Source organism: Carassius auratus, chromosome 8, assembly GCF_003368295.1.
Source record: "Carassius auratus strain Wakin chromosome 8, ASM336829v1, whole genome shotgun sequence".
Lineage (NCBI taxonomy): Eukaryota > Metazoa > Chordata > Actinopteri > Cypriniformes > Cyprinidae > Carassius > Carassius auratus.
The window spans coordinates 23,265,879-23,326,826 of NC_039250.1; the positions used below are offsets into that span (position 1 = coordinate 23,265,879).

At 36.6% G+C, this 60,948-nt stretch overlaps 1 protein-coding gene across 2 annotated transcripts; it reads left to right on the plus strand.

Moving 5' to 3' along the window:
* Window positions 1–40,625: 40,625 nt before the first annotated feature.
* LOC113107715 (zinc finger and BTB domain-containing protein 34-like) lies at window positions 40,626–60,523 on the plus strand. 2 transcript variants are annotated; one of them, XM_026270398.1, is made up of 3 exons: window positions 40,931–41,040; window positions 41,175–41,302; window positions 52,389–60,523. In XM_026270398.1, exon 3 carries the CDS (start codon window positions 52,423–52,425, stop codon window positions 53,950–53,952), a length of 1,530 nt encoding a protein of 509 aa, XP_026126183.1. In that variant the 5' UTR covers window positions 40,931–41,040; window positions 41,175–41,302; window positions 52,389–52,422; the 3' UTR covers window positions 53,953–60,523. The 2 variants fall into 2 exon arrangements, with proteins under 2 accessions (XP_026126182.1, XP_026126183.1); XM_026270397.1 differs by lacking the exons at window positions 40,931–41,040; window positions 41,175–41,302 and adding an exon at window positions 40,626–40,884.
* The last annotated feature ends 425 nt before the right edge of the window (window positions 60,524–60,948 follow it).

Genomic DNA, 60,948 nt, shown 5'->3' on the forward strand with positions numbered 1-60,948 from the left:
AATTCGTATGAATTTGTATGAATGACCTACACCTAACCCCGCCCCTAAACCTAACCGTCACTGGGGTTTAGACAAATCGTATAAGTGAGGTCGTACAAATTTGTACGAATAAGCCACCTCGTAAAATACGTATGAATTGGTCATGAGATAGCATTGTAAAGATCATATTACATGAAGATATTTTGTACATTTCCTACTGTAAATAGAACAAAACTGAACTTTCTATTAGTAATATACATTTGCTAAGAACTATTTTCTTAGTATTTTGATTTTTTTTGCACCCTCAGATTGCAGATTTTCAAATAGTTGGATCTCGGTCCAATATTGTCGTACAGTACATCAATAGAAAGCTTATTTACTTATTATATATTTAGCTTTAAGATGATGTATAAATCTCAGCCTTTAAAAAATTGGCCCTTATGGCCCTTATGACAAATTATATCTCAGGTTAAATCTGGATATAATTGAAAACACACCTTTTCTCTATGTCTTGGCCTTTTGTCCACACTGAGACAGCTTTCCGAAGATGCTCTGCCAGCTGGAGTAGTTGTAGTATTTACTGTGAAAACATTAAAACATCATTCAAAAACAGTGACGCATGTTTACTCATGTGACGCATATTGTACCCACATATATGGTAGTACCAGCATTGTATACTTCGTACAAACTTTACCTTCAGTTTTTCTGGAAAGATGTCGAATAGCATCATATTTACTTTTTTTTAATAAACTGTAGCCTAATATTCAGGCTGGTGTAGTTAATTTCACATGTGTATTTTATACAGAAAACAAACACTGTCAGAAAGACAACTGGCTTTTTTTAACGTCACAATATAATAGAAGTGACAGATCTTTTCTTCTGAGTGAAACAGATCGGTTGTTGATTGAATAGAGGCAGATGTGAATGCAAACTTGTTATCAGTTATGGAGGGCTGTATCAGACTAAATGATTGGAGAAATCTTGCATACAGCACACAGAGAGAAGTCTGTCATTACACCAGAAGATCGAGATTAATTTAAAAAGCAATTAATAAATGAGACATGGTGAATTGCATGAATGAAATCCATGTATGAATCATTATAATAGGATAAAAAAAAAACATGCATTTAGAAAACTGCGTTACCGTTTTCAATGTGATTTTAAGTGAAATGTGAGACATTTATAGTAGATCAAATATATTAACATATTTACCATCATTTCCTAAAGACTATAAGTACACCAGTTTCGTATACTAACGTACAACTGCAGGGTATTTTTCTTAAGTACATAAATATGTATATGTATTTTTAGTATACTTAGCATGACATAATACATTTTATATATTTATTTTTCGCTAGGGTCATTCCTCCTATATTTCCATGTTTCTCCCATTTCGCAAGAGTGATTCATCTTCCTCTAATGTTTCTGGTACATCAGTTCACCAGAACATTCAAAGCTAGTTGAGATTAATGATTCATTTGTGGTTCATTCCTCATCTATCAATAATTTAGTGGTTAAAAACAAATTTAGATAACATCCCCTCAAGCATTTGAGTAAAGATGTGCATCATTTGTGAGTGTTCTGAGCGAGTGACACACTTCAGGGGGAACTGTGTGTTTCCACGAAACCTAGAGGGGTCATTTATTGATAATTTATCAAAAAAGGGCTGCACTGCATCATTAGGCCAGATCTCTTCAGTAAACTATGCGGAAGTCACGCTTTCAAAGTAGTGTTCCACTTTCCCTTTCACTTTTTGCATCCATGTTTTTGTTTGCAGATGTGTAGACTACAAGGCTGAAGCCGTTGTTTATACTCACTGTTTATGTCCTCGATCTGCTAATTATCATGTGGTTTAAGGTTAATTGTTTCATTGCAGTAGTTTCATTACAAGATTCAATCTTAATAGGTTTTGAACTACATGAAGGATGCCCTCTAAGCATGATAACCAAAAACAAATTATACACAAATTCTACGTACTTTCACTTCGCCTGTGGATGTACATTGTACCATATCATGTTTCCTCAATATTCACTTTTTGCAATGCTGGAGTCACTTTCTGGGAGCCCTGGAGGGCTCTCTGTGTTCTGAAGTTTAAACATTCGAAGGGCTCTAGCAAAGACATGATTACCGAGCACATAATAATTCCTGTAATTCTTATTAAATCGTTAGGTTAGCCTCTTAACCTAGGAAACAAGTTTAACAGAACCTATTATATTATATTATATTATATTATATTATATTATATTATATTATATTATATTATATTATATTATATTATATTATATTATATTATATTATATTATATTGTTAAACATATTCTAACATGGGTGCTAGAATGCAAAGTGTGACAGATTTATCTTATCTCATATTTATATATCTTTGCATATCACATCATGTTGTTTGAGTCTAACATTTCCACATAAAGACCTGCATGGTCACAGGTAAAGCTATGGGGAGTATGGGCCACCCTTTAATCAGAAACACAAAACCTCTGTCCCACTCAGCTCATATATCAGAAATTAGAGTGTAGCTAATTGTGTCCAAACAGAGAGTGAACTGAGGTGTGCAGGTCTCACTGACTGACCAGAGAGCGATCCATACCCCTCCTCTGAAAACTTCAGATGGAACACATGGGGTGGGCCAAGTGGACAAACATCTCCCCTGTAACATGAGCAAAGACACACACACACTGACACAGACAGCAGTAGTTTAACCAGTCTACTTTTCACACATTCTCTCTTCAGCTGCCCTGGCTCCACGAAGGAAATTAGCCCTGCGACAATATTTTTGTTAGATTAACTCTTTGCCTCATTTTCGATGTGTGAAACAGCCATGTGCCTGTATCACGCCTTTATCACCTCCCATCCCCATATTTGTGCTGTTCTCCTCAAAATACTGACCATGAGAAAGCTGTCCCCCAGTTTGTTGATTCAGTTTATTAAATGAACGAGTGGATAAACTCTCTGCAGTAGCCTCTTAGGTGCACAGCTGGACAGCTGACATCTATGAATCAGTTCACTAGTGATTTGAGTGTAGGCTATATACAGAGAGGTAAACTCTGTAAAATATGTTCTGACAGGTATGAAATGTGCTTCATGTGGTAACATAGAAATTAATTGTTTTTATTTAAATCAATAAGCCTATATGATTTAATATAACTGAATGGGACTTTGATAAAGTATGTTACAGACAGGCACAGGTTACAGCTCAGATAATATAGAAGATTGAGTGAAGACTGCACTGCACATTTACATTTTTACTGTATATTTTTAGTCTTTGTCCCACACAGAGCCATCACAAGGGCTGCGCAGAGTGGAATCTGACGAAAAGAACTGACCAAGGCCCAGGATTTTAAAAAAGATTCCAGTAAAAATAAAGAAATAGAAAATATCAAACTGCTGAACACTGAAACAAATTTCTGAACGCACAAACGGCAACACTTTAGACCACCTGACATCCACTGCCTCGCCTGACAGCTCAGATGTGAAGAAAAGATTGGAAGATTCTGTTGTAAATAATGCAAACGGAAAATCGTATACATGTATATGTAGCATACTTCTGAACTATGAAAAACAGGATGATCATGCAGATACTGTATGTAACATCCATTTTTTTTTTTTTTTTTGGAAGATCGTTTTGTGAATCAGAAACTATTTTGTGTAAAAAAAAAAAAAAAAAAAAAAAAAAAACATGCAGGTAAGGTTTTCTGAGCTCGCACTACGCGCACGTGATTTCCTAGCATGAATAAATAAATAAATAAAATTCTAAATTTGGAGCCCCTGCCCCTTTCAGAAAGAAATTGACGTGACAGACACATAACTATTTTGGATTAAAAGCTCGACGAGTTTACAGCACTGTTCTTACCAACATGGATAGCATGAGATTCAACTAAACTAACTAAAAATCCCTCAACACAACAGTCGTTTGCATCCATCTTCTTTTGTCATGTAGACATTTTGTTTTTAGAGCTACTGTGATGCATCCTTTAATTAGGCTACTCTGTGTGTGTGTGTGTGTGTGTGTTCTGTTGTCTGTAATTCATAGTATGTAAAATCATCTAGCATCTAACACTTCTATGAGAGAGGCATTTTTGTTGTGTGGTGTGAGGGGTTAACCTTCATTATACAGATCGGAGGCTGTGACCAGTGAAAGGTAGAGAGGTCGTGCAAAGCCATCTAAACACCTCTACGCATAATAGCTTTAGGGCTTGTTCTCATGTTGATCTGTTTTTGTTTGTTTTTTTTTTGTTTGTTTTTTTTTTTTGAGTTAGATTTTAGCTGATTATTCTGGTTATGTACCCACCTCTGATTATGGTTTCTTTCTGCATCTATTTAACCCTATAAAGCCTGCTGTATTGTAATTGATGCAAGAATTTCTAAGGCCTCTAAATTATATAGTAATCAAAGCTTATGTATTTATTTATTTGGACATGATTAGCTCTTTTTGGTACATGGTGGAATATTTGAGGCGGCTGGTTTTGATGTGGGAAAAGGACTCTCTAGGGCCAGAGGGCATTGAGAGAAGTGGCCATGACCTCAGTGACTAACACTCGCTAACACCCTTAGCCTAACCTGAGATACCATCACTAATTCAAGAGCCCTGTTTGGATCTAATCAATGTTTCCCACAGAATGTAAGTGTTAGTTTAGATGTCTGTGATAAATCTGTGCTGCCTGCATAGGGTTCATATCCAAAGTTGTGTCACTACCTGCGTTACAAACTTGTGTATGTTCTTTGTTACATTTGTACTCTTAAAAAATGTGAAGAAACAATTGTTAGTAAATTTCAAACAAATAAAAAGAATGAGCAAGTAGCTCATTGAATTAAACATGCCATTTTAAAGTAAAAAACTGAATTAGTATTGTCTTGTAAAACATATATCATATAACTACATTGTAAAAATAATTTGGTATGATACCACAGTGATAACATTTTGATTGAGATGCAAAATCATCGTTACCTAAATTATCTAGATGATTATTGCGTATGAATCTAATGCAATAAACCTTTATCTACTTTGTCAGCTTGCATCATAATTATCCTAGTTTGATTACTCAATTTTATGCATTCAAAACAAGTATACAAAATTAAACACTATAATACATCATATTCAAATCAAGAGACATTTATCTAATTAAATCTAACTCAGACCTGTCATTCAAGCAAACAATCATCAAACCTCAGACCCTTGACAATTGCACTGTATTCATTGAAAACAATCACTATTGTTTCCCCTTGGTTTGGATTATTGAACATAGTATGAGTTGTAATTAAACTAGTCATGGACAGTCTTATTATGAAACTGAAGAATAAAGCTATCCCACCTGGACAAACACTCCAATGGAGAAACCTCAGCTGATCATGTACACGTTTAATTATGTGTTCTAGGAACAACATAAAAGTCATTATTTACATGTCACTTTAGTGAAGCGAAAGATAATTAATGTCAGTGAACTGTAAAAACCCAGTGTAATCTGATAGCTGTCTGTCCATCTCTGCAGCACAACCTGCATGACATGAATTGTACAGTAAGTGAATTTATCAATGAGTCACTCTCACATATAACAGTGTATGACAATGACGGCGGTCTGTGGAAAGCTTGTGCACAGTATCAGTTTACATGAGAGGTTCAAAAGTGCTTCCAATGTAGTTTGTTTTAATTTTTTTTTTAAGAAATAAACTTAAAAAAAGAATGTATTAAATAAAAATAAAAAAGGGGACAATAAAGACATTTATACAGCGTATGGAAATAGTTACAACATGTTATTAATATGCTTATGTTACAAAATATTTCTAAATGCTGATCTTTCGGACTTTCTATTCATCCAATAATCCTGATAAAGTATCATGGTTTCCAAAAAATATACATTGTGCTGCACAACTGTTTCAGGCATTTACTGCATGATAATACATTTGATAAATATCTCTACATATTATAAATCAATATTTCTTCAGCAGCTAATCAGAATATTAGAATGATTTCTGAAGTAAGACTGGAGAAATGATACTAAAAATCAAGCTTTACAAACATGCTGCTTACTAATAATTGTAGCCCATTTTTGTGCTGAATACAGAGTCAGACTTAACCCATTAATATGTTTTCAAGATACTGAAAAAAAGCACAAATGTCAGGGTATGTCAAAATTTCTCTAGGGACCCAAAACCCCCTCAGACCTCAGAGGGTTAAACGTTTGCCTTCTAATTTTTATATATATATATATATATATATATAAGAAGAAGAAGAAGAAGAAGAAGAAGAAGAATCTTGGTGAACACGAGATACTAATTAATAGATATTAATATTTTTTTTTACAAAAGTGTATATACTGTAAAGTATAACTGTGGGTAACTTAATATATTGTATATACTGAATGGATTATATGATTAATTATATTATTAAAAAATAATTATTACTATAATACATTTTCAATAATATTATTTTATTCCATATGTTTATGCTATTTAATGCTACTATTAATATATATATATATATATATATATATATATATATATATATATATATATATATATATATATATATATATTATTTTTTTTTTATTTTATTTTTTTTAGATTATTTTACATAATGAAATATTAAGTGAAATAAAAACCAAACTGAAACCTATTGCAAATGCTTAAGACTGCTTAAGACAGAATTGGTGAAAAGAACATCGAATGAGACTGCTCAATGCGATTTTGAATGTTAGGCGGTCCACAAATGTAGTTTTACTCTTGAAGTGAAAGTTTGAGAACCACTGAGGTACTGTACTTTTTTTCCCCTGATGGATGGACAGCCTGCGTTCATGGTGCTCTTGTACAATCAAATTTACGTGAAATTCAATAGCAAAGTGCTTGTTCAGGTCTCATTTAAAGCTTAAGGTGAAGAAGAGAGAGATTTACTCTTGAGGGTGCAATACCTGAACCACTGCATTAAGCCATAACACTGCAGAGAATAGACAATCAGCACTATAGTGTTTTACCATGGATACTCTACAAAATAAACCACCGATGGCCTGTAAACCCAAACAGACACATTAAAAAAACAGTCAACACACAGTAAATATTCATGTCAACAGCCAATGAATGAGGTGGAGAGCTGGTAAGACGTCTGCCCTTGGCATAAACTCTGTCATGTTGCCTCTATTTATTATGGAGTTCTAATACCACCAATAACAGCCCTATTTTGTGAACACTCAGAAAGCCATGGCTGTCTTGTAAGGCTTAAGTAGGCTCTCTCCAAATGTCATTCTGGTCAGAGATTTTATTGATGATTCAACCCAGTCAGGGTGAAAAATATGCTCTTAGTCTTGTTGTAATAATTGAGAGACTCTCTCCTTTTTTTTTTTTTTTTTTTGTATATACAGTACTAGTTTTAGAGTGCTGTTTTTCTTGTTCGGAATTTATGTGCGAAAGTGCGGAATTTTATAGTTAAAGAATCCTGAATAACTCTTGGATTACAGCTTTTATTGTATCCCTTTTAAATATAACCATCCCAAATGCTCCTAATGGATTTTTCTGCCAAAACAGATGGCATGAGGTTGTGGACGGCATACCTGGAGTGATCACAGCCCCTTTATTTAAGGGTTGGATTGAGTCTTCCCCTTTCACCGCATCAATAGTCACGTGACCAAGCGCTGGGAGCAGTATTCCCAGCGAGAGGACCTCTGGGTAATGTTCAGACCAGACAGTGAATGGGATTAACTTCACACAATCAATGCAAAACAATGAATCTGCCAAAATCCAATCTGCTGACTTCTCAATTATTTAAGCAACCCTGCCTTCCCTATGGAGCTATGCTTAGCCTGCACCTCCTCCGCCGGGCTATTAAATGCTTCTTTAACTGAGCTAACTAAATGACAACCGGGTTGGCTTGGGGACTAGTGTGGCAGGATGACCCAGGGTGATTGACCTGATAATAACTTGTTTTCACAGGGTGAAAAACAGAGGGCCCTAACATGTCACCGCTTGACCTGGGCTGACCTGCGGTGAGATATTATAGGGTCAGCATCTATGTCAGGTCATCAGTGCAATTATGTTGCTTTGATGTTGGTGTGTCTGTGATACAAGGGAGCCAATGTGCTAAGTAAAAGGACTGTTGCATTTTACGAGAAGTATTTTGTCTTATGAAAATTTATGCTACTGTTCAAAAGCTTGGGGTAGGTTTTTTTTTTTTTTTGTAGTAAAAGGTTTACAGTAAAAACAGTACCATTGTGAATTATTAATATATTTTCACTTAAAAGTTTTCTATTTTGATATATTTTGTTTTCTGTGATTTATTCCTGTGATGGCAAGGCTAAATTTTCAGCATCATTATAGTTTTCAATGTCACATGATTCATCATCAATCATTCTAATATACTGATCTTTTTTGTGGAAACGGTGATATACTTTTTTGTGCTATGCCACTCTTAAATATTTAATGTCTTTGGAGATCTTTCTGATGCTGACATTTTATGATGAATGGATAAACATATCTACCTATGCTCTCTAATTTTGTATTGCCAAATGTACTATACATTTTCTTAAATACTCATATGAACCAAAAACGAACAGGCACAGTTTCTACTCCTTCTCCAAAGCTTTATGAATATAGATTTCCAGTCTGGACTTCAAAATGCCACAGTTAATAATTAACCATCAGGACATTTGTAAATGCAGACCTTTAATACAATGGCTCAGACTGGTGAGGTTGATTGTTGGATTTGCCAACAGCTGATTGTCCTTCAATCTGCAGTAATAAAGATGAATTTTAAAATGAACTGCTCTGAGCTAATAAAAGAACTCCCATCCCCTATCTGGCATATTGTCTGATCAAATAATTATTTTTTTAAACTGAGTGGAACATTAAACATAACGCTTTCAGTTATGGATTTAAGCAAATCTACACATTTCAACGTATTCAACAATATATGTATGTATATATATATATATATATATATATATATATATATATATATATATATATATATATATATATATATATATATATATATATATTAGGGGTGTAACGGTTCACAAAATTCACGGTTCGGTTCGATACGATACACTGATGTCACGGTTCGGTTCGGTTCGGTTCGATACATTTTAGATACAGCAAAATGTAAAAACATCTCAACTTTTCAGAATGCCGCAAGCGCACCGCGGGTCATGTGACAAGAACCAACCAATCAGCTTCATCCTTTCCCGTAACAACGTTGAGAGCTCAGCCAAGATGAAGGATCAGCTGATCATAGTTGTATATGGATTGCAATTTTGAAATAAATTCAGTAGCAGAGCTACTGCAAGCGATTTTTAGAGCTGCAAATACATTTATCCTTCGCTGAAATTTCCGCGTCTCATGGAGAGAGCACGTCATTGTTGCTTAGCAAAGACAGACGCCTCATGAGCGCTTCTGCCCGAGCGCTTTGGAAAGGAGGAGAAAGACGTGCTTAGCGTTTTCCACGCGTTTTTAGGAGCGATATGTGAACGGCCCCTAAGGCGCTCGCTCACTCAGCACGCGCTGAAGGCTCGTTGCAAAATGTCTAATGCATTTAACAGACCAGAAATATAAGATCCTAAAATAACCAACAGGTCTGGTGTTTGGGTTGGATTCCCTGTAAGCTATAGTGTCTAAATGCTGAAGGGATAGTTTGCTGCGTGCATGTTTCTCCTTTTTTTCGTCTTTTCCCAGATAGTACTGACGCATATATCCCAGATATTCCCGCTGGTGTTTTTTTTTTTTTTTTTGTATTCCCGCTGGTGTACCCTGTCATGTTGCAGATGCGACATACCGTTGTTTTTTTATCCACCACTCTCTTGCCATCACCATTATAGCTTAAAGGGAATCCAAAGTGCACCCAAACACCAGACCTGTTGGTTATTGGGGGATCTTCTCATTTCTAGTCTGTTAAACGCATTGGCTATTTTGCAACGAGCCTTCAGCGTGTACTGAGTGAGCGAGCGCCTGCTGAGTAGCCTAACATAAACATATAAGATGGTGTTTTTTTCTTCTTCGGGAGTGTCAGGGGCGTTGCCTGTTACGTTGTTTGGGTTATTGGGCTACCTTGTTGAACGCATATCATTATATTTCTATCTCTCTCTTTTTTTTTTTTTTTTTCCAAATATAATTAATTACTCCAACGAACCGTTCGGTATACATAATGCGTACCGCGTACCGAACCGAAAGCGTCGTACCGAACGGTTCAATACGAATACGCGTATCGTTACACCCCTAATATATATATATATATATATATATGTGTGTGTGTGTGTGTGTGTATGTGTATATATTTTGTTTGTTGCTATTATTTTGTGGATAATCAGTAACACCAGCCTTATTGTACAACATTCATCCGATTTGGGTGAGGAATCATTCTATTATACTCATTTGTTGCCCAAGAAACATTTCGTATTATCAATATTGAAAATTGTGCTGCTTAATATTTTTTCAAGATTTATCATTTAGAAAGTTCAAAAGAGCAGCATTTATTTGAAATATAATTATTTTGTAACTGTGTGCAGTTGATGAATTTACTGTCAGGTTTGATTAAAGCATTCATGCTAAATACAAAATATTTATATAAACAATAACTTGCATGTATTTTGTCGGGTAAGTGGTCATGTTGCGGGATTGCTCTTCTTTTATAAACTGTAAAGCAAAGTGATAGATGCAGGTATTACTATGATTAAAAATAATAAGAATAGTAATAAGAATAAGAATTCGCAACTGGATAATTTTTCGAAACCCATGATTTGACTGTGGTATATTGTTCCCCAGTCAGCAGAACAGTTGAGAGAGGTGGTGACCACCAGCAGCTTTCCTCCATTCATCCACACACACATCCCACCCCACCCGTTCAAACTGTAACCACCCTGAGTGATCCGAACACAGAGGCTCAGTGTTGAGGAGAGCGTGCCTGCCATCACCCACGGCCAGGCTTTGCCCTCTACCCCGGGCCTTGTGTAAGCAAGTCCGCTGCCTCACGTGTTGACACGATAAGCAGAGCCCTCATCCGGCCGTGGCACGAAGAGTGCGTGTCAGCCCATGTTTGTGTTGACGTATGAGTGTGTGTATGCGACGACTTGTGTATGTGCACGTGTGCAGACGGTTTTTATTTCAAAGCTTCAATGTGGCGCACGGGACGCTGAAGTTGCCTGGTCGCAACGGACGTGCGTGGATTTCCCTTCCCCTTCCCTCCTCCTTCTCCTCATTTGTCATCAAAGTCAGTGTACCCTCCTCTCCCCGAATGCCACTGTGCACTTCCTCTGCTGAAAAGGGAGGGTTGATGTGCTTACGTTGAGAGCGCCAGCCACCCAGAGCTGTCATACATTAAGATGAATGGCACTTATGTTAAATCGCCCCTCGATACCTGTATTTTACATTTGGGTTAATGTTAGTTTGATGATTCAAGCTTCACCTAACTTTATTTTACGAATGTATGGGCTCTTTATGGATTTCCTGAGCTTCATGCGTGGATATGTTAATGAGCAGAGGAGCCAGAAAACGCCTTATATTAAATTTATAGAAGTACCGAATGAAATCGACAGTCGCTTCCTTAGCCTGCTTTATAGTCACGACCTGTTCATTTTCACTCAACTTAGATTTAGTGTAACATAAGCCCTCGTCTAAGTTGTAAATCAATCATGTGCGGAATGGCTTTTCCACAGCTTCCAACCGTCAGCACAAACGGCAACCGAAACCGACACAAGAGAGCTGTGTGTTCAAAATCATTACAACACATTGTTATTGCCCTAAATCCAAACTCTGATCCACTTGGCAGCTGCTGTCAATTCTGAACGGAACTGATACGCCTGGATCAGCCCGATATGTTTCACATAGCAGAAAATATAACTTTGACAAAGGCCTACAGGAGCAGGTTGAGGAAAGCGGGCGAAAGCGGCAAGCCCTGACAGAGAGTTGAGTTGTGAACCACGCTGGAATAAGAACTCGCTCGCCTGGAGCCAAAGACAGCTGCCCACAAACTGCTTGCCCGGTGGCTGGGTGCTTGAAAAGGAACTGCAGGTCGGTTCATGTCTTCTGAAGCCTCTGGGAACACGGAGTTCTCTCTCGTGTAGTTCTCTAGAGCATGTGGAGGACTTGTCATTCTGGCAGGGTATGGCAGCAGATATGATAGTATTGCAATAACTGCCATTTTGTCGAAATTAGCAGAAGATTTGATGCTATTATTAAATGAATTCACAGTTGAAAGTGTGGCCTGCGTGCATTTATATTTTGTTTCTCACAAAATCAGTCAAGACTAAAACAATATATAAAATGGCGAAAGTTTTGCAGGAAATGTAAATTGACCAGGGTTGCCAGATCTTAGTTACAAAACTAGCCCAATGACCATAGCCCAAGCATCAAAATATGCCACTCACTTACCTAAAATAGATACTTTACAGTCAATGTTATGCATTACACATAATTTTAACTTGAAAATCATGGTATAGGCTAGTAGTAAAACTATATGTTTTCATGAAGGCTCTCACAATTCCTAGTGCTTCTTCCTCGCTTAGGCCCCGTGAAGCGTCTTTTTAAGATTGTTTTCTATTGGCAGTGAGCATTTTATATGCTGTTCATGCGTTTTTATAGGAGCACTCTGAGCATCTAACGTTGAAAAAAATTAACTCTGAGCAGAAAACCACCCAATGTCATTCGCATTTTTTCCATTGTCCAATCGAATAGATGGAGAGGCAGGCCTTTCCTTAGTGGTGATTTTTTCAAACCTGAAAAAGGCATCTGATCGGGGCTTTACTTGTCATCTAGCAAAGTTTTACCATTGGCACAATATGAAATGAGTTAAATGTTTTAAAACAAGCATTTCAGTCAGTTTAATTCATGCAGTATGTCAAACCTTTAACCTGCAGGGGAAAAAACTACCTGCGGCAGCATTGTAAAAGTGGCCCAATTCTGCATGAAGACTGCGTAATTGGCAACCCTAACTATAACCAAATAACTCTTGGTACTGAACATGGCATGATTGCAGTGCGACAGCAATTGGAACAGAGCTCTATTAATAGATCATTGCTCAACTTAATGCAATTAAGTGAAAAATTCAGAGAGCTTTTCTACTTCTCTATGCCTCCAAACAGGTGACAGCCATCTTTAGTGGTTATGACACAGCTTGCCCCTCCAGTTGATGTTATATGGTCCTAATTGAGTTAATGAGTGATGCCCAGAGAGTAAGAGTGTTTCAGCAGGAGCTTACATCAGTCTCAAGCTGTTAATGATCTCAACAGGGAATCACACTCTAAAACAATAAACTAATCAACTTGGAAAATGCGCTGGCCAATCACATTACGGAGCACTGATGCCCAATGGGCTCCGTGCGATGAGGGATTCCGCAGTAGGGTTTGGTTGCGACACTTTTTTTTTTTGTGCTTTTGAGTGCTGATAAGTTGACATGAAACAGTTAACAGGGCACACGCACAAGAAGTCCTTTCTACATGGAGCACTATTTTTATCTTAAAAGCAAATTACGTTTATGCTGAGTGTCTGAAAATGCAGATTGTGAACCCAATACACCAAATTAGAGGGATTTGGCCAAAATCATTTACTAATTATTTTCCTCATTTACATACTGTCATGTTTTGTCCAACCTGCTCCATTCATATTCATTGTAATATAAATAGTGTCAAGGATATATTGTTCAGGATATTCTGCCTTTTATGTTCCATAGAAGAAATAAAGTCATACAGTTTTAGAACAACATCAGATTTATGATAGAACTGCCATTTTTGGTTCAGAGGTTTTCTCACTCTCAAAATGCCTACATCACTGAATTTCTTGCATGCTTTGGTCAAAATTCTATAGCGCTAAATCAGTCCTTCTATTTGTATTAACCGTGTCTATATTTATGTCAGGAGAGCATTCCTCCCCCATGGTGTATATCCTGGCGCTTACCTTCAGCTTTGTTTCTTAGTTTGTGTTTTTGTCTTTGAACCACAAACCATTTATGCTAAGAGTGTGGGTAACCAGCACTCGGTGAAGACGCACAACATGAAATTCTCAAATGACAAACTCAATGTATTCATTGGCCTTGCAGCCACTGGTATATCATGAATTCCTTCATTCTGTGACCACCGGTTATAATTATCAATTGTTCCATGCACAAAATATTCATTTGTTAATGTACAGCAATTTTTGGTTATGGAGAATTAAAATACTTGAGTTGTCAGCATGGTGTAAGTAGATGTCTATAAGAGTTGAGATCGTCTTCATGGTTTAGCAGGCGAGACATATTCATGAGACAAAAGCAGAACGAATTTGCGTGTATATTGTTCTCAAAACTGTTGCATTCACTTCATTGAATTGTGCATGCATGCATGCATTCATGTGTGTGTTTGTCTGAAGCATGCATATGCACGTGTCACAACGAATGGGTGACAGCTGGAGGACAGAATGCACTCCATCATTAGTACAAAAAGCTGGGAGGAGAAAGGGAGGAGCGGCTCAGTTAACAGAATTGCACGCTCCTCTTTCAGTCTGCTAGAAGAGGTGGCAGTGATCAAGGGCCCACCATCAGGGCCAAAGGGCTCACTAGCAGGTGTATGTCTGTAAAGGCATTGCTGAAAGTGTTTGATATGACTTCATGTTGGAGATTTCAGGAAAGACATTTTAAGTCTGTGATTTCTAAATGGTCTCAGATGATGGAATGTCGTGATCCAGCTGGATCTGTGTGGTCAGGCTTTGTACTCTATCGTATTTATACACCTCAGCGCTCCTTAATCCACATGATTAAGGTAACCAGTTTTTGTTTTGGAAAAATCGGATATCCTGGTCCCATTGAGCTGAACAGCTAAAGCCGAGATCATAGTTTGGATCCAGTTTAGCCGTAACTGTGCTTTGAGCTAGATAATATTTTGAAACACGGCTTAAATTTAATAGGGTGAAATGACACTGCCGGTATTTCATATTACAAATGTCTAGACATCCACATCTCCGCTACGGCTTCTGTCGAGCGAAACACTGTGCTTCCACATCTGTCTTTATTTTTGTATGGCTCTTTCTCTGTCTATCAGGCTGTGGCTTTTCTAACTCACTGGGTGTTTCTGAAAATCCCCAAACAAGAGACCTATAATAAATTTATTACCATATTTTCCCCATTTCTAACCATGTATTTTTTCCATGTTCTTGTTCCAGTAGTCCTCGGGTGGGGGGTATCTATTCGTTTCTACAGTCAATGCAGAAAACCGTGAAACATTAGTAATTAAAAGCTTTGTTAAAACCTCATGTATTCCATGTGTTCTGAAGAAACAACCCATAAAACTGACCATGTAAACAGATAAAAATAAATAATTACTTATATTAATAAGAAGAAGAAGAAGAAGAAGGAGAAGAAGAAGGAGAAGAAGAAGGAGAAGAAGAAGACTTTTACAAATTTCTGCACGAATGTTTCAGTTTATAAGTATTTATGAATTTGTGGATTTTTCGAATGTATAGCCCTGTTACATATTATAACTGAAGGTTTCCTCTATTTTCAACCACTGTTTTGTTGATTTACTTAGCTTTTTTGTCCTTTAGACCACCAGCTTGTTTTATTTATTTACTGGTTTCCATTAATTATCTCACATTTTCTTGACTTTCCACTAAGTCTGTGAGAACGTCCTGAGCCTGGCTGCAGGTTCGACTTGACTGTGTCGAATCACTTGGTCTTGCGTCTGAACTCTGAGGCTGATGGAGAGAGAAAAGCTGCGGAGGAAGCAAGTCCCACAGTCTTGAATTAATTAACAGAGGGATACTCCCACTTTTAGGAGGCTGGCATGGCAGAGGCTGATGTTTTCCTAACAGTCTTTTCCACAGGGATAGGTTTGCACTCATCTTTGATAGTTAACCCAGGCTGACCTTTCCTTGACTCCCACACCAATCCTGACCTGCTTCCTATTAGTGGCTGTCCAGCCGAGCCGGTCTGTGGGCCGATTGTGCAGACATTGTGCACTCACTCGTCCACTCACGCACACACGCTCAGGCTTTCTAAAGTGGGAAGCCTAACACATCATCAAAGCATGCTCGGAATAAACAGTGTGGGCTCATTTTTTCATTTTTGCATCTGAATTATACAGTCTGGTATTTTACAAGGGAGAATTTTAATTGTAGTGGTTACTACTACATGCACAAAAAGTCATCTAAAAAATATCACCTCAGAAACGCGACTCTGCGGCGACTGCGTATGGACGGATTTAGTGCGATTGTGTGTTGCCTCCAAGCCAGGGGAATTTGTTTGTTTATCAGCATCTCCAACACACCATCACTTTTGTTTTGTTGTCCATTATAAGGCCAGATTTTTGAAATAATGATTGTGGCTATGTAATCGCCCTAATACCAGAGAAAGCGTCCTAATACAAAGCCCTTCTGAATTTCACTGTTTCAGAGTGATATTGCTCAGAAAACTCAAAACTGCGGTCGAGTCTGTCTGTGCGGATTGCTGTGTTTGAGACCCTCACTTCTTTTTAAACATATTGTCCTTTACAAATTGGCTCATATGGCAAGGGAGCTCTGAATCAGGGCATCCATCTTCAGTGGCGCTGGCTGTTACTGTGTGCTGTGCTCGGCATTTATCTTGCCGACTCGCAGAAGCACAATAAACAGGGTGAAGAAACTGGCCTGAGGCTCCGCCGAGGGGGCACACTTACTAAAGGACACCAGACAGCTACCACCTGCATCTGAGTCCCCATGGAGCTGTGTGTGTGTGTGGAGGGAGGGAGGGTTGTGAGCTGTATTTATGTGTGTGTGTGTGTGTGTGTGTGTGCGTACTTCTTGTTGTCTGTTACAGTTATGTAGTATGCTTTTTGCGTGTGCATGCAACAATAATGCAGCTGGGTTTTGCTCCTGAATTTACCCTCAGGGATCAATAAAGGATTTCTGTTTATCTACGGTATCTATGGGATATATTGTGGATGTAGGAGGACTTCCTGCTCATGATGTTGTTGTATTGAAGCATTTGAGGATATTCACATAAAAACTTTAATTTAAATAATTTGAAAATTTAGAATGTTAATTAAAGGTCTTTGCTTAAATAAGATAAAACACATCTCACCAGCAGGGCAACAATAAGCTAAATAACATAATAAAAACAACATTATGTAATTTGGTTACAAAAGTAAATAAACTAAATCTGTAAGTATTCAGTTAATAAATAAAATATTAACTTTGAGAGATAGCCGACTGTTCTTCATAAGAACGGCATGATATGCTTTGATATACTGCTTTATATTTTTTTAATCATTTTAAGCATAATTAAGTATTTTTTAACAGTAAAGATAATAATCATTTTAATTTACATATCACATATCGTTTGTTAAAGGTCTTGGGCAGAGACTTTTTAATAAAATAAGCAAAAAAAGGCCTTCATAAGCAGGAGGTAAATAACAATCTAAGGGGTAAGCAACTATTTAACTGGGGAAAACAATACATTCATAAAAATAAATAAATAAATAAAGATATATTCATTAGAAGAATAACTGAAAAGGTTTTAAAAAATGCATGTGTGTGTGTGTGTGTTTGACAGAAGAACAGAAAATGTTTTTTTCTGGATAAGTTTAATTGTAATTTTAAGTCACTTTAGATAAAAGCATCTGCTAAATTAATAATGTACACGTAAATGGTTAAAAAGTTATTGGAACAAAGAGAACACTTTCCCACAACTGGCACAAAATAATTGCTTCAAAATAGTGTTTTAGTTACTTTTTTCAATTTAATTTGCGGCACAATCAATTATTTTTGCAGTTAACATATTCTTTAAAAATCCAGACACCATTAAGGGAGAACTTGAAGTCAACAAAAATAGTGTTGCCTTACTATTTTATGGTGCTAAATTAATGTAACAGTTTTCCTCTTATTAAAATACTGTATTGAATTACATGGTCAGACTTCTCTGAATGGTGTTAGCGGAAGTGGTGGAAGTTCAGGCCGAGATCCCAGTCGGAACTTTACTGTAATTAGACCAGTTATGATTAAAACATTCCCCAGTCAGAGCTACTCGAGCTGAGTTACTTGGAGCACTGTATGTGTCCCAATCTATCAACAACCTGCTCTGCAACAAACACACACAGCTCTGATGGTAATATTACTGAATATTGAAGAACAATTATAACCACACACTTGCTTAAGTATAGACTTTCTTCAATAAGAATAAGTTTTAATTCTTCTTGAAGTTTCTTGTCCTAACTGCACCTCCAGAGGGGTGTGTTTGTTGCAAATATCATTGAATATTAGCACAGCCTCTCCAAAGATCATTCAATGATGTATATGCAAATGAGCGATTAGTATTATGAAGTGTTGCCAATAATGAATGCCATGTTTGTGTTGACCTGCTGTGCAAGTAACATGTCTGGATGGTTTAGATGACTGACAAATTAGAAGAAATACACTGACACCACAATAGCTGACAATGCATGTTCTGAAGTAAACTCTTTTCTGCTTAATTTTGCATTTAATTTAAGTCAGAGGTTTTCTTCTCATAACACTAATTCTTGGTCATTATTAGCCTGAGTCTGGCATTTTTCAGTAGGTGATTCAGAGCATATTCTCAATTCTCAATTGTGGTTTCTGCCTTAATAATTCACAGTGTTTTAGCACAAACTCTTCAAGCTCGGTAAATCTCTGTTATGTCACTGGTGTCTGCAGAGAGAAGAAACCAATCCACAGCAGTTCAGAGCTCGAAGGATGGAAATAAAACCTCTCTCAGTTTAATACTGCCCCCTACACTTCAGCCTGTGCACTACAGTTAGCATGCGTGAACACGTTTGACGTTGACTTATCGATGGATGATTTTATTTTATTTTATTTTATTTTATTTTATTTTATTTTATTTTATTTTATTTTATTTTATCTACCTTTCTTACCAGAGAAAATCCATCAACATTTTGTAAACAGTACACATATGTATCTTATTCGGAAAAAACATAAATATTATTTAGATTTTTATTTATTCTCTTTATTTTATTCTCTTTATTTTTATTTAATCTCTTTAATAGATTGATAGTGATTTTGACACAGCATTTATTTATTTATTTATTTATGTTTCCTTTCTTACCAGATAAAATCCAACAACATTTATGTTCAATATGTATCCTATTTGGAATAACAATAAATACTATTTAGATTTGTATCTCTTCTCTTTATATAGATTGATAATGATTTTTACACAATATGTTTTATTTGATTTTATTTTATTATAGAAAATCCAACAACATTTACATAAAAAGTACACATAAGTGTCTTATTTGGAAAAAGAGTAATAAATATTAATTTGTATTTCTTCTCTTATATAGACTGATAATGATTTTGACAGAGTATATTTATTTTATTTTATTATTCCCTCTTTTAATAGAGAAAATCCAACAACATTTACTGAAAGAATTTATTTTTCTTTTCTTTTCTTTTCTTTTCTTTTCTTTTCTTTTCTTTTCTTTTCTTTTCTTTTCTTTTTATTTTTATTCATCCTTTTACCAGATAAACTCCAACAACTTTTACATGCACAGTACACAAAGTATCAAACAACAATAAATATTATTTATATTTATTAACTGATATGAATCATAACAGCTTTGCTGACATTATTTAAAACGTATTGCCATATAATGAGGTTGCTGACATTATTTCAAGTGTATTGATGTCTAACGACTTTTCCAAACAACAAAATGAAGAAATTATAATTATGGTGAGAGTATTGATTGTGCTTTCAGTGATTTTCTTCTGCAGATGCACGCTATTGTATTCAGTGACTGATATGTTAATGATTCCAAATTTTACAGAGGGCTATTCTCACCGTTCGACTGCAAAAAGCAGTAATCTAATTTGTATTTGTAATTTTATTAGATGTAATCATAAATGCTCGTCAATGTCCAACAGCAGCACAATAGGGAAGTATGAGTGTGCGTTAAAATTAATGCTATTAAGAGAAGCTTGCCTTCAATCAGAAGGCCATAAAACTCATCATTATCAGACATGACCCCTCTGGAGACTCATCCGCCTGCTCGCTAACTTGAGTTATGGCTCAAATCACTGCCTTCATATTCTACACGATATTACATGATTGTTCCTGAGAACGCTACTGAAATGTATCTTGGTTTGAGAAGCATCTTCACCTTCCAAAGCTATTTTCCACTAGTTCCTGGGCTAAACTGCAAGGTTCCAAATGAGGTTTGTCATAGTGCTGTCTTAGAGGAACCATATGGTTCTCCAACAAACCTTTTAGTGAACATTCTAAAAAGAATCTTTTTTTTTTTTCTTGCATAGAACAACTCTCTGATTTTAAATATATCTAAAGAACCTTATGAACAATGGAAAGGTTCCATAGATGTTGAAGCCAAAATAGAACCTTTATTTTTAAGCGTGTACCATCCTGGAATTCCTAATATACCCTACAGTACACTAACAAAGCTTTAACCTCTGACGTCAGCCGAGAAAACCATGAGTTGGAGAATCAGAAAGGCAGGCATGGTGCTCTACAGGATCCCAGTCTGGACAATGGAGAAGGAACCGAGGCCATAAATCCCCCTCCCAGCCGTGGGCATGGTCCTATCCCCATGTGAAATTCCTAGGGGTCTGGAGGAGCCTTCAGGGCACAGAGGGCTGGCAGGGTGCAGGGTTTGTGGGAGTCTGAGGAGCCTCAAGATTTAGGTGGGGACATTGGTACTGCAGGAGGCCTATTTGATGCACATTCTTGACCCCCTCGTGCTTTTGGTGTCTTGTACGAGTAAGCAAGTAAGTTCAGCAAAAGTTGGACCACACATCGACACCCCCCCCCACACACACACACACACAACCCCTCATTTTTTAAGTCTCGTCTATGTCTCAGCTTGCTTCATGCCAGGTTTGATTCCCAGAGTTTCCATGGATGAGGCTCTGGGAGCAGGGTAATAATGTGTGCCTTTGTGAGGAAGTTCAGACTGAGGAGCTGTGCACGCAGAGTTCAGGACGAGGTCGCGGGCGCTACGCTAGGGCCAGACTCATATCGGCAGCTCTGTAGAGGAGAGGCAATGTCTGTCTGTGAGAGAAAAACAGCATGAATCACTACAGGGAGTGGGAATTGTGGTGAGTGTGGCAGTTTTTTTGGTAGGCCCTCGCAATGCTGGAGCTTTCAGTGAGGATTAGTTTATTGAGACAAAATGTATATTTGTTTAATATTTATCAGAGCTCTCATCGCACAATACTCTGGAACAGCACTGAACATTTTGAAGATGAGCAGGAACGGATGTGGCCTTTCTGGATGGAGAGAAGAAAAAAGCGGTTTTATGTTATAACATAACATTATACTACTTCACTGTCGCATTTGAACAATTTAATGAGTCCTTGCTGAATAAAAGTATTATTGCATGTTTGCTGAATAAAGTATTAATTTCTTTTAAAAATGTATAAAATAATATTCTAGTTTTTTCTGTTCAGTAAACCTAAAGAGAAACAACTTTTCACATTAGATTTCATCCTAAACAGCTTTACAGAGGATTGAGAATTCTGTGAGATAAAGGTGAGTGATTGTGGCAAGCAGAAGATTCATAGAAATATGCTATACAAACTTAATTAACTTAAATGTTCTTAAATGTGCAGTAAAGTTTGGAGTGGGTATGGTGCAGGTTAAATGTTTTTGAAATAAGTCTCTTAAATAAATTCAAGGCTGCATTTCTTTGATAATTAATGCATAAATAAAAACTGTAATATTGTGAAGTATTAATACAATTCTTAAAATGACTGTTTTCTTTTTATTACATGAAAAAGGCAATAGCGTACTCAGACTTTTTGTGTATACCAAACTGTCACATCGAAGCAAAATCAAGCTTGCCATTTTGCTTGTGCATTACCATAACAGCCAAATCACAGTTCTGATGATATTCCCCACAACAGCACGTCTGCTCACGTGATTCGCATAATTCTCAGACATTAGTAGCTCATATACAACGTTTGCGTTTTTAGTGAGGATTTGTTTGCTTTGACAAAAGTGTTCTTAGCATCTGTTTGTTTTAATAGTTATCAGAGCTCTCATCGCACATTGCTCTCTAGCACTGAGAATTTAAAGAGGAACAGGAGCGGATGTGGCTTCTTTGGATGGAGAGAAGAAAAAAAGAGGTTTTCTGGTTTGATGAAAACCAAATCCTGTATGCTGCTGCTTCAGCAGAATACCAAATGAGGAAAGAGGGGGACATATGAAACGTTTGCCATGTAGTGTGCTGTTCTCTTTCTGCTTCCTGATGTACAGTGAATTTTAGCATAATGGCACAAGATATTTAGCATTCAGTTCTTTCAATTAAACAGCAGATTCTCAAGCAGTCGTGTGTTACACATCATATGCAAAAGTTAGTACTGTTCCTCGAATCTGATTGGCTGAGTGGCATTCCGAAAGTGTTGATTTACAGTCCAGCAGTTTCTGCTCTGTTTATATCAGGGGTTTTGATGAATGGAAAGATCAACTGGTGGTATTTATTTGAAATATAAATTGTGTTTACATTATAAATGTCTTTACAGTCACTTTTGATTAATATAAAGCATCCTTGCTAAATAAAAGTATAATTTTTTTTTTCTAAAACAAAAAGGAAAAATCTTATTTATCTGTGGCGGTCAGTTTACAGTCAAATCACAGTTCTGCTGATATTCAGTATGACAGGACATTCACAGAATTTGCTTAATTCTTATGCATTTGTAGCACATTATACAAGAGACTCCAGCAGGTCTTCAATGCAAATGGTGCTCCTCAGAAAACCCTTTGATTGTGAAGCCTTTCTGGATGACAAGGCCACAGTTCGATGACACAGGCTCGTGAAGAGGAGGAATGTGTATCTCCGCCGTGCTAGCAGGCAAGCAATCCCGCCTCAGCCCCACCGAGGGGGCGTCTCTGGTCACTGTCCATTAGGTCTGACCGGTACTGCCCGCACAATGGGCGCACTTTGTCCAGGCCTGTCAGGGATGCACTGCGGTAGGCATGAGGGGGTGGTTCGGGAACCTTTGATCCGCAGCAGCTTACTCGCTGGGGTGTGCCGTGTTGGAAAACCGATCCTCTGATATTTCTGTCTCTGTGCATCACTGTGATCCAAACTATAGAGCGAAGGAGGGGGAGGTCGAGAGAGAAGAAATGCAAAAAATCTGCAAATTATTAAAAGTTCTGCCTTGAACTGCTCTGTGTAGCTCAAGAGGGAAAAAATAAATTGTCGTGTTGTACGTCTTAATTAGATTTTAAAAAATAAGGGGGAGTCAGATAAAAAAAGATAAAAGACGCTTTGGTGAGCATGTGTATCTGTAATGTTTATATAGATCTGACCCCAAGTCTGACTGTCTCAGACAGGATTGTTGAAAAGCAATGGGTTATGGCCTCTACATGTTCTTATGTATCAGATGTACATGTTTGAACTCTCTCTCGTGTATGTGTGTGTGTGTGTGTGTGTGTGTGTGTGTGGAGGGTAACCACTTGAAAGTGTTCACTGAAGTGTGATGACACAGAGACATGCTGATCAGTGCACCCATGAAACGGAGAATGGGAGTTGCGTCTGTGTGTGAGCTAAAAGGTATAGTTTAAGCAAAAATTAACATTCAGTCATCATTTACTCACACTCATGTTGTGCCAAACCTGTTTGACTTTCTTTCTTTCGTGGAAAACGAAAAAGATCTTCTGAAAAATGTTTTTCTTGCATACAGTGAAAATCAAAGGGGTCATGTTATTTTGGACCCAATTGACTTTTTTTTTTTTTTTTTTGTAAATATTTTCTTTTATGTTCCACAGAAGAAAGTAAGTCACACAGCTTTGGATCGATATGAGGGTGAGTAAATAATTTTTCATTTTTGGATGAACGATCTTTCTGACCTTGAAGGAAAATCTATTCTAGTAGCTCCTTTTGTGTTTCTTGAGAAACTCAAGCTGTATTTAATAGGGTTGCGTTTTCGTCTAGTATTGCTAACTGTTATCTTTCTCTTTCTCTTTTTCTTTCTTTCTCTCCATATCTTCCACCCTTGTCCGTCCCCTCCTCAGATAAGATGGTTTCTTCCGTTCATTTGTAGACGGTCTCTTTGAATTCCTCTCGATAACAATTGCTTCTCGGGTCAAATTATAACTCTTGGTGCGGCCCTTTAGACATCGATTACTTCCATTTAAATATTTAAGCAACAAAGTTTTACAAGCTCTCCCTTGGGTGCATTTAAGAGGGCCGATACTGCCTGCTCACTGTCCCATGATGAGATGAATGGCGTGGTGGTGGAGTCATCCCAGATCGGGTAACTAGCCAAATTATGGCAGACACTAAGAAGCGCTTCTCACAATGACCTACAGAAAAACAGTAGACAAAAGACCCTATTCTAGAGCTGGACAATGAAGGAGGTCAGGGAAGACACCTGAGACAAGCGTCGGCCCATAGGACCGAGTACTCTTAAGACATTACAGATATGCACATACAATTATACAAATACTCATCGAGAGGATGCTGAACTGTCACTCATTAGATTCGGATTGTGGATTGACAAGATATTGACAGATAATAACATATAATACTTTTTTTCTGGTTCCTCCTGGTTTTGAGACGGCCACTGTCAACCTTCACTTGCTCACTAGGAGGCTTTAAATGAATAAATTCTATAAAACTGATAAACTGCAAATGCTTTATAGCTGTATAACAAACAGTATAAAATGCAATAAAGGCATAAAAAAGGCAGTGCAGTTTTTGCATGGTTGTCTTAATGAGGCACCTACCCTTGAGTCAGGCGTGTGTCCCCCATGAGAGGCCTCCTCAGCCCCGTGTCCATATCATCTGTCATCATCATACTCAAAATTCTTTCACCTGCACCCTAATCCCTTATTATTTACCTGAGAGCCAGGATGACAGCCATCTCTCTCTCTCCCCCTCTCTCGCTTTCACAATCGTATCATTTCACTGTTCCCTTTTACTTTTTTTGCAATGATGATTAATTTGAAGGGCATAACACAAATTGGAGAGAAATTACACAGATGACAGACAGTAAGGGGTCCTCATGTGGGTGAGAGCCAGGTGGACTCATTTTGTAAAGAAGTTTTAGTGAGCTTGTTATGGATGTCACATTGTTGTAGTTTCCTTGCAGACAGAAACAGACTCAGTTGCATTCTCCATCCATGTTATTATGTGACCCTTTGACCTTTTGAGGTTGTAAATAATGTTTAATAAGTTTCTGTTTTAAGCCTACTCATGGGACAAAGCATCATAAGTAAGAAAAGAGTCTATTAATAATGAACTATGGCATTTTGTCAGTCTGCCAGTAAACCACAGATCTGGGGCAAAAATGTGAGGCAATGGAGAAGAATTCTTCACCATCGATTCACTGGCAATTTCCCAGCATTGATTTCCCTTTGTTACCACCTTCCCATCTGAGACGTTCTGAATAATTGATAAGAAAACAATATTCTCCGCCTGAAGCTGAAGCCTGTTACTCATGACATCTTACTCCCTGTTGGATTTCCTACAGCCCCTGTAGAGCTAACTCTAGACAGCTACACATTTTTACAAAGTTTTAGGGACCATTATATAGTTTTTCTGTTTGCATTCTGTTCGCAATTGCTTTCTGAGTTCATGATATTGTGAGCTTTTTGATTGTATGGTTAAAAATAGTGGTTGGCGTAACATTTTGAGTTTGGGGCTGAAAATAATTTTTTCTCCATATTGTTTTGAACATTACTTTTTTTGTATAAAATCTACTGACTGCATTTGTAGCACAATGCTGATTACCACAGAACTATTTCTGAGTTTTCTATTCAAAACAAAAATCCAGGTCACACTAAGGTCCTTTAAATAGAAGTATTGCAAAAAAACAAAATGCATTGAGCTTTTCTTCTACTCTATCAAAGTCCCTGAGTCACTGTCACTAAAAAACACGAGGCAGCAACTAGCACACTTTACTTTTAGGATGGTACTCTGCAGATGATGAGCAATGCCTGCTACATTCTGCTATATTCTCCCTTTTTCTCAGCTGCTAGTGGATGAATCATATTTGTTTTCAGTATTAATTTACATGCCACAAATGTTGATGATACAATTTTACTTACTTTGAACATGTTAAATTCTATTAAGTTGACTCTATCAGCAATAAATAATCTTTTTATGGACTTTTTATTAATTTGTAATCAGCATTTGTGAATTTGACTTCAGCAATGAGATACATCTTTGCCCTTAAGGGTGAATTCAGGGCAATTGTGATAATTTTGCCATTGTTTATCATTGGGACATTTTCAGTTATCTCAGTGGTTTAATTGCATCAGATTCGGCATTGTAATATTCCTCAGTAGTCTAAAGCAAAGTAAGACATTGAGAACATAACACCCTGACACAAACTCTCCATGGCTTGAGGTTTCAGGGGTGCATTGACTGTGAAGTTTATGAAAATAAACAGCAGACACTGGACATCGAAGAGATCTTTGCGTTTCTTCAAATCTCTCAATGCTATATTCCAGACCTTCTCTCACAGAGACATTCTCAGATGCTCGGAACGAAAGGCTTGGAAATCCACTCTTAGATGGACTGGGAGGACCAGGACACAGGACAATATGTATCGAATCAAGCCATTCTCTTATTAAAATGCTACGTGTGTGTTGCTTTTGGAATTTTTCAAAGGCTACATTTAGGGGAAGTTGTTACGCTGGGAATTATAGGAGCAGTCGATGGAAGAAGAAAGAACGCCATCTGTGTAAACACACAAGAGCTTAGCATGGCTAGCGGCAGGCCATGCACTGAATGTCTACATTGTTAAAAATGAAGGTTAGCAGAGATGCTAAGTTAGCATTAGGGTCCAATGCAGCTCTCTAGGAAGTCCAGAAAAACTAAGAAATTTTCTTATGTCTCTGCTGTGTATGAAACACTGATAAATCTGAGGCCTGAGTGAACATAAAACTAACATCGAAAATCTGGCTGCTTTTCACACAGATACATTTCATGCTGATGTCCAGAATCTTGTTTCTACGGTTCATATATTGTTGTGTTGACTGCTCTTTCTGTCCTAAAACAAATGTCCTGTCTTGAATGTGTTTTTTTTTCTTTGACATTTTTATTGTGAATGTCAACTATATTGTTTTATTGTTGCAATTTTTTGACAGGCCATCCTCCAGTCTAATCTGATGCAGATAGTGAGATTTCAATCTTACAATGCAATATCATTCAAGAATATAGTACAAACATTTTGTGCACATCTGTCCTTGTGTGGGCTGCACCTGTCAGACAAGCCACATTTTCAGCACCATGTCACCTTGTTGAATTTTTTATTTATTAGCCTATATCATGATTCCATTTTGTCACTAGAGTATCTTAACATCACACTGAGAGAAGGTCACAGTTTGCATATACTCAGTGTGGACCTTCATGTGCACCGGCACAATAGTTGAAAACAGCAACTTTTCCAATTGCTACTGATTTATGCATGTCCTTTACAGAGCTGTCACGGCATCTCACAGCATGCAATACATTCTCATTCTTGTTCGACTTGTTTTTTCCATAACGGCAAAGCACCTTCTCAAACAGAGCCAAACAGCTGGGATTTCTACATCATCATCCGCAATGTTAAACTACAGCTGTGAAAACACATCTGAAATACATAAATGATTACATCATTATAATGGTTATAATAGATATAATAGATTAATTTAAATATATATAGTAAATTACATTGTGTTTTACTATATAGTATTCAATAGTTATGTAATGTAATATTTTATTTAATATTAATTAATTATACATTTTATTGTATTATTAGCTTTCTCTCCATATATTATTTTAATATTTATAATATTTCCATTCATTTATAGCTACATATATATATATATATATATATATATATATATATATATTATACATTTTACTATACTTAATATTTATTTTTATTTTTATGTTTATTTTTTAATATTTGATATATAAACCATAATAATTCAGTATTATATTATATTATATTATATTATATTATATTATATTATATTATATTATATTATATTATATTATATTTCTATGGATTATTACATTATATAATTTTATAATAGTTTTTAATATTACATTTTATTATTCATAATATTCACAATCATTTACTTTATAGCCACAAAAATTGTGAAGAAAAATAGTTTACATTTTTATTATATATTAATCTAATTATTACTATAATTATTAATATTTATTTTTTTAAATATGATATATAAATATATATAAATATATTTATATTACTATAATAGTGTTAGTTCTGATTTCAAGTCTTAAGCATTATCAGTGATTATAATCAGTGGTTATAAATCTGTTTAATATAGCAGAAACATCCGCTGTATCCTTCCGCTGACAATCTGAACTTTCACCCAAAGTCCCTGACTAATTGAATTATGCTTTTAATCACACACACTGCTTGTAAATATTGTTTTGAACTTCTGCCCCTCTTGAATCATAACTAACTTTGCTGTGTATACATTAAATAAGTGGATTTTGCTTTGACCTTCCCTACAGAGTAAGATATGTCATTAAGACTTTACTCTTAAATATCATTAAAAATGAACAGGAAACACATCTTCCTGTTCATCTGTATATATTTTAACTTTTCGCCTTAACTTTGCCTCCTTGTGGCTCCATAGCAAACAGCAAACACACATTAATCTTTCCAGACGTTTTGAATGGAATAACTAAAGTGCCGGGATCTCTGTGTTCCAGTCAAGCATGTGTAAGTCTTTCCACAGCACCGTCATCCACCTGTTTGATCCGTACCTGCAGTGTTTTTCCCTTTTGCCTTCTTTATAATAGGCCCAAGAATTTATTTCTGGCTCAGCTGTGTCCACAGAGTCTGTTTTATTTAGGAAACCAGATTTGAGATCCCACATCAGTGGGAGGAACTAAGGGACACAGAAAGACACAGTAAAGGCCATGACTCTCTGAGCCTTGGTCGGGGCCACGGTCATGTCACTTATTGCATTGCTCTGGAATGAAGTGTGAACAGAACTTCTGCCATCATTTCGCCTCCAGAAAAGCCCATTTAAAAGCAGGAGACTGGCGTTCATCTCGGGTTTATGAGGAGCCTTTAACAACTCACACATCATATTGGAAGAAACAGTATAGGGAGAAATGGAAGATGGTTCTGGGTAATCCAAGTTAATGCACGACGCTTACCGCATCTGTACTGTTGCCATGATCATGTGTGGAAATTCTCCATACGTCTGAAGTCTTTTCATTATCACGTTTCTCGCCATTTGTGTGAATCTTTTGCCAAGTGGCTTTCGTAGTCTTTAGGTCCCTTCCACAGGGAGCCAATTAAATGGCAGTGCACTTTCTTTATTAAAGACCTAAAACATCATAGCCTATGGGAGACTGACAAGCCTAATGTGCAGGGAGCTATAGAGTCGAAATAAAATTCATACATATTTACTGAGATATTCAGAGTGGCATAAAAATGATTTCATCCATTGGCATCGCAAAGAAACCGAACAATTAAACAGAAGGGGAAATGTATTTGTATTCCACACACGGTTCCATGAACGATTCCGCTCAAAAGCAAAAGAAGCGGGAGATTTACGGCGGCCACTGACCCCGAGTGCTCATGGTAGAAAGTCTCAGGAGAACTCAGCTCAGGCTTCATGCCAAACACTTTAAGATTTAAAGAGGTGATGAGGAAACTATCCAGATGAGAAAGGAGCACATTGGTAGGAGCACAATACCCTTTCTCTTCCCACCTAAACGCACATACGCGAGCAGAGCGGCCGACCTGCTCTCCTGGCTGGCCGTGTCGGGCCCGTCCCACGGGGGTCGGGGTAGCTGTGGAGGTGAGGTGTTACTAGCTGGCCACTTTGCCGGTGTTGAGGATTATGTATATAGAGATTGGAAAATGAACCACCACAGGAAGAGCCGTTGCCAGAGCCTCCATTTAGGAACGGAAATAGAGAATTTGTCAGCGTAATCGGAAGGTAATTAGGTGAAGCGGAGCAGCTGGACCAGAGGAGCGTAGGTTGCCCCCCTTTACTCTATGGGGTGTCAATTGCTAGCTGTCTTAGCTTGGCAGAAGTCTTAACCCACAATGGCAGGGTTTGGGAATCTGTGGTGGACCTGCCGGCTCGCTGCGCCCCTGAAGAGCCCAACAACATGACATGATCACATATAAACTGAAAATGTAGTTTTAACCCAGCTTATCCTTGGACAGGAAACGGGGTCGCGCTCAGAGTCGACGTATCATTTGTATTCTCAGCTGCTAATTGGCCAGCTGTTGAGTATGACTTCATTAAGGATAATGGATATGGAGAAATGCTGCGAGTCTTTTCCTTTCCAAACCGAACTCTAAAGTCGGAGCTCATTTGTTGTTGCTGTTACTTGTTCTTGTTGATGTTCAACTTTTTTGTTATTAGGTAATGAATAATGTGAGTAATTTGAAAACACATGAGCCAACAATGTTCCTGCATTTATAAAATGAAACATTTAATATTATTCCTGAGAATTTCTGTTAAAATAACAGCTCTGTGGTTTAATGTCTGAAAAAAATAAAAAATAAAAATAAAATTAATAAAAAATAAAAATAAAATTAAAAACCGGTCATGATTATTATGAAGACTACAAGAAAGATCTATTTTCATTTTTCCACATAAATTTCACATTTTGTGTTACTTGCTGATTGTTTCTAATTGTTTGTAACATTTAATAGCAATTTCTGAGTGAAAACAGTTTCTACTGTAATTTTATGTCAAGTTAAATTTATTTGTATTACACTTTTCACAAAATACATTATTTTAAAGCAGTTTTAAACAAAAACAAAATTAAATTAATGTTTATAATATCTTAATTTTACGATGGTTCTGTAAAATATAATAATAATAATAATAATAATAATAATAATAATAATAATAATAATAATAATAATAATAATAATAACAGTGCTGGGCAATGATTAATCACGATTAATTGCATCCAAAATAAAAGTTTTTGTGCACATAATATATGTGTGTGTGCTGTGTATATTTATTATGTATAAATAAAGACACGCATATATATATATATATATATATATATATATATATATATATATATATATATTTAAGAAAAATAATCTGTTTGTATATTACATATATATATATATATATATATATATATATATATATATATATATATATATATATATATATATATAATATAAATTATAAATATAAACACATGTAAATATTTTCTAAATATATGTTTGTCTTCATATATACATAATAAATATACACAGCACACACATATCTTATATAAACAAAAACGTTTATTTAGGAAGCGATTAATCACGATTAATTGTGGCCAAAGTACTAAATAATAATAATAATAATAATAATAATAATAATAATAATAATAATAATAATAATAATAATAAAATACTTAATTTTTCATTCTACTGTACAAGAGTACTGTTGCTGACTTGCTGTAATAACATTCATTTTTTGCTTTTATTAAATTGTATAATAATAATAATAATAATAATAATAGTAATAATAATAACAATACTTGGCCTAGCATATATTTACACACACACACACTTATATATATATATATATATGTGTGTGTGTGTGTGTGTGTGTGTGTGTATATATATATATATATATATATATATATATATATATATATATATATATATATATATATATATATATATACTGTAAATGCTAGTTCATATAAAATAAAGGAACTTTTGACCTGTTGTCATTGATTTTAATACATATATATAAAAAAAAACATTACTTTTATTATGAACTAATACTACAAAAAAGCCCACTCTCATTAAAATGCCATGACAGCACCAAAGGTCAACAGTTGATTCGGTCAGGTGCAAAGGTTAACTTGCATTACACAGCTGTGGGCATCCACCAGATCCTTCACCTGAATGAACCGTGAGTGAGCTCTTGCAGCTATAGGTCATGCAGGCCTGGTTAAACTTGGTCTGGCTGCATGGGTTATGAGAAGAACAGTCCAAAGGGGTTTGAATTCTCTGAGGCGAGCACCTGAGCTCAGTGTCTGCTCCCGAGCACTGACCCTTCATGACTGAGATATTACTGCTCCGGGCTGCTGCTCTGTGCAAACCCCCCTCCCGCTCTTTCTTTATCTCCTTCTCTTTTTTGCTGTCGGCAGATTGAGCCTATAAATGAGGGGCTTTCATGCAAGATCACAGGTGCTTATTTAGAAAATGACAATTTTGCCTCTCCATAATTTCATGTTACAGCATTACCAGATCTTATCCGGAGCCGCCATCTTATTCCTGAGCTTGTGTAACTTAATGAAAGATATTTTGCCCTGCTTCTCATACAGCAGCATACACACAGACCCGCTTGAGGGCGAGAGGAACAGTTCTTCTGTAGGATCTTGATCTTGAGTCTTGCATAGTCTTAAACAATTTCTTCAGCAGTGTACTTATTCTTGCAGATTATTTAGCTTGAGTCATAATTTATTGCTTGGAATCTCATAATGCAAAATTACATTTTCAGATACATTGAAATGCATTTGAAAATATGAAAAAAAAAAAACTGTTAAATTTGATATAAAAATGTTTACATAAATAGATTTTGTTAATTTTATAGTCCCTCGCATTTAAAAAATATACTTTCACACTTTCATTCTAAATGTAATTATTATTTATTATATTACCCAAAAGGTATTTTCCCTCCCCTCAAAGTACGTTTATTATATATATATATATATATATATATATATATATATATATATATATATATATATATATATATATATATATATATATATATATATATATATATATATATATATATATATTATTATTATTTCATTTATTTTTTCTGCATGTAAATATGATTTCTGCATGTTTTTAAAGTAAACAGAAGACCTTTCAAGATAATATAGACCAATTAAAGATAATATAATAAATAAATTAAGAACAATAAGTTTTATTAGCAGTACTTCAAAGTTTGGAAAAAAACATCTTAAAACCAATCTCAATTACTTTTTCATAAAACTTATAAATAAATAATATAAATAAATATAAATAATACATAAATCAAAGCTTAACTAGAATATGGAAAAACTTACAGTATGTTCTGCTCAAGATACAAAAACAACCTGATAAGATATTTTGTTTTCTGAGAAATATTTACAAATGAAGTAAATTTGTGATTTCATATCATATTGACAGATATTTGTTTTCATTTTAATTTCTCAAAAAAACAAGACCTAATATTTTTATTTTATTTTTATTTATTTATTTATTTATTTGCTTTATTTTGTGTATCTGTACTGGAAAACAAGACAAAAATACTCATGAAGATATTTTGTTTTTATTTGTTTTATTTAAATAAATAGTTTATTTTATTTTATGTTTTATTTATTTATTTGCAGTGCAAGGCAACATTTAATGCCATGACTTTATACATTTCTAATCTTCTCTCTCTCTCTCTCTCTCTCTCTCTCTCTCTACACTAAGACCTAGGCTTTAATTTGTGGAACGACAAATTAAGATTTTGTATTTTGTATATATGCTGCATGGGGTAAAATGTTCAGGAGCAAACAACAAATATGAGAAATTGTGATTTATAACCTAATTTAAACTTAAAAAATTAAGTATTATGACTTTAGATGGGGAAAAAAAAGGAAATGACTGAAAGAATAATATGAAAGTATCAGAAGAATTGTATTCAATTAGAAAAATTAGAGTATTTTCACTGGTGGTCTCAGCTATTTGAAACCTCTGTATGCTGTAAGCCTGATTTGTCAGATGTAACCAAGGCATCACATACCAGACAGTTTATCATGAACAGCACACAAGCATGACATGACTAGTGGAAGTGATTTAAAGTGAGCGGTCAGCACCCCGAAGAGGTGTGTGAAAAGTCAAGACACTTCCTGCTACGTCCTTTATAAACAGGAAGTTTAAATCCTGGGAGCAGACAGTGTCTGAGACACATACCGAGGTCCTTTCATTTGGGGAAATATTTTTACAGGATTAACCCAGGCCATGGCAAACTATTTTCAGTAAAGGGTTTTAGGGTCCACGAAAACATCTCGAAGGCTAGAGGTGAACTGCCATGTGTTGATGCTGCAAAAGTATTTTTTGTTGTGCAGTTTCTCCGTTATATAATGGTCCGCCAAGACAAATTTCTTCTCGTTCTTACTTTTCCTTTTTTTTTAGTCAAGGTTCCATAACTCAAATACCTCCATCAAACCTTACATGTTTTTCGGGGGATGTAATTTCAGCCACTTAAGCATCATTAAAAAGAGATCATATTAAATATCGGTGGTTAAGAGGCGTACTGAGGGAGGATAGAGACAGAAATAATGAGGAGATTTGTTTGTCAGTTAAATTCTGACGAGCTCAATCCCTCTAGCTGTCCGAGGGGGCGAGCGGAGGGTCTTTTTCTTGAGCAAATCTACCGATGAAATGTTGACAAAACAGACCATTTTGTGTAATTTTCTTGGTGGCACTCTTTCAGCGAGCCGGTCACTCAGAACCCCCTCATTTGGCGTAGCACCACGCCGTGACCTTTGACATGTATGTGGTCCCGGACTTCTTCTTTTGCGATCCGGTGAAGGGACGTAACAGTTGTGCCTTTCAGGTCAGGTGGACGCGGCCTTGGAGTTTAAGGCTGAAGGGCTATAAAGGCTCTCTTTGTGTGTCTTTCCCCTGCGGAGCATGAGCAGAGGGATAAGAAATGTGGTTAATGGCTCAGGAGTGGGCTAATCATCGGTTGCCATTACTGCTCCAATATCAGCAGGGATGACAGACTTATCAATGACAAAGAGCCCAGGTGAAGACCCAGACCGGCCCCTTCAGTTTTGATCTCTGGTCCGCAAAGCAGGAGCTTTCATTCGAACTAAGCACCAGTCAGTATACTTCTCTCACTCTTACTCTTTCTGTCTCCTTCTTTCTCTCTTTTCTCTCCGCTTGTGCCAGGAATCACTCATCCGCTCTCCCCCGTTCAGGCCCCCACGTTGTGTTCTCTCAAGCCTCAGCCATTATATCCACAATTTGGCTTAATTTCTTAGGCAACTGCAATGTGATAATGCATCTCTGTGGAGAGGATATAAAATCTCATGATTGTTCTTTTCATTTAAACGTTTTTTTTTTTTTTTTTTTTTTTGTGCCTTGTACATTGTGTACAGCACAAAAAAAAAAAAAAAAAAAAAAAAAAAGAAAAAAAAGTTGTATGTCAGTGAAATGATTGTTCTTTTAAAAATAATGATAATGATAGAGAAGAGTAAGTTTTATTTGTCAATTGGCTGCGTTTAAGCAGTATATAGTGTTAAGAATACACAAAATAAAATAAAATATAAAATATAAAATTGTAAAATATAGATAAAAAATGTCATATATTGAGGAGAAATCGACATGCTGAATTTTTTTTTTTTTTTTTTTTTTACCATGTATTTTGGACAATAATATATTTAGACTGAAAATGTTTAAAGAACTAAAGCCATCTAAAATATACTTGTATGTATATTTATGTATGTATGTATATATATATATATATGTGTGTGTGTGTGTGTGTGTGTGTGTGTGTGTGTGTGTGTGTGTGTGTGTGTGTGTGTGTGTGTGTGTGTGTGAGTGTGTGTGCGTGCGTGCGTGTGTGAGTTATTGATTAGATATTTTGTACAAATTCAAATGCATTTAACATAAATCTGAAAATGTATTTTATATACATACGTACATATATAGGTATATTATATATAATATACCTTATTGTAGGATTTGGAAAACAATACCTATTGTCTTATATATATATATATATATATATATATATATATATATATATATATATATATATATATATATATATATACACACACACACACACACACACACACACAGTATTATTGTATATCTTCTGTCTGTCTGTCTGTCTGTCTGTCTGTCTGTATAAAATTTCTAAATCTTGTATTAAGGTATTCAATAGGATAAAGAATACTTTGTGAAGCTGACTGAATACAAACTGTGACAGTCTAATGGTTATGTTTATCTACCATCGTCGCCTTTTGCAAATGTTATTAAACGCAAAAGCCGAATAACTCTGATCACCCACTGGGTGCCAGATGAGAGTGCTTTATTTCTTAAATTCAATCACCACAGTGTTTCTGTGTGGGAAACCTCACATCAATATGCTTCAGGCATATATTGCATGATTATCATCTATCATTAGAGCTCACTATATTTGGGTGCAGAAGTGGTGATTAGGTGTAAAATTATCAAGTGAAGAGACAATGAACTACAGATGGGAGTTTGAGCAGGCCGATCATTACACACACATGTATAACTGCTTGAGAATATCATTTGCTTCTAAGGACTAAGTGTGATATTAAATGAATGTTTCAGGATTACATCATACTTTTAGTGATGATTATGTCAGTTTTAAACTTTTAAGGCTTCTCACAGCCTTTATAACTCCAAATAATTAGTCTTTTGCTCATATTAATAAATGCACAGTGCCTCGTAAGTGACTGAGGATGCTGGTTTGTGGGGTTGTATATAGAAGCTTTATGAACACACTAAAACGTTCAGGGAGGAAGTTTGAAACGAAGAAAATTGAGTTTTCCAGCTAAATAAACATTGTTCTTTTTAGCACAAAAACACTGTGAGAAAATGATTTGAGAGCCAGATATGTTTTGCTTTTTTAAATGACAAAAAAAAAAAAAAATGCATTCAGCAACCCTAATTTCGAAGGATGTGAAAACGTTTTTAAAAGCAGTGCCTTTGTAAATGTGTGAATTACACTGACAAAACACGTGAGATATGAACATGCTCCACAATCTGATCACCTTATAGTATGTTTCAATCCCCGACTTTGCCAAATAGTAACCTTAGAGGCATAAGTCCTGCACACACACACACACACGCACACCTGGACAACCCGAGCCTTTCACCGGCAGTCGTGGTGAGGAGCAGGTACTGACAGACTCAAACACCTGCTATTGGAAAGTATGTTCTCCCTCAGTGATCCTGGGTTTTACAGGACTGGGAGGCTATTGTTCTGTCCCGGTGCTGACAGCCAAGGTATTTCTGGACTCCCGGAGCACATTCAAAAAAACAAAAAACAATGGCCAATTCATGGTTAAGTTAGTAGCCTATAGGAAAAATAGCTTTACTATTTCAACTCACTTTCCAGCTTTGAACATGGTGTGTTACTAAAATGTAACAAACCAGAGTCTTCATTTGTTTTAGAAACTGTCTGAATTCCTTTATAATATCTTTATCTGAGGGTCAAGCTTGGCTTTTGAAGAAATCTAAAGATCAGTTAACACCCTGCAGTGACATTCACCTGTAACACAGCGCTGGCTGGCCAAGAATGCAGTGCACCTGTAAACCTGAGGGACTCTGATCTCTATCTGCAGCTACCAACGGCAGACCGTCAATCATCACGGGACTTTTTGATCTGTCATTGGCACGGTTACGTCTAAAATCGTTTTTTGTGTGTTTTTAAGGAGCAAAGAATAGATTTTTGGTGCATAAATCATATTAGTAATGACCAACATCCATCTCTTGGTTGATTTATTGACTGATACAATCAATAGTTTCATCAGTGAAAATAAATATAGTTGTAGTCTCTAATGCTCACAAAGGCTGCTTTCATTTTATCAATAGTGCTGTAAAATGAAAAAAAAAAAAAAAAATCTGAAATATTATTACTATTTAAAATAATACTTTTCTGTTTTAATATATTTTGAAATGTAATTTATTAAAAATGAATTTTCAGCATAATTACTCAAGTCTCCAGTGTAACATGATCCTTCGGAAGTCATTCTAATTATATGCAGATTTGCTGCTCAAGAACTGTTTCTTATTATTCACAATGTTGAAAAAAGATGCAATAAAAATAAAGAGATTTACTAGCAACTTTCTTTTCTTTTGTTTTATGTACAACTTTGAAAAAATTGTGCTTGCTGCTTTTGTGTGTGTGTGTGTGTGTGTGTGTGTGTGTGTGTGTGTAAACTGTGATACATTTACAATAGAACACCTCTTATGTAAAGTATAATCTTTTGTAACATTAGAAATGTTTTTACTGTCACTTTTGATTAATATGATGTATATTCTTAGTGAATAAAATTACTTTCATTCAAAGCCTCCGAACTTTTAAACAGTAGTGTTTTTGAGTCAAATAAGGTCGACAAAGGCATTTGAATCACATACTTACAACTTAAAAAAATGCTGCTTAATATTTTTTGTCTAAACTATTTGTATGTGATCCTTATGTTATCATTATTGTATAATTATTACTTTCATTCAGAGCCTCCAAACTTTTAAACAATAGTGTTTTTTGAGTCAAATAACGTCGACTAGACTTTTTAATCACATACTTAATTCCCTATTTTTGATCCCTGACATGCTGACTTGGGAAAGTCTAGAAAATGATCATCCAGCTAGGCCTGTCTTAAGCTGGAGGGGAATTTGCAAAGTCACCTGGACTACAAATCGCCATGAGCTCTGAGCTCCAGGGCCACCCCGATCGGGTCCCCAGCTCTGATCCCCAATGCCGACCCTGCTCAAAATCATCCCCATTAGCTTACAGCCGAGGAATTCTCGGTCAAGTGAATGGCGCAGTGGCTAACAAAGCCCTATTTCAAGGAAGATTACAACTTCAACAGGAAACCTTTTGATGAGCGAGACTGTTTGAAAATGTTATCAATATCACCATCACCCCTTGGGGTCAACAAAACCATTTCTAATCACCCCATACCTGTGGCTATGTATTTCTTGTGTTTGTGTGTGTATGTGAGTGTGTGTGTGGTTCTTTAATGGGGGGGGGGGGTGAATTATCTTACTGTCAGAGAATAGAAGAGAGACTTGTTTAACATGCGCGATGACAAAGCGATTTTGCTCCTTACACTGGTCACCCACCTGCACTCAGATTAGGTCAGATATTCATTTCTGAGGCCAAGCTGTCTCTCAAATAAGATGATGAAAAAAGCTCATTGTGGATAACATTCTTTCTCGGCTGAAGTGAAAAAAAATAAAATAAAAAAATAATACCGCATTACGCTGCAGTGGGAGGAACAATGGTGCTGTTTTAGAGACTTTAAATACTGAATCTATTTAGTTTACATTTTTTAGACATCTGGGGGCCAAAATGATTTATGCTGGCATTTACATTAAGTGCAAAAACAACAATATTTTGAAGCAACATAAAAGGCCAAAAAAGGCACATGATTGGTTGCAGTATGATCATGTGAGTCAAATGACATATGTAAATATTTTAACAGGTTATAATGTTTGGATATGTGTAAAATGTCAAATATTTTAGGACAAACTGTAAATGACAGTAATTCAGTCCAATATTCAATCTGTAAACTTGATGTGGTTATAGAATGCACCAAATGTGCTCAAAGGCATCCTGTATTTGCAGTTGAAATATTTACTTCCAGCAAATAAACACATAAATGAACACATCTGGGGAATTTCAAACAGACCTCTTTGCATACATTGGTTCATTTCCAAAAATATCCTTCTAAATGTAGCCCTTGAGACTATGTAAATGAATGATGTAAATAAATCAAAGGTTTTGAAGCATGACATAACTATGAAATTATAAAGTTTATCAAATGGATACAGATAAAATTTGTTGTTGTTGTTGTTTTCTTTTCTACAGAATTGTCATATGTGGTGTAGTAATAAATTATTGTAAAAGAGGGTTGTACCAGATTAACTCTTAAAAATAAAGGTTATACAGCAGTCCTTTCCAGCACCTTGGCTTCAGCAAAGAACTAATTTGTTTGTTTTCCTCTTTTTTTTTTTTTTTTTTTTTGAGTTGGCTCCACACTATGACTGAAAAAAAGTTATCAGGACTATCAATTGGTTTTCTGGCTTAAGTACAGAGATATTGAGCATAAAAATTTAGTTGCAAAAAAAAAAAAATACCAAAAGTTCTTCTTTGCATCCAGCTGAAACAACGTCTTGACTGTTGTCGACTGACATAAATGTAGATAATACAGTGCTGCAGAACAGAATATTTAAATATAGTAAATTCTGTAACCTACGCAATACATTATTTCTGTCATTGTTCTACATTATAATTATAGATATGATTTTATAACATAATTTATGCCTGTATAGAGTATTATCACGGTTGTTTACGCAACAATGTGACCAGACCTCTTCTCTTTTGTTAATTTAGCCAATGGCTCCCTCTGCTGTTGGATCTAGTAAAAGAGCTCGAAACTGGCAGGCTGAGGGAGGCACCTGGGTCATTCTGACCTCATTCCGAGTTTGATGATAACGTTTGGTTTAAATACGAGTTAGTCTTCTTAAAAATCAAGGAGTAGGTTAAGCATGTACACCCCCCCCCCCTGCTATTTAAATAAACATAACATTATATTATTATTATTATTATTATTAACAATAATAATAATATATGAATAATTGTTATTATTGTAATAATTAATAATGCAATAATAATATATCAATAATTATTATAAATTAAAAATTAAATTAAATTAAATGTATGCATTTAGCAGACGCTTTTATCCAAAGCGACTTACAGTGCATTCAGGCTATAAATTTTTACCTATCATGTATAACATTATCTATATTCGAATAATAATAATAATTATTATTATACTTATTATTTTAATTATTTCTTTTTTTTTTTAAGAAGACTTCTAAGTAGACTTTGTTGTCCTTATTATCCGGCCTCAGAATCTTGTTTAGTATGTTACGTTATTCACGGAAGTGAATTCTGGATACTCTTCACTGAAATTATTGCAACAAAGCGAACACCTTTAAACATACACCGTCTGACCCTTGTACCAAAAAGTCGCAGGGAAGGGGGCGAGCCCTACCGCTGATCTCTATAGCATCTATCGAGCGACTTCCCTGACAGCGCGTCAAGAAACTCGAGAGACACAGCGCGTCCCCTGGAGACAGCACGCGTCCACTTCCGGTTGGGCAGAGAGCTGGAAAAATAGCAACGGCTGAGGAGCACAGCTGGGGAAGGAGGAGGCCAGGCTGGAGCTAAAGCGAGTCGCTGTGCAAAGGAATGGGCGACGTTTGATCAGAGAAGGTGAGATATTTTGAATTGCGCTTTATATTCGCTCTGACGTCATGGTTGTTGTATTTGACGCGGTTATACCGGACGCTTCTAAGTAGATGTCGCTAACCGGCTAACTTGTTAGCATTCCGTGACAGCTTTGGTGCGAGCTAGCCTGGTGTAATGAGGGTGAGTTCGCATGCAGCGCGGGGCAGATTAACATTGCCTATCCGAGCGAATCTGTCACGATCTGACCTTACCATTTTACACCGCTCTTTAGCTCTTAAACGTAGCTTACATGTTTATTTTCAACTCCGATGCAGTCAGTGTTAGCTGCCAACCTCCACATTCCACATTCCCCTCAATCAGAAGACAGTGGGCCACTTCCCACCCTCCTGTTTGTGTTTGGACAAGTACAACTTTTGATTACAACAGGAGACGTGAGGCAGAAGTACGTTACTTTTCATTTGCTTATTACGTTAAGGTATTTAAATATCGAAAGTGTAAGTCATTAAACTAGTGAACCGCCTAATTTACCTATATATCGTTTGTACATTATAAATTCGTTTGATGGTACAGTCATGCCTTCAAATGCTGTCTTTTTAGACAACTCACTAGGTTTTGAAACAACCAGAGTTTATTGAGCTGTTACTGATTTATTTGCCAAGGTGGTAATGATTTATTTAAAGTTAAAGTGAAACTATATTTATTTAGCTTAGTAACTTGATCGTCAAAAGCGATGAGTGACAAAAGCCATTATGACATATGTTTAAGGGGATGACTTTGTCACAGGTTTACTAGTTTTAGTTCACCCAAAATGAAAATGAGTGCTGTGTCTGTAAGTTAAAACTTTTATTGGCATAAAGGGAAAGTAAAGTCTGAGTGTTGTGCAAGAATGAGAAAATCATTTTTATAGTTTCACTTTCAAAAGTTGTTAATGTGCCATAATGATTTTTCTGTCGTGAAAGTTGTAGTTTTTTAAAATCTTTTTAAAACTGAATCGTTGGACATTGTTTTGCCTGTTTGTATTGTATGTGATTAGTGGCTCTATTATAATACTTGAAATAAAATCATACTTCACACAATCAAGACGTAAGTGAGGTTTAAAGGCCAAAGTGTTAAAGGCAGGACAGTTTCATTTTCTTTACTTTCCCACATATCTAGTTTTCTAGATATCTAGTCTTTGAAGTACTGGTTTGTAGAAGTGTGATACATGGCTTGCATTTTTCCCCCTCATTTATTAGTCTTTTTGGATAAAAGTGGCTGCTAATTGGCAAATGCAGGTTAGTAGGCTAAATGTATCACAGCAGTACACAACAATAAAAGAGTGCAACAATCAGGTTCTGAAAGGAAAAATCTTTCTTTCATAGGGCAATTGATTTTGTACGATTACCCGTAATATGTCATTTTTTTTCTGTATGTCTCTATCAATTCAATTCTGCCATTCGCAATGCAATTGTAATTCCTTCCGATAAATGCACATGACTTCATGACCTTTGACTTTACTGAATTTCAGATACATTTTTTTTTCTTTCTTCAAATTAAAGTCTGTAACGTTGTGATTCACTTCGTAGCTTATTGGCTTGGTTCATGGCCTAAAACCTTTTAAAAACCAATGGGGAAAATTCTCCTTTAACCAACCACACAGGAAAAAGTGGGTGGGCACAGTTACGTTCTATAGGAAGGATATCCGAGTGAAACTTGAGTAAGAGCATTCCGGGTTGTTTTTTTTTTTTTTTTTTTTTTTTTTTTTTTAAACTCAGGTTCTGTAGAAACCTCTGGCATATTTTCAAGGTGATTATGTACCTGAAAAATGTCTACTTGAACAATATCTGATATTGAAAGTAAAAATATTTGTTTGCTCATCAGGAAGTTCAAACTGTCTTCTCAGTGGATTTCCCCGGTTCCTTGTCTTTTTAAAAGGCGTATTTTGCTCACTAATTCTATAGGTGCGCTTATGGCGTCTCTGAAGGCATAAAGGTCCCTCCTAACCACTAGGAATGTTTCCCAACAGGCTTGTCTGAACAGAAGATGCCAAAACAGTTAAGCCGTGTGCGTTATTGCTTTGCACTCGATAAACCTTTCATTTTTGTGGCTGTGGCTGCTTCTCCTCAGTATTAGCTGTTAAAGGGTTTTGGTTTGAAAGTCCTCCTGTTATGGCAGATTTATAGTATGTGTAGGGGGGGGGGGGGTAGGGTTGTTCTTGTATCTTACACAAGACATCACCTCCGGTGCTCCAGCTTTTGTAACCTGCTTCTGAATCTAATGACTTCTGCTGTTAGTATAATACTTAAGTTTTTTGGGAATGTTCAAGAGCAGTTTGTTCCTGAAGCTTACGGTTCAGTGGGCTTTGGCTGTGTGCTCCTCGTCTCTTGGCCAGCTTCAATGGGGATCGACTTGGGAAAGAAGAAAGGATGCCTTTGACCTGCGCACCCGAAGCAAAACAGAATGACTTGGTGGTATTTTTATCCACTCTGATTATGCCTGTAAGATATGCAAAGCCTGGCTGATTTCCCTTGCCAGTTCTTTTATAGCGATTCTTAATTATCCTTTCGAATTTGTGCAGCAGTTTCCCTTTGATGTAGCCGGCTTTTCTTTTCTTGCCATCCGAATGGCTGGACTCGTAGATGGCAATGGGAGGAGGCACAAAACAGGCCTGGACTATGTTCCTAATGCACATTGGCCTTTTTATGATCTTTCTCCTGTCACGATTGGGAGCAATATGTTAGTGTTTTAACTGAAGATTCCTTTGGTGTAGCCTCATGCCTGGGACCAAGGATGTTACCCAGAGCTTCTGACCCATTTTTTGGTAGCCTTTCGAGCTAGCTGCTGCTGTGTTGTTGAGATATAGGCTATATTATCATGATAGATATGCTAGCGGTTATATAAACGTGATTAGAGATTGTTGTATTTACTACTGTTTGTTTGAATAAAAATACTTTTATTTTCTTCAAGACTCAACATTAAGAATTGAAATAAAGCTGTCAACTGGTGGACTTTGTGAAAACTACAGATCGTACTTTCAAATTTTTCTCAATTTTCTTTAGTCACAAAAAAATGCATTTACTGCCTAGACAGACAACTTTTATTAAGACCCCATCTGGCCAGTGATTAAATCAACACTTTTATAATACAGACAGCAGCACCTTAGGCTGTTGTCATTTTAAGACCTCAAGCCCTATTTTGGCGATCTAAGCACATGGTCGGCACACCTGGCGCATGGTCTAAAACCTATTCTCTTAATTGGTAATGGGTGTGTTTTGGGCATAACGTGCAAGAAACCAATCCGAGTCTTATCTCTCATTCCTTTTAAGAGCCAGTTGTGTTTGGGCAATGACGGATTTACTGTTTACACGGCAAGTGCAAAAGACTGAACATGTCTCAGGCCGGTAACATGTCTCATGTCTCACACTGGATGTGTGGCGTCTCTGCTGCATGCCAGAAGCGTGGTGGATGCTTCGCGTTTTCCGTGTCTTTACACACCAGAAGCATGCCTGACGTGCTGCTGCTGCTGCTGTAGGTGAACGTAGAGGGAGGCCGCCAAAAAACCAGGCTCTTGTCTTCATGACAACAATATCAACTTTTTTTTTTTAAGGACACCGTTAACAGTATTGAGGGCAAAATAGAGTATGTTTGACAGGTGAAATATTTGAAAATCTATAATAATTTATTTTATTTTTTAAATTACATTTATATCTGAATTTATGCCAACCTATAGACTTTCAAATATCAAAATGTCATGAATTAATATGTATTTGTGTACAAAATGACATATAAACATATTTTCCTCGTATATTTTGCCTTGAAACGCTTCCGACACGCTTGCGTGTCCCGTGAAAAATAGGCGTCGGTTCTATTTCTAGCATGCACGCGTTTTCCGCGCGGCTCGAGCCGCGCCTGAGACGCACATCTCACGCAGGCAGTCTGCATGCTCTAACCTGTTAACATGGGAGCAGAATTAAAAACGGACACGCCACGCAGTTGAGACGCTTGCGCCACGCATCCAGAGGAAACTGAGATGCTCATGTGCAAGCAAATAGGTAGCCTAATCCTGATACATGCAATGACTATCCATTATGACTTGTAGGAAATTTTTATATTTATGTAGCCTACTTACACAACAATAATCTTTTATATCGTAACCCTTTAATTTCTAATATTTGGCATTTTTGTGTGCTGCTGTACACCCCTGAGTGTGTAATAAGCAGAGTGTACGAGCGTTGTGGACCCACCTTTAGGCGCATATTACTAATGCACTCTTTAACAAAAAATTCCGCGCCATTGACTTTAGACCAGGTTTTAGTTGGTCCGGTCTATTTCATTTGCCTCAAAATAGCAATGCGCCTGAACACGCCTCATTTCGGGTGCAAATGCATTTGCTATTTAAACAACGTGGCTCAGAACGTGAAAATGGCAAAAACAAAAAAACACTTGTGTCGTGCCTTGCACCGCATTGTGCAAGGCATATGATAGGGCCCCTCACACATGTGTATTAGAATATATGGACACAATTTTTCTGGATACTTTTCTTACTTTTTCTATCAAAGTGCTGCTGAGATAAACCACACTGCATAGCATACGCTGTATTCTCATGGAAGTTTTTAAAAACAGTTCCCCTCAAAGTTTGCCAGACTGTGCATGTTAAGCAAGTTTTGGCAGTACTGGACTAAGGTTTATTTTGCAGAATAGGATAAAAGCTGCTTATCTTGAAGCAGGCCTTCTGCAGTGTTCGTTTGCCAATGCTGATATTGCAGTTTTTAAGTCTTAACGGCTTGCTCAGTGAACCGGTAAAAGAAGTTTTCCCGGTTAGCCCTGAGCTTTTATTTTTACTGTTGTTTAGGGATTTTGGGTAGTGTATGTTTGTGTGTGTACAGTATGTAAAGTTTTATTGTGCCTGTGATTGTCTGGATCTGATTGCTAATATTTGGGAACCAAAAAGGACTATAAAACTTTAAAGAAGGCTAATTGAGATTATCCTAAGGAAGATTAATTAGGCTGAGACGGTGTTTACCTAATTTCATCATCAGATTTGGTCTGGTATGAAATACGAATGCGTGTAAAATTGCAGTTTTAGATCAAACAAAAATGCTGATCCACAAGTTAAGAGATACAATAAGTAACTTATTATTAGACATGAAGATCTGTCATGCAGTGAACCAAGGCAACTCGATTACTTCAACTGGAACAGCTCTGTTGATGCCAAAAAAATTAGCCTTTGACATGCACGTTGACCGTTGCCAAATCTCTTATATCACTGTTGACGCTGCCGCATTATCTCACTGAGAAATTGCTAACCTTTAACAGACAATCTTTTCACCAATCCACCATATGGATAGGCCCTTGGTCTGGTACTCATGTAACCCCTAGTATTAGGAAGTAGTTTAGTTGAATGATTTTATTGTTTTTAATGATCAAGAGTTAAAATCCCCCTCAACTCTCCCCTCGGGACATGAGCCTGAGTGCGAAATACGTGATTGCATCTCGCTGGAGCGCTGCCAGGACACTTGCCCCCTTGGGTCCACAAGATCAACGGAGTTTACATTCTCTGGCAACCTGTCAAACTTGAGTTTAAGCTTGGTTCACATAGCAGTGGTGCAATGCCTTTCTGACAAGTCTTCTTCATGTACATGTGAACAAGGACATAACAGGAATTAGAATGTTTTAATTTTGGGTGAATTATCCATTTAACATTAATAAAACAACTGAAATAGGAGGGCTAAGAGAGAAAATTGTAAAGAGGAAGATAAGATGAACAGCCTTTCCTTTACGAGATTATTGGGAATTTAGCTTTTTTCCATTTCTTCTCAAATGCAGCTTTTATAATGTGTTGTGTTGTTCAACATGTTACTTGCAAATTTAGTGCCTGCAGTAGTACTTTTATGCTCTTAATGATGGATCACTCTTTCTCCCACATCATTTTTGGCTGTGCATCAATTTGATCTAATGATGTCTCTGAACAACACACCCATAAACATCTAAGGTGTTTGAAGACCAGTCATGGCTATAGGCTGTTTTTGTCATTTAAAGAGATGATGTCTATTGAGTTTTTAAAGTGCTTTAGTTTCAGTGTAAAGATCACACAAAGGATTGGGTCAAAGTGTGCACTAGATGCTTTACAAAAACTTGCACTCTAGAGCCAAAGTAAACTGGCCATATGTTCGCCTGCTTTTTTTCTGCTTTATGAATCTCTGTGAAATTAGTCAGATGCAGTGTCTTATTACAGAATGTTCTGGTTTTTCAAAACATTTATCCCACTGAGATCCAAACAAACTCATGCCAACATATACATTAGCATTCAATAGTTTGGGTTCAGTCATTACTGACAGTATAGATATGTATAATGTAACTCAAGATTCATATCAGATCAATAGATTATGTTGTTTTGAAATGCTGTTTATCAAAGAATCCTGAAATATTTCCCTCGATTAAGCAGCACACTGATAATGAGAAATATTTTCTGAACACCAAAATGGCATTGGAAGGATCATGTCACATTGTAAACTGGAGTAATAACTGCTTTAAATCCAGTTTTGTCATCACAGGAAGCAATGACATTTTAAAACACATTAAAATATAAAACCGTTTTCTAAAAAATTTTTTTCCACACTACTTTTTTTTTTTTAATACAGTCTTTCTTAGCACAAGACACTTCTTTCAAAGAAATAAAGGTAACATTAAGGTATCCTTGTTACATGTAGTTACTATTATAATAATACATTATGCATAATTTCATGCAAGTAACCCTAACCATATACTAAGTACATCTAGGTAATGTGATATGCAAAATTAATGTTCCTTGATTTGAAGAATAATGCACTAGTTAACAGATACCTTCAGTAAGTAAATGGAAGTTTTGTTTTTTGTTTTCATTTTGATGTTACATTTGAGTAGTACAGCAGGATGTTTACTTTCATCATGTGTAAAAAGACTAGGGAAGTGTGGTTAGACAGTAAGCAGTTGTTGGTACAGTATGTACCAAAACACATTTTGTTTGTTAATAGGGTTAAAGTGTAGATTTGTACTGTACTGTCTTGAATTTAAAACCCTAATTATTAATAGAGTTCTTCCGATTCCGATACTAGTATCGGAAATATCACCAATACCACAACAAATTCTGGCATCGGCATGGTTAGCAGTATGTCCGCTGTTTAGCAGTATTTCAGACTGGACCAACCATAGTCGGTGCTGAAAATTTTTAAATGTGATACCAGCATCTCTGTAGTATCGGTAGTAAGTTACCGTCTCCCAAGTATATTCGGTACCCGCAGCTGCGTTTAGTCGCTTCCATGTTAGTCTAAGCGCAAGGGCTCCAGACTGTAGCCAAATATATATAATAGTGTCTGTGAATATTAAACTGCAAAATACTATTTCAGTATTACTCCTGCAAATTCTACATCTCTGTGGGTGATGGGCGCAGATGCGCGGGAGCTCGCTGTTTTGCAGTCTCTGCCATGTGTCACTATATGAGGACACGAACGCATAAACCGTCACTTCATGAGAATATACCGTTTAATTTGAGAAAACTATTTGGTTTAACATGAGTAAATTGACAATATAATAAGCTACTGTTGTAGTCTACAGTAGATTAAGCTATGTCTCTATATAGTAATAATAATACGTCTCTATTAATAATAATAATTATGCTTAGACGATTGCTTGTTTTTTACTTTTGTTGTAAAGAGATTGTCTGATTAATATATCATTTTTTTTTTATATTCCTAGACTTATTTGTTGCAGTTTTTTATACAGTTATATTGTAAAACTAAAATACCTTTTTTAGTTTGCGGTGTTAGATTTTTGGCTGCATTTGAAGTTCTTTTTCGCTTAAGAAAATAAATAATATTTCTGTCAAATTCATGTCAGATAATAAAAATACTGTAATAAATACAGTAGTTCACCATGTATTTGTTCATGTTTTATTAAGGGATAAGTCTGAAGCACACCATAAAATAATTCTAGCAATTTACACAGGGCAAGTAGTATATACAGCTGTATATACTAAGGGTGTCCATGGTTAACCAGTTAACGATTAACTGTTAAAAATTTTGTAACCGAGTGAAACATTTTGCTCGGTTAAGTGACGTCAATGGCGTGCATTGAATTTAGTTGTAATACATTTTTGCACCACCAGAGACCGCCACATCGCTCCCAGACATTTGTAATGTCCACAAGAAGTAGTCATTTTTCTAATATGAAGCGGGCTAATACGAGTGACGGGGCAAAATGCAAGTATTGCAATACAGTGCTTAGATATACTTCAAGTACAACCTCGTTGTTGTAATCTCAACAGCCAACACCCGGGCATCATTAGGCCGGTCAGGACACACTGGATGCGTGAAAGCATCTCAGCTGCGTGGCGTGTCTGTTTTTAATTCGGCTCCCATGTTAACAGGTTATAGCTTGCCGACTGCCTGCGTGAGACGCGCGGCTCAGGCGCGGCTCGACGCGTGCATGCTAGAAATAGAACCGACGCCTTGTTGGAAGCGTTTCCAGGCAAAGTATAATAGGAAAATATGTTTATATGTAATTTTGTACAAAAATACATATTAATTCATTACATTTTGATATTTGAAAGTCTATAGGTTGACATAAATTCAGATATAAATGTAATTTAAATAAATAAATAATTATCGCTTTTCAAATATTGTACGTGTCAAACATAGTCATAGCCTTAGCGAGGCGGCCGCGGTGTCTGCTTGTTACCTTTTGCCTTATACATTTTAGGCTTATTCTCAAATTCAGATTGTGTTAATGGGCAGCATTATTAGGCAGTTTTAATAGGACAATTTGACCGGAGAGATTAAATTTTTTTTTCGGCCAATGTCCGGAAATTACTATGGTTATGGTTACTATGGCACACTATGGTTAACCGAGTATTAACCGCTAAGGGCCTCGGTTAACAGTTAATGAAAAACTTGAGAACGTGCAGCCCTAGTATATACAGATAATCACTCAGGTATCAGATCAGTACTCCGAATCAGCCGATACCCTGAGCCCAGGTATCGGAATCGGTATCGAGAAGAGAAAAAGGGTATCGGAACATCTCTAATTATTACTAGAGTTTCATGCATTAGTTTTTTTCCTCTCTAATGCCAAGCTTGGGCTACAAGAGTTTTAAAATCCTAACTGATTATGAAATCTGTTTGCAACACACGCATAAGAAAAATCTTAGCAAATTTTCTTTCCTCAAATCTTAAAAAATAAAATAATAATTTTACATTTAAATCTTAAACATGCAGATTAGGGAAATTAGCACCCGTCACCAGCCAAATGCATGTGATTTTGTGTTGTGAAAAAAATAAATAAATAAAATTACACTTATACTGGTGAATCCTTTCCTTTGGAATTAAATACAACATTATTAATGCGTACAAAAACTGTTTAGAATATCACAAAAATGTTTCTGTGCATTAAAAAAGTTCAGTGCAGTGTATCATCCAATTGGGCTACGGAGCTGAGAGAATGAGCTACTTCAGAGTCGGCTGTTTAAAAACCTAGTAAACTGCCTAGATAAGCAGCATTTTTGATCATCACTGAAAGAGAAAATGTCAGTATTATATTGAGATTTAAGATTAAAGACTAGGGGTGTCAACAATAATCGATTCGGCAATGCATCGCGATGCGGGGCATGAACGATTCAGCATCGATGCGGCAAAGTGCCATAATCGATTATGTCACTGTTTATTTTCTGGCGGACAAAAAAGTTGTGAAGTTTAAATACTTCCGGTTCCGGGAGAATAACAACAACAACAAGCAAGATGGCTGAGGCGGAGGGAGATGACCGTGATAGACGGATTATAAAAAACGCGCCCAAAGCTTGGAAAGCGGACATCTGGGCACATTTAGGATTTTATGAAGTGAATGGGACACTAGACACGTCTTACGCGGTGTGTAAAATCTGCCACACTAAAATTAAGCACGTTGGCAATACAACTAACTTCACGAACCATGTTGATCATTGGTATCCTGATCAACATTGCCACACAACTTCCAGAGAGCAAAGAGGATCACACGATCCGTGGCATGTTTTATAGCGAAGGATCTACGACCCTATTCTGTGGTAGAAAATGTGGGGTTTTGCCACATGCTTGAAACAATTGAGCCCCGGTATAAGCTACCGATTGTATGCAGCTGATGTGATGGTAGGATCAGGGGGCAGGCATATAATTGTCATTGTCATTGTCATATAGCTGCTAAGCTGCTGTTTTGTTGAGAATAGTTTGCACTTTACTTAACTACTTGAAAAAAGTTTCACAGTAATAAGTGGTTACTGTGTGTTGTTGCACTGAATATTTTTATTCCTGGGTGGTTGTTGTTAAAATAGTGCTACTTATTATTTTGATATTTGCACAGGACTTCAGGAAGTGCCCTTTCTTAGAGCTGCTATTTTACTATGTGTAAAAAAAAAAAAAAAAAAAGCACTGAAAGCAGTGATTTTGATTGTTTTCATTTTCAGGTATGAAAATGCCATATCCAATACCCTGTACCATTTAATTTGATTTAATTACATTTGATTTAATTACATTTTATTTTATTTTATTACATTTAATTTAATTTAATAACTTTTATGTCAAAGATACAGGAGACACATAGCAGTCAATAAAATCTGTTGTTTAATATATGCTTCTATTGCCTCATGACTGATGAAAAATTTGCCTTGTGTGCAGTAGAATTTTGATGCATCGCAATGCATCGTAGAATCGAATTGAATCGAATCGTTACCTGGTGAATCGTAATCGAATCGAATCGTGAGGGCAGTGCCAATGCACACCCCTATTAAAGACTGCTCAAGTATTGTAGATCTTGTAGTATAAATTTTCACACATTGTCGGTTAAAAACAATAAAGTGGCTGATAAAAACATTGAGTGGCTGGTAGATTTTGAAATCCACCAACCACAGTGGCCGGTGGACAAAGTTAATTTCCATCCCTGATGCGCACACTGCAAGATTTGACAATCGTGGCACATCACACAATCAGTTTAAGTCACGCATTGACATTTCAGCAACTAATGTTAGTGGGTTTCTGCATTCACCCGGTATGCTCAAAACCCCAGCGCTTCCCTTTGCTCTTGCAGTTGTGGTACCTTTTGACACATTATACATACAGTTGTGTTATTGCAAAACTTCCACAAGCATTTTCCTCCATCTCCACTATTCAACAGCTTTTGTGTAATTACTGACATATTCATAGCCGTAATCACACTGATTTAAAGACCTAAATAGCAGACATGTTTTATATGATCGGGATGGCCCCGATTTGTAAACGTCTCACATTACAAGATAATACACGCTAACATGGGGAACCGACCGATGTGCTAAAAAAAAAATTATCTCCAATGCCTGGAAGGGGGAAAATCTGGGATTAATTTTTGGAGCCCGACTTAAAGAGTGTAGAATTCTGTAGATATCAATGAATGTGAAAAAAAAAAAAAACACAATTTCCATCTGTGCTTACATATACTCTACCTTACATTTAGAGTACCTTTAATTCCTATAAATGTGTTTCCTCACACATTTTTCTTTTTTCTTTTCTAAGGTTCCCTACAAACCAGGAGAGACGTTAGTGAGTCATGGAGGACTGTGGTAGCCTCATAGAGTTCGATGTACCTGAGTTCAGCAATACCGTCCTGAACCAGCTCAATGAGCTCCGTCTCCAGGGCAAGCTGTGCGACATCATTGTGCACATTCAGGGCCAGCCATTCCGAGCCCACAAGGCCGTCTTGGCCGCCAGTTCACCGTACTTCCGCGATCATTCATCGCTAGGCACGATGAGTGGCCTCTCCATCTCCGTAATCAAGAGCCCTGAGGTGTTTGAGCAGCTGCTCGCCTTTTGCTACACTGGCCGAATGTCATTGCGTCTACGTGATGTCATCAGCTTCCTCACGGCTGCCAGCTTCCTCCAAATGCAGGCTGTGATTGACAAATGCACACAGATTCTTGAGGGTATTCACTCTAAGATCAGCGTCCCTGTGCCTACTGGGATCGATCCAGATAATGATTGCACCACCTCAAGGGCTGTCCGCAACGGAGTGAAAGACGGAGGCATCTTTGTAAACCCCACCCAGATTTCGCCACCCTACTATTCTCGGCAGAATCATTGCGGGGAGGGCCGAAGCTCAGGTAAGGGAGTGGCAGAAGAGGGTCAGTCAGACCGAGGGAGTAGCGACAGCATATCCGAGCAGGAGGTGTCCATGGAGGTTGAGTCTGAACAAGTAGACCTCATCGGCAAGGATGGACAGGTAACAGATGTCCATATCAAGCTGGAGAAAACGGACCGGCCCTATTCCGATAGCTCATCGGCCGGTGATGACGGCTACCACACAGAGCTGGTGGACGGAGAACAGGTGTTGGCTGTCAGCGTGGGATCGTACGGGCCTGTGCTTTCCTCTGCCGCATATACTTACTCAGCACTACCTTCCTCCTGTTTCGTCAGCCTGAGTTCCTCTAGCCCATCTCGCTCCTTGCTCAGCAGCGTCCGGGGTGGTCGTGCCCGACCGAAACGTCCCGTGCCTCTTCAAGCTGATCTGCTTACTCAGCTCAAGCCTGGTGCCACCGAAGGAGATCCACCTGCAACGGCAACTACCTTCGAGAATGACGTTAGAGAGCGGAGTTTCCGCGGACAGTGGTACCCCTACAACGAGCGCCTCATCTGCATCTACTGCGGCAAGTCCTTTAACCAAAAGGGTAGCCTGGACCGTCACATGCGTCTGCACATGGGCATTACACCCTTCGTCTGCAAGTTCTGCGGCAAGAAGTACACCCGCAAAGATCAGCTGGAGTACCACATCCGTGGCCACACGGACAACAAACCCTTCCACTGCCAGATCTGCGGCAAATGCTTTCCCTTCCAAGGCACACTCAATCAGCATTTGCGCAAGAAGCACATGACCTCTGGCACGGACGTCAACAATCACACTGACTTGCTGGGAGAGGCACCAGATGGCCAGAGAGCGGAGCAAGAGGATGCCTCCGAAGGCGAAGCAGCCTGCGTAGCAGCTTATCCCGATGATTTGTCAACGAAAACCCCCAGCGAAGAGAGTGGCAAGTGTAGTCCGGAAGAAACCCCTCAATCCAAACCCCTGCGTGGACACAGAGAATAAAGTTTTCCATTTATTTGGTTGTTGGTCCTCCTTATCTAATAAGGAAGCATTAAGGGTTACTCGTTTCATGATTAAGCCCAGCTGTTTTTAAAGAACGACAAGAAATAACCTGCCTTGCGCATTTTCTACTCATCCATTTTTGTGGAAGTTCTACACAGGACAAAGATCGAGAGAAAGTTTTTAAGGAGCTTTTCAAAGGGAAGGAGTCCTATAATCGGGGAGGAGGTCTCTGTAATCAAGGCCTCCTAAAAGTTTTATCACATTTTTTATATATATCTATATATATATATATTTCCATGTTTTTCAACATATTTACAGAGTAATATAGGCATGTTGCAATAATGAATAATGTGAAAGCTCAGATGAGATGCTTGTCATATCACGCTTTTACCTGACCTGTTTTTGCACATGTGGCCTGTAGTGGGTCACTCACTCACAAGGAATGGTTTATCTGCCAGTGCAAGGCTCTTTTTGTGATCCATCCGTTCAATACCTCATTATACAACCTCAACATAAACTCATAATGGACAGTATTTGTAGCTTGTCGTCAACTCCAGCCAGGTTTTACCTCATAGCAAAGAACCTGAATGGAGGGGAAGAAACTTTTCTCAGTAAAGTCACATTTGTTTTGTTTTGTTTTCATAGGGTTTGAATTAATGTCGCGGTGAAACCCCTGAACAAAACATCTCCACTCTACCCAAGCTTGAAACTTCAGTGAAATATTCCTTAGTGATTGTATGAATTCTGGATTAATCTTGCTCATTTTTCCTTAGCAGCCATGTTGTCCGCATCTATGAGAATATTGTACAAGACTCTAGTACAAGGTGTACCTGTGGTGTTTTCCTAGGATCCAGGAATGATTATTATTAGTTTTTAAATGCCATATTTTTCCTAAAATCACAGTCTGTCACTCAACCTTTTCTGTAATATTATCCATTTGGTTTCAGGTATAATATCAACAGTATAATCACAGATTCGTGCTAGAGTAGCAGCACAGTCAAAAATTCTATTCAGTTAAGAAATGTTGTCACATTTTTTACTTTTGCTTTCATGCCAACTTTCTTTCTCTGTTTTTTCAAACACCAGTGAGGAGGGTGTGCCTTTAAAAATGAAAGTTTAAATTATATATTAATATATTTGTAGATGCGTTTCTAAAAGTAGTGCGGGAGTCATGCAAGTTATGAAAATTGCCTTAGGGCCATACCGCCATAGGAAGAAGGGGGAAATAAACGTCTTGGTGAAATATTTATAGCATTAATGTACACGCTCGATCAGTGGTTAAAATTTCAAACAGCTCTTCTTGTATTCAGCTGGCTCGAAAGAACTCCTTGGTGCTGAATAGACAGCTTTGAGAAGAAGCTCTCTTTGGCTTGTCACACTTGTGCATCTGTCAATGTATAGACCAAAACGTATGATGTTTCAGTGCAGAAATGTATAATTGAAGAAGATTCACTTACTGCCGGTATGCTTTTGTTAACGTTAAATTGTATGGAGGTGTATTGTTTATTCAGGAGGTATAGTGTAGGGTTTCAAACTACAATAGAGCAGTAATAAGATAAACCTGTAGTGTCAGTACCACTGTTGTGGGCACTTTTATACGTTTAGTATTGTGAAGAGAGAGCCCTGGATGCCTGTTATCTCCACAATATCTCTTCTCATCCATTTTCATTGTTATGTAACTGGTGCAAAACGTCATACCTCATTTTTTTTTTTTTCTTGACCTGTGATTGAATAAGGCTCCTTGTTGTCTCACATGCCAATTTTAGATACATTTTATTTCTTATCACTTATTTGATTCATTCTAAGGAGTGATAGAAGCGGCTACATAAGATGCAAAACAAGTAAAATGGCGTATTGTGGACTCTATTTTATAGTCGAGCATCTGCTTCCCTGACTGTGCAGTAAATTTGATTTATAGTTCTCGATGCTCAGACAGATTAAAACATGCCTCGCTTTTACAAGATTCAAGTGCTTTCAAGTTTGCCCGAAATACCATTTGGATATTTACTTTACCACGCCCTCCATAAGTTAACTTTAACAACCATTAGCCAAGGATAGTTAGCGTAAGCAGTGTTCCCTTTTGTCTAGAAACTCCGGTATTATCCTTCCAAGACAACTCCTTAATTCTGTGAACCGCATCCAGTATCACGCCTTGGACAAAACTCGTTTCTGAAAGTACGACAAGTTAAAATACGCAGTGACTTACATTATGGTGCTGTTCTGTTTTCGTTTTCAGTTTGTGTACTTTTCTTTTGTGGTGTTTACTCGTATACCATTTTTATTTTATAAAATAGTAATAGTCTCAGTTAAAGTATTCTGAGATTTCAAATCGAGCTTCAGGACTTCTGCCCTTCCTCTCTCTCTTTAAAATCAGTTTCACTCAAAGTGCAAATTTTTGAATGCTGAATTATTTGTGCCATTGAAATCTCTTCATGTGCTTGTATTACTGGCAGATGAATGAGAATTAACCTTATACTTTTATTTTATTTGTATTTTTTTAGCTTTGAATCAGTTCGTGGCAGTTTTAAACAATGAGCCAATGTGATAACTACAGTTATCAAGAGCCAAAACTCTGAACGCAGAACACCTTGTACTACTGACAGCATGTTTGGTGTCGTTCTGTGCTATGAGATGCCATTTATGCCATTTGAAACATTGTAAGCCTGACTGCTTTGTTCGCTGAACATGTTTAGATTTTCTCTGTTGCTTTTTATCGTAATGTTCCCGTTCATCTTAGATAATGTGAACGTAACTTTGGCCACTAACCAAAGAGCAAACCAAAAATTGTAAAGGGTTTGTGTGGTATGTTGCACAGCGGACAAAGAAAGACCAAAACCAAGCCCTGGAACAAATGAATCCGTAGATCTTCTCAGTCTCATTTCCCAGCCTCATGCTGGCTCTAACACCTGTCGGGATTTTATAGCATTGGCTGTCATGTGTTTCACACATTGGTGTTAGGTAGGTTTTGTTGAGATGATGTTTTACGATGAAAGCTGTATGTTTTAGTATTTGATGAAGAGATTTTGGATGTTGTACTGTGGTCTTTAAAGAATGATAATACAAAGTTTTTTTGTTTTTTTTTGGGTCAAGGACGTTGATTGAATGTGAAACATAGGCTTCATTACGGTTTGATGTCAGCAAGATTTAGTATTTTTTTTTTTTAAGAAATTTATAGTTTTATTCAGAAATAATGCATTCAATTTATCAAAAAGATAATAAACTAAAGACATTTATAATGTTATAAAAGATTAGTATTTCAAATAAATGTTGTTCTTTTAAACTGTCTGTTCATCAAAGAAAAATATGGTTTCCCTAAAAATACTGAGCAGCAAAACATTAATGGTTTCAACATTTAATTAGAAGAAATTATTAATTAAATGAAAAAAAAAATCATATAAGAATGATTTTTGAAGGGTCATATGGCACTGAAGACTGGAGTAAAGGCTGCGAATAATTCAGCCTTGCCAACACAGAAATAGATGTACATTTTTAAATATGATAAGAAAATATTTACTTCTAATTATAATAATATTTCACAATATTAGTGTTTTGCTGTGAGCCTTTTAAAAATCTTACTGACCTCAAACCTTTGAAATGAAGTGTATGTGAATCACTTCAATATGAGAATTTCTTTTTTTTTTTTTTGCCATGCAAGATTATGGGAATGAGATGAGGGTTTCTTTCAAAGAAGGCAGACATGTTTGTTATTTTTGGTGGTATCAATGTATCAGCCTGATCTTTTTAAAAAATACTGAACTAAAGGTATATGCAAAAGCAATATGCCTGTTAGATCGTAATTGAGACATGCAGTAAGGGTTCTGTCTGTATAGTTGTATATGTTTTATTCTGTATCATTCTTTTTGTTTCTATGGGAAAACATCCTATTTGTAGGGGATCGATATGCATTGAAGCGACAGAGATTTTCACGTCAGAATCATCATGCAGTTTCCACACAAAGTGAATATGCTGAGATAGTAAAATGGGACAATCAAGCAGCTTCACGATACAGAAGCTTCCTCTTAAAAAAAAAAAAAAAAAAGTTAGTTGATTTATGCTTGGCTATAATCTCATCAGAAAGATGATGCTTTCAGGTTAGCAGATCGCTGTGTTATGTATATTGTTTGGTCCGGGGGGAAATATGCATGCCGGCCCACTTATTGTTCAAGTAGAATTGCATGGTGCCCTCCGCGTTGAAATACGAAACTACAGATTACTTTTTGTTTTTGTCTTAACACTTGAAAGTGATTTTCATTTATAGCTATATCTCTTATGTGATATTTCACCTGGCATGCACTTAATGATTTACTTTTTTAATAATAAATAATGTATTCCATAAGGGATTAATTGACCATGTAATGCTCCCAACTTATGGGACTCATAAAGCCTCAAATGTTATTGCTTGGGATGTGTTTCCCCTTTAATGGTGCTTTACGACTGGTCAGGTTTCTTTTTGGGTTTTATAATGTATAAGCAAAAAGATGTTAAATCGGTGATATGGGGTTAACATACATTTGTAAATGATTAAATGAACTGTACTAATAGAGTCATACTCCGCCATTTGACCTAGATACTCATGGTCCATACTCACTTGCTTTGTTCACATAAAACCAGTTCAGTTTGTGCCATGCACAATAATCAAAAAAGATGGTTTACAGGGAAGGCTGTTGGACTACTTTTTGATTTTGCAGCTCGTCCTTTTTAACTGTTGACTTACTTCAGGTAGTTTATGAACACTGAGCTAAACCTAGAGATATTGAAGAAAAGAAAATCTTGAAGTCTTCCACCGGTTCTCCACTTCCAACATGTCTCCACTGTGTAATATGCAAAAGCAATAACCTTTTTAAGAGCCTTTTCTTTTCTTTTTTTTTTACGTTGGAGTCTGTCTGCCTCTCAGATTGCAGGAGGATTGTGTCTCAAAATGAATGAATTCAGGATGTCAGGGAGCTGAGGTCATTTATGGCAAGGAGAGGATTTTTTTTCTCATGTTTTAAGAAATACTTTTATGTGAAAACTTGGACAGGTTGGACAAATATGCTTCTACAGAGTGGCTTCTTGTTTTTGTGGTCACCACATTCTGTCTGTACTTCATCGACCAGTGCCACTGGTGAAAAGTTGCATCTTTTTTTTATTTTTATCTGTCAAATAAGAAAGTGATCTTTGAGAGATGTAACCTGCCGCTATGGTGTATGCTAAAGATCTTCTTTCTTCATGCTTTGAAAATGCAGATATAACTGGCCAATCAGAATTCTTAAAAGAATAGTTCACCCAAAAATGAAAATATGCTGAAAATGTACTATGGCAATTTCGAAATGTAACATCTTTGAAGAAATTAAGCTTTTTATCACTTAATGAATGGATGCCGTCAGAATCATAGTTCAAACAGCTGATAAAAACATCACGGTCCACAAGTAATCCACATCTTATGGAGTGAAAAGCTGTGTTTTTGTAAGAAACGAAGCCATCATTAAGCCTTTTTAATTGTTGTGTCCATAATTCATAAGTCTTCCTCCAGTGAAAAAATACATCATCTGTTGTCCTCCTCTTACATCAAAATCCACCAACATATTTGTTTTGGCTAATTAGTTTTGGCTTCTAAATGTGAATTTGATTAGTGCATATTTCTCCCCTGATTCAGACAAGATTACTTTTTCTCTGGAGAAAGCAGTGCTATTGATCGAGGACTTCTGTTTTAGTTGGAAGCTATGGTTTGAAGTTAAAAACATGCAGATTCACTTCAGAAGACATTAATTGATGGACTGGAGGATTACTTGTTGGAAACTTTGTTTGAACTCTCATTCTGATGGCATCCATTCACTTGGTGGGCAAATGGGGTAATGCTACATTTCTATAAATGTGTTCTGATAAAGTTAACTCCTCTATCTCTCGGATGGCACGAGATTGAGTGCATTTTCATCAGACTTTAATTTCTGGATGAGTATTCCTTTAATGCAAGCTCTGTCAGACTCTTGTTCTCTCATGTATTTTGGACATTGCAAAAAGTAAAAAGTAGAACTCAGGGTTTACTAGTATTCAGAAAATGCCATTTTGGATGCGCAATGATCTTTGTGCGTCCAAAACTAAGCTTGCACTTTTACTTCAGGTGGGGAAACAACTCCTCAGTCATTGGTTCCCGATACAGTCTGCCTCATAGGTGTGGTAAGACGCACCTAAATGTTTCCGTTCTTGCTCTTCCCGAAAGCATGTGAGTTTCACCGCTGAGGAAAGTAGATCTTTAGGTCTTATCGTAATAAGTAGCACTCTGTCCAACCTTCTGTCATCCATATACTACAACCTCACAACCCAACTTTGAACCTCAGAAATCTACTGTTTTATACAACTATGAAGTACATGCAGCTAGCTGATGCTGTAACAATTAACTCAACATTTATGAATTTTATTTTATAGCATGAAATATAAAGTTATATTTATTCAAATTATATATTTTACTCATAATCATTCTGTGCTGCTTTTTATTTTCGTTCTTAAAGCTTGTATATTGCTTTTTTATGATACAAAGAAATGTCAATAGATAAAAAATGCATTTGTTTGTACAATAAAGATGCTGATTTGGCAAAATGTCTCTTTGCTTTACTCATTCACGCATATAAAATATGCATTGAAATGTGTTTGTACATTCATGCGGATGTCCACTAGATGGCGCACATGCACAGCAGATTAATTACTGTCAATTAAAATAGCAGTAATATGTAGACGTGCTGCAACTACAGTTTACATTTTATAAGGGCTTGAGCAGGACCTATGCATATTCATTTTGAATAAACATCCTTATTTGTATTAAATGAATAATAATAATCACTACTGTATACATTTAAAATCTAAATAGTCAAAAAAATGTATCGTGTTGGGTCTGAAATTGGATCTAGATTTGTCAGATGGATTACCAGCTGGTGGGGCAAAAACTGACCTGGTGGACTTTGATCAAGCTGGTAATCGCTGACAAACCTACAATATCATGTCCCATAAACTGATTTAATG

What these genes read in the sequence shown, in the direction of transcription:
- LOC113107715 (XM_026270397.1), top strand. Translation starts at nt 52,423, where the DNA reads ATGGAGGACTGTGGTAGCCTCATAGAGTTCGATGTACCTGAGTTCAGC.